We start from the raw sequence: 72,089 nt of genomic DNA, 5'->3' as shown, positions 1-72,089 counted from the left end.
AACAAACATAAAAGTCCTCTGGCTCAAAAGATAATTCCGACCATAAGATAGAGAAACCAGATAATCAAATATTTTGACTATCATACCCTAAAATGGGTCGGAGAGTAATTGACTGGCAAAACCCCATCAATAAGTATAACTGATTGAGGGCTTTTGTTAGTTAGATAAAAACCACCGTCTTCCATGAAGACAATTTATCCAGAAAGATTATGGAACAATGAGATAACACGAGTCAAAGGGTCTTGAAGCTTAAAAGTCAAACTATATAATGAAGATTCTTGGAAAAAACACCATGAACATCAAAGGAAGATAGATTTGGACGATGGGGTTTGATGTTGCAAATGTATTTAGGGGTTTGGAGGCTAGGTTTTTAAAGAAAATAGTTTAAATTTGTATATGAATAGTCTCGTTTAGGAAGTAAATCGAACAATAAATGACAAAATCGGGTAAAATATCATAGGGATTTCGATTTTTCATAGAAGAAAAAGTGTTTGGACCTGTTATAGCATTATAGGACTTCTCTTGGGGATTAAGTTTCTTGAATTTTGGCAAAAATAGTCCTTGTACTTTTTTAAATGTGATTTTTACCCGTTTTAAGCGATTTTAAGGGTTTTTAAGACTTGTTTGACGAGTTCGAAAGTTATAAGAGTGTAAATGTAACATCACATAAATTCGGGTAAAAAATATCAAGTTTCCAAAGTCAAGGGACCAATTCTGCCAATTTCCAAACTCCAGGGGCTAAAATGTAAAATCTGCTTTTCTGACCCATCGTGCTACGCGATAGGGTCAAGAAAGACACCCATCGCGTACCGCGATGGGGTGTCTGACACAGACAGATACGTGTGCCACGTGGCACACGGTGGCAACGCCTGTTGCCATGTGTCACCACGTGTTGACACGTGTGGCGGCGCCTGCCACGTGTTGACACGTGGCAGGCCTACCCTATGACTCATCAACACTATATCGCGGTACGCGATGGGGAAGCCAGGGAGCCCATCGTGTACCGCGATGGGGTTCAATTTCAGCCTATAAATAGGCAGCTCCGGGTTTGATTCAAGCACATCAAAATTTCACACACATACTCATTCTCTAAACTCTCTCACTACCTCGTAAAGCGTGCCCTCGATCCGCCTCAAAAACCGTGACCCGATCCCTCGATAATTGTGCTATACCTCGATAAACGTGCCAATTCCCGACAACATCATAATCAAGAAGGGGGTGCTGTCCCGACGTCCCGACGAATACCTCGAAGTGCGTGCCAAGGGTGTTGGTGTCTCGATAAACGTGTCAAAGATTGATCAAGCGTGTGTTGATAAGAATAATAGAGTCGAAGTGCTGCCCAAGTAAGAAGGGAATACTAAGCCGACAAAGGTAGGCATATTGGCTGACCAAAAAAATAATAAAATATTAAAAGGGCTTAATACCCTAAGTCGAAGTTATTCTCAATAATCAAAGAAAAGATATAACAAAAAAAATAAAGAAAAGAAAAGATAAAATATATATTTATGAATAGATATATATAAGATTATTCTTTGTTATGAAATATATTATTTAAAGTATAATGAGTATACTTAAATAATAAAGAAAAGAATACGTTTCTTAAAGAAAGAAGAAATGTCGGGTTTTATAAATAAACTAAAGGTTTATAAAGATTACTTTTTAACTAAAGGTTTTAAAGTAAAAGAGAAAATGAACTAAAGGTTCATCGAGATAAATAAGACTAAAGGTCTAAATCCGGATCGAGTATCCGACTAATGAATGTTATACTCGTACTATAGGTGCGAGATAGCGAAGGAAGATTAACGGCCGGTGTTGGAAGCCGATCCCATTGAAAAGGTGAATACGCCCCACTTTTTACAAACTTGTCTTCAAACGAGTCAACTTGATTATATGAAAAACTTTACATGAGGCTATGTGTCTCTAAAAACATTATAAATAGGAGTATAAGCCAGCCCTCAGGCTATGGTATACGTTTGTCTGGATCCTTTCATATGTGGAACGCGGTGGGCACATCTCACCACGCTTGGTCATGACCTCCAGCCACGATGGGCCGGACCTAAGTTACGTCAGAGTGGGGAATGGCCATGTGTATATTTGTAGTACCTAAGTTATGTCATAAACGCCGCGGTGTTTCGCTGAGGTGACCTAGGGCAGAGACTCGAATTTATGATGATGGTTTAACTTAATTATTCCTAAGCCAAGATGGGCCGAGGCTTACGTGGTCTCGAGGGATGATTAAGTAAAAGAAAATATTTTAGCGTCAGCATATTCACCAGCATTCGTTGCTGACGTATTTTATTTAACATTTTGCAGGTAATCAGGATTAGAGCTTGAAGGATGAAGAAGCTCGAGTATTCGATGGCTCGGATAGTTTTATGTAAATATTAAAACATGGTGGTTTTTGTAAACATATAAACAAGTAAAACAAATCGAGACTTTCGTCTCGTATTTTGTAATGTAAATATTTATATTATCGATCCTTATGTTTTTATAAGACTTCCGTTAATAACCGAAAATCTGATTTATTTACCAAATATTTGAATCAAGGATGCTTAGCATTCATGGCCTACGTCACCGAAGAATCGAAACCCAAAGAAATCAAAGACGTTCCTGTTGTTTCTGATTATGCCGATGTATTTCCCGACGAACTCCCCGGCATTCCTCCCGATCGTGAAGTAGAGTTTAGAATCGATCTTATTCCCGGTACTACTCCGATCGCTAAAGCTCCCTATCGCCTCGCGCCAACCGAGATGAAAGAACTAAAGAAGCAATTGGACGAACTTCTCGAGAAAGGTTTCATAAGACCAAGTTCATCGCCATGGGGAGTGTCGATATTATTTGTCAAGAAGAAAGATGGATCCATGCGGATGTGCATCGACTACCGAGCTCTCAACAAAGTTACCATCAAGAATCGTTATCCACTTCCGCGTATCGATGATTTGTTCGATCAACTTCAAGGTGCTAGCTATTTTTCAAAGATTGATCTTCGTTCCGGCTATCACCAACTCAAGGTTCAAACCGAAGACATTCCGAAAACTGCCTTCCGAACAAGGTATAGCCATTATGAGTTCACTGTTATGCCATTCGGACTCACTAATGCGCCAGCCGCATTTATGGATATGATGAACCGTATCTGCAAGCCTTACTTGGATAAATTCGTTATCGTCTTCATCGACGGCATACTTATTTACTCTAAATCAAAGGATGATCATGAAGTTCACCTTCGAACCTTACTTGAAATCCTTAGGACCGAGAAGTTGTACGCATAGTTCTCGAAATGCGAGTTCTGGTTGCACGAAGTGCAATTTCTTGGTCACATAATAAACGTTAACGGAATTCAAGTAGATCCCGCTAAGATTGAAGCCATTTCAAAGTATGAGGTTCCAAAGTCGTCAACCGAGATCCGAAGTTTTTTGGGATTGGCCGGCTATTATCGAAGGTTCATCGAAAAGTTTTCCTGAATCGCTGTTCCCTTAACCTCTCTAACTCGTAAAAACATTAAATATGAATGGGGAACAAAGAAAAAAGAGGTGTTTGATATAGTTAAACAAAAGCTTACCCAAGCTCCTATACTGGCTTTGCCAGAAGGGATGGAAGACTTCGTGGTCTTTTGCGATGCATCACATTTTGGTTTAGGATGTGTGTTGATGCAACGCAAGAAAGTTATAGCTTACGCCTCTCGACAACTCAAGGTGCACGAAAAGAATTACACAACTCATGATCTAGAGTTAGGCGCCATAATCTTTGCACTTAAGATATGGAGGCACTATCTCTATGGAGTAAAATTTGTCGTGTACACCGATCACAAGAATTTAAAGCACATATTCGATCAAAAAGAACTTAATATGTGCCAACGACGCTGGATGGAAACTCTAAACGATTATGACTGCGAAATTGTCTATCATGAAGGTAAAGCCAACGTTGTGGCCGACGCCTTAAGTCGTAAAGAGCATGAAAAGCCAAAAAGAGTCCGAGTGTTAAGGCTAGAACTTCAAATTGATCTTATTGACCAAATCAAATTCGCGCAAACTCAAGCGATCAACGAAAATCAAATCTCCGATGAGAAACGAAACGGCACCATTGACACGTTGGTCAAAGGTGACGATAGTATCCTTAGACTCGGAAATAGAATTTGGGTACCAATCATTGGAGGATTGCGTGAGAAAATCTTAAAAAAAGCCCGTAAGTCCAAATACACGATGCATCACGGAAGCGAAAAAATGTACCAAAATCTTAAAGCGAATTATTGGTGGAACGGAATGAAGAAGGATGTTGCTTCGCATGTGGCGAAATGTCTCACTTGTTTAAAGGTCAAGGCTGAACACCAACGGCCTTCGGGATTGCTTCAGCAACCTGAACTTCCCGTGTGGAAGTGGGAATTAATAACTATTGTACTTCATAACCAAAATCCCAAAGACGACTCGACAACATAATGCTATATGGGTGATTGTGGATCGTCTAACTAAATCCGCACATTTCATACCTATAAATGAGTCGTACTCAATGGATAGATTAGCGCGTATATATGTAAACAACATTGTTTCTTTGCATGGAGTACCGCTATCTATAATCTCTGATAGAGACAGTCATTTTACGTCTCACTTTTGGAAAAGCTTCCAACAAGCACTAGGCACAAAGCTAAACCTTAGCACCGCTTACCATTGACAAAACGATGGGCAAAGCGAAAGAACTATTCAAACGTTGGAAGATATGCTCCGCGCATGTGTAATAGACTTAGGTGGAAGTTGGGACGACCACTTACCCCTAATGGAATTCACATATAATAATAATATTTATAACACAAGCATTCAAACCGCACCGTTCGAGGCGTTATATGGTCGAAAATGTAGGACGCCCGTGTGCTGGTCTGAAACCGGAAATAATCAATTATCTGGACCCGAGATAGTCCAAGAAACTACCGACAAGGTTCTTCAAATTCGTGAACGACTTAAGACGGCACGTGATCGTCAAAAGAGTTACGCTGATGTCCGTCGTAAGCCGTTAGAGTTTAATGTCGGTGATAGAGTTCTTTTAAAAGTCTCGCTGTGGAAAGGATTTGTCCGATTCGGCAAGAAAGGTAAACTAAGTCCTCGATTCGTTGGACCCTTCGAGGTACTCGAACGAATTGGTACCGTCACATATCGATTGCGACTATCCGAGGAAATGCAAGGGATACACGATGTATTGCATGTTTCGAATCTACGAAAATGTCTAGTGTTAGGACATGAAATGTCATGTGTATGTCCCCAGTTCTATCAGGATGGTTCGATATGAAGATAACGATCGTGAAACTAAGTTAACGGACTGAAAATGTCAAAAGAAACTGATTCGATCGAATCAGTGACTGATTCGATCGAACCAGGTCTCGTTCGATCGAATGAGGGACTCATTCGATCGAACCAGTTTTCGATATATAAACGAAACTTAGGAAATTTCACAATAGAGCACACATTCTACACACAGTCACGAACCACCACTCTGCTGAAATACTCTCTGCCCGTTCTTCACGTGTCGGTCCTTTCCTCCGTCCCTAGGTGTCAAACCGTCTTAGGAATCGTTACCGCGCGTCGTTGATCACCACCGAATCGCCGTGTTAGAGGATTCCGCACTCTAACACGTTGCCCCGTGAATCGTTGGGAAACCGTGTCCCGCACCGGTCCGACAAAGTGGTATCAGAGCCTTGTTGATTCAGAACACATATTTCAAGTTCCTTGTTCTGACGCTTAAGGCTATCAATCTTTTCTTTAAAAACAGACTCTTTCTGCTTCCAAGCCTTATTCTGTGCAAGCGCGTCAGTCAGTTCCATTAAAGATCTTGAGGCTGCTTGTTTGTAAGCCTCGAGATCTTCAATTCTCTCTTTTAGAGATTGAATTTCTTGTTCATACAATTCACATTTTAAACATTTAACATTTTCTGGTTTGGGAGTTGATGGGTTAGAACTTACCTTGGCATTTGATGTCTCTGCCATGAATGCAAAGCAAAGATTCCCAGCTTTTTCCAGAAACGATGCAGAAGTTGCTTTAGACTCTACTTCGTTGACTTCTTCAACTTTAGCAGCCTCTGCGGGAATTGTCGAACATGGAGATGTTTGAGGAACATTTGACTCTTTTTCGTGATCCTCCTTAATCTCCAAAGATACCACTTCAACCTCAGGTTCTCCTTCATGGACTTCAGCAGCTGGTTCATCGACAGTATATTCTTCATTGGTCGAGGAAACAACAGACTCTGTTTCAGAGTTTTCATCTACTACTGTGACATCAGCCATGTTGATGCTCAAGTTCCATGTCTCGCCTTCATCCCCTTGAACTGCAAGAGCAGTTTCGTTGTTGATGTCGACGTTGTTTGCTGCGGTTTGATTTTGAGGGACCAGTTGTCTCTCAAGGTTGACAGTTGCAGCTGCTGCAGCAGGAGTGGATGATGATGAAGTGGTTCGGAAGGGATATTGGTGACCTTCCCTTCTTGGCTTCGAGCACTCCTTGGCAAAGTGACCAAGTTCGCCACAGTTGTAGCATTTTACTTTGTTTTTATCAAAGCCGAACTTGGATTTGTTGTTTATTGAGAGGGCCTGACCTGTTTTCTTCGTCCACTTTCTGGCCCTTCGGAACGCACTGCCAAGAGCCCACATAATGTCTATGCGTTCCATATCATCTTCGTCAAGCTGTTCATAGTCATCGCTGTCCAGATGACTATTTCCTAGCTTACCCGCCACCATTAAACTGTAGGACTCAATTATCGTGCCTAGAGTTGCCATGTGTTCTTTGGCAACCTCCACTGTTACTGTTCCCAAGCCTTCAGTATTCAACGTTGCTTTCTCCGTTGACTTGGGTCCGGAGTTAGTACTTGAGTTTCCAGAAGTTGATAGTGGGACGGAAGATCTCGTTTCAGTCCCCTTTGATTGATTTGACGTTGAGGAGACAAAAGCAGTCTTCATCGGAGCATGATCAGTTGAATCTGACAAAGGAGGTTTTGACATGTAAAGTGATTTGTCAGAAGTTGATCTCGGTTTTCTGGAAGAGGCTCTTAGTTCAGCCTCTTCGTGTCTGATTTCTTTAATAAAATCAGACAGGAGAATCGTCTCCAGCTGATGACTTCTTCTCATTACTGTCAGGAAGGTGCTCCAGCTAGGTGGAAGTCCTTGTGCAAGACATCTAACTTTCTCAGTCCCTGTAGTTTTGACGTTATAGGACTTGAGTTCTGACATTAGATGGTAAAATCTCGACAGTAACGACTCAATATCTTCTCCCGACTCTGGACTAAACAGATCAAATTCACGCTTGAGCTCCCGTGCGTGAATTTCTCTAAGGGAATCAGATCCTTCACATCGGTCAACCAGTGCGTTCCAAAGAGTTGACGCTGTAGTAAACTGGTTAAACTGATGAAAAAGATCAGTGGAGAGTGCTTGTGATAGTAAGGAGAAGGCTTTCTTCTCAGCATCAAAGGCTATCTTTTGTTCTTCAGATAGCCTAAAGTAGCTCAACGACTCACCATCATCATTCGTTGGATGCACCCAACTTGTCTGGACAGCTTCCCAAAGTCCAGGATTTACACCTGTTATATGAATTTGAAATCTTGTCTTCCAGGTTGTAAATTCGTTTAAAGTCATTAGCTTTGGTGGCTTGTTATAGCTTCCCGATTCAGAATCACTTTCGAGAATCGATTGAATCCTCTTGTTGGTACTCGAACTTGAAGCCATTTTTGATCCTTTGGTTAACTTTGAACTGTTGATCGAATGAGTCTGGTTCGATCGGACGAGTGCCTTATTCGATCGAATATGTTCTGATTCGATCGAATGTCTCTCTGGAAAACCGAACTGATCTTCTGAAAGTTATTCGATCGAATGTGTAACTGGTTCGATCGAATGGGTTAACAGATTCGATCGATTGAGTGTATGGTTTGATCGAACGGGTTCTGACAGTCGAATAAGACAGTGATCGAATGGACGGATCGAATGTGTGACTTATTCGATCAACTGGAGACTGGTTCGATCGAATGAACGAATCTGGTTCGATCGAATGAACTTGGAGTATTTCTAGGCGGGGAAAAACTGATTCGGTCCAAGTTCAAACTGGTTCGATCGAATAGGAGGGCTATTCGATCGAATGAGTTCCAAAAATAGACTGGTTCGATCGGAAAATCTGGAAATTCCAAAATTAGGAGATTTTGACGGATTTTCGAATTTTGAACCACAAACACGAATCTTAGAAGATCAAGGAGCAAAGTAAGATCAAAATGAGACTTTTAACACAAAAACAGATGAACACCAACCAAAAAACGGATCAAACACACCAAAAACACGAAGAACACGAAGAACGCGAAGAACGTTCTTGACGAAACTCGAACTTTTAGCACACATTCTACACACAGTCACGAACCACCACTCTGCTGAAATACTCTCTGCCCGTTCTTCACGTGTCGGTCCTTTCCTCCGTCCCTAGGTGTCAAACCGTCTTAGGAATCGTTACCGCGCGTCGTTGATCACCACCGAATCGCCGTGTTAGAGGATTCCGCACTCTAACACGTTGCCCCGTGAATCGTTGGGAAACCGTGTCCCGCACCGGTCCGACAAAGTGGCATCAGAGCCTTTGGTTCTTGATTCACGTTAGATTCGTGGTGAAATTCGTATTTTTTCTCGCGAAAATCGTTATTTTTGCCGGAAAATTCCGAATTTTTGGTGTTTTTGATCTTGGTGTTCGTCGTGTTCTTGTCAAAAACTGTTAAAATTGTCGTCTCGCCTTCATCCCCTTGAACTGCAAGAGCAGTTTCGTTGTTGATGTCGACGTTGTTTGCTGCGGTTTGATTTTGAGGGACCAGTTGTCTCTCAAGGTTGACAGTTGCAGCTGCTGCAGCAGGAGTGGATGATGATGAAGTGGTTCGGAAGGGATATTGGTGACCTTCCCTTCTTGGCTTCGAGCACTCCTTGGCAAAGTGACCAAGTTCGCCACAGTTGTAGCATTTTACTTTGTTTTTATCAAAGCCGAACTTGGATTTGTTGTTTATTGAGAGGGCCTGACCTGTTTTTCTTCGTCCACTTTCTGGCCCTTCGGAACGCACTGCCAAGAGCCCACATAATGTCTATGCGTTCCATATCATCTTCGTCAAGCTGTTCATAGTCATCGCTGTCCAGATGACTATTTCCTAGCTTACCCCGCCACCATTAAACTGTAGGACTCAATTATCGTGCCTAGAGTTGCCATGTGTTCTTTGGCAACCTCCACTGTTACTGTTCCCAAGCCTTCAGTATTCAACGTTGCTTTCTCCGTTGACTTGGGAATCTTTGCTTTGCATTCGATCCGTCCATTCGATCACTGTCTTATTCGACTGTCAGAACCCGTTCGATCAAACCATACACTCAATCGATCGAATCTGTTAACCCATTCGATCGAACCAGTTACACATTCGATCGAATAACTTTCAGAAGATCAGTTCGGTTTTCCAGAGAGACATTCGATCGAATCAGAACATATTCGATCGAATAAGGCACTCGTCCGATCGAACCAGACTCATTCGATCAACAGTTCAAAGTTAACCAAAGGATAAAAAAATGGCTTCAAGTTCGAGTACCAACAAGAGGATCCACGCACGGGAAAAAGCAACTTCATGGCAGAGACATCAAATGTGTGACTTCAATTCTCTCTAAAGCAACTTCTGCATCGTTTCTGGAAAAAGCTGGGAATCTTTGCTTTGCATTCATGGCAGAGACATCAAATGCCAAGGTAAGTTCTAACCCATCAACTCCCAAACCAGAAAATGTTAAATGTTTAAAATGTGAATTGTATGAACAAGAAATTCAATCTCTAAAAGAGAGAATTGAAGATCTCGAGGCTTACAAACAAGCAGCCTCAAGATCTTTAATGGAACTGACTGACGCGCTTGCACAGAATAAGGCTTGGAAGCAGAAAGAGTCTGTTTTTAAAGAAAAGATTGATAGCCTTAAGCGTCAGAACAAGGAACTTGAAATATGTGTTCTGAATCAACAAGACTCTATCAATTTTCACATAAATAAGAATAATGTTTTGAAAAAAGAATTGGAAAACTTGAAAGCTGATTTTGAATCATTGAATTTCAAATTAAAAAGTTACTCAAATTCATCTTATTTATTAGAACACATCATTCCCGAGTTCCGAGGCAAAAAGGAAAGAGGCGTGGGATATAACAATGTCCCACCCCCGATCCTGAATCAATTTTCAAGCACACCAGGAGCTGTGCCGGATGATGAATCAAATGATTATATACCCGAGGACACAAACCAAATTTCTAAGTCTAAGGGTAAAGAAGTCATTGACCCGGCTCCTGAGTCCAAACAAAATGTTGATGCCACAGACTTAGGTTCCACAACTAAATCGGGCCCACCACCATCTAAGTCAAAGGCAACAACAACAAGAAGTTCTCAGAAGAAAAAGTTTAATCCTAAATCTGAGAAAGTCTATGTGGAACATAGTACCCAGTTTGTAAAGGAGGGTAACGTTAATGAAAAACATAATTTCCCAAAACACCCTCCTAGACAAACTTCACCCCAAAATGTCAAATCCAGGGGGTACTATGATAACAGACAAAACCAGAGTTATTTCTCTCCACCAAGTCAAAGGGGGAGAAACTACTGTTTTTCGTGTGGAGAGGTAGGGCATATAGCAAGATTTTGCTATAAGTACACGGATCCTAAGCAGTACATATCGACTCCGGATCCGAGGTATGTCAAGTCACCTCCTAGGAGGCGACCGACCATTGACATTCAAGGTCAAGAACGGTTTCACACACCGAGGTCGGTTTCTCCTCGGAAACCTCAGCCAACCTCACCACACCAATCCCCAAACCCCTCAGATCCAAGTGTTTCCACTTCGACAAGTGAAACTCAGTCTTCAACCAGCTATCTCAAACATGCTGAGAAGAAGACTGACTTTTGGAAACCTAAGAAAACTAACACTGTTGATAACAACGTCAAATCTGAAAACAGTGTTAATGAGGGTAAATGGATTGAATTGTTCATTCGTGATGAAGATGGAAAACCCAAGACCTTAAGGGCTTGGGTTTCCAATGATATTTAAACCTTTTGTTTTTGTGTGCAGGTTGCTCTATATGATCCAAGATTCAACATGTGGATCATAGACTCAGGAGCTTCCAGGCACATGACTGGAAACATGAATCTCCTTTCAAGTGTCAGACAAATAAAAGGAGGTGCAGTTTCCTTTGCAGGAAATCAAGGAGGTTATATCACGGCCCAAGGAATGGTGTCTAATGGGCGAATTTCGTTTGAGAAAGTAAATTTCATCAAAGAGTTGGAGAACAACCTGTTGTCGATAAGTCAAATCTGCGACAAAGGTTTCAAAGTTATGTTTGACGACCGAGATTGCCACATCTTGCCTAAGGATTTCAACTTTCCTGAAGACAAGGTTTTAATGTCAGCTGCACGCCAGAGTGATCTTTACATTCTGGATATGGCTAAGGCAGGGTCAACGTCTCCAACGGCGACATGTTTCGTGTCCAAGGCATCCGAACGTGATACTGTCTTATGGCATAGACGGATGGGACACATAAATGTCAGGAACATGAACAAGCTTGTGCACCGCAGACTAGTTGAGGGAGTTAATCTGAGAAGTTTTCGTCTCCCTGATTCATGTGTGAAGTGCAAAGCCGGAAAGCAGATAAAAAGGTCCCACAAGTCTAAGAGTTTCCACTCAATTGATATTCCGTTGGAACTCCTTCATATGGATCTTTTTGGCCCAATAAGCGTCAAAAGTATCTCTGGGCACTCATACTGTCTAGTGGTTACTGATGAATATTCTAGATTCTCTTGGGTGTTTTTCTTGAAAGTAAAATCAGAAACGTTTGGGTGTATACAACTGCTGGTTACAACTATTGAGTCTCAATACAATCTGAAGGTTCGAAGAATGCGGTCAGATAACGGTACAGAATTTAAAAATGCGAATGTTGAAAATTTCTGCAAAGAAAAAGGATCGTTCAGGAGTTCAGTGCCCCATATGTTCCTCAAATGAACGGGGTTGCTGAAAGGAAAAATCGTACGTTAATCGAGACAGCAAGAACAATGTTAGCCGACTCAGTGTTACCTGTTACGTTTTGGAGTGAGGCAATTGCCAACGCCTGTTTCACATTAAATCGGGTAGGCATCGTCAAGCGCCACGGCAAGACAAGTTTCGAGCTTCTTCAACGACGAAGGCCTAACTTAGAGCACCTGGAACCATTCGGGGCTCTTTGCACGTTACTTAAAAGGCAAGTCGATAATAAATTCGAGGAGAAGATCATCAACGGCTATTTTCTGGGTTACAGCATACCTCTCAAAAGGGTCTTCAACAGAACAACAAAATTAGTTGAAGAATGGTACCATGTCGATGTTCAACGCTACACAGAACCAGCCAAGGGGACAGGAGAAGACTGGTTGTTTGATTATGACAAACTGTTCAAGTCATTCAATCTGTATGAGATTGCTATTCAAATGATGTATGAGGCGCAAAATGCACCTCCTGATGAATCTTTGCAATCTTCAACTCATCCTGGTCCGTCATCATCTTCCTCCACAGAGTCTAGCGATCAAGTTCAAGAATCTTCCGAATCTGAATCTGAAGATGAATCTCCAGCAGATGATGTACAATCGGCACCAACTCAGGTTACGTCACAACCTTCATCGTCAAATCAAGAAGTGCCGAATGCAGATCAGCCTCTAACGTCTACTTCAGAGGCACCACAATCCGCTCCAGTTCCTGAGCCGAACTTAACTAACTTGGAACAAAATGTTGTCGTTTCTGACAATCCGGTTGTTAGGACTGAACGTGATCATCCACAAGACAACATTATAGGGGACTTTCAACAGGGTGTCAAAACTCGGCGACAGCTGAATTTTGGTCTCTACACAGAAATGATGGAGTCAGGATCAGTTGCTCTTAATGCCCATGAATGCTTCTTAGCACAAGAAGAACCACACAGCACCACCGATGCGCTGAAAGATTCCAACTGGGTCTCAGCCATGCAAGAGGAATTATTGCAGTTTAAAAGACTTGGTGTGTGGAAGCTGGTGGATCTCCCCAAAGGACAGAAGAAAATTGGCACTAAGTGGGTACTAAAATGTAAACGTGACGATCGTGGAGTGATTGTTCGCAACAAAGCCCGCCTGGTGGTCCAAGGGTTTAGGCAAATCGAAGGCCTAGACTACAATGAGGTATATGCTCCGGTTGCTCGTTTGGAGGCAATCCGGATGTTCTTGGCGTATGCATCTTTCAAGAAATTCAAAGTATATCAAATGGACGTCAAGAGTGCCTTTTTGTACGGTCACATCGAAGAGACTGTATATGTGGCACAACCTCCAGGTTTTGAAGACCCATATCACAAGGATAAAGCCTATCTGCTCAACAAGGCTTTGTACGGTCTTCACCAAGCCCCGAGAGCTTGGTATAAAGAACTATCCAAACACCTTCTGAACAACGGGTTTAGAAGGGGAACCATTGACTGCACACTATTCTCAAAAGAAAAGGAAGGAGATCTAATTATGGTACAAGTGTACGTGGACGACATCATCTTCGGGTCCACGAATAAAACACTTTGTAAGGAGTTCGAACAAGTGATGAAAGAAAAATTTGAAATGAGCTCCATGGGTGAGATGAAGTTCTTCTTAGGACTTCAAGTTGATCAAAAAGATTCCGGTATCTTCATTCACCAGACAAAATACGTCAATGACATCTTGAAACGGTTTGAGATGTTGAGTTCTTCTTCACAGGGAACTCCTTTAGAGGTTAATCACGGGATTAATCCTGACGAGAAGGGTGAATTGATCAATCCAACTCACTATAGAGGGATCATCGGATCTCTAATGTACCTGACTGCTTCTCGGCCAGACATAATGTTTGCTACGTGTCTCTGTGCACGTTACCAGTCAAAGCCGAAGGTCTCCCATCTGATTGCAGTCAAAAGAATTTTGCGTTATCTGAAGGGTACTCCAGATTGGGGTCTTTGGTATCCTTATGATGACAACTTCGATCTTCATGCGTATAGTGATTCGGATTATGGTGGTTGTAAACTCGATTACAAATCAACAACAGCAGGATGTCAGTTCTTTGGAAGTCGTTTAGTAACGTGGCAATGCAAAAAGCAGACGTCAGTCTCCACTTCAACAGCTGAGGCGGAATATATTGCGGCTGCCAGTTGCTGTTCTCAAGTTATTTGGATTCAGCAACAAATGCGTGACTACGGTATTGAATGTTCTACTACTCCCATATATATTGATAATTCTGCTGCAATTTCAATTACCAAAAATCCTGTTCATTTTAGCAAAACGAAGCACATCGAAATTCGATATCACTTCCTTCGTGACTGTTACGAAAAGAAGTTAATCGATGTGATAAAAATCCCCACTCAGGAACAACGCGCTGATCTCTTCACTAAAGCATTTGATAAACCACGGTTTTTATATTTACTAGAGATCAACGGCGTTAAACGTATATCAGATGAAGTTCCTGAAGATATCATTTAATTTGTTTTCATTTTTTCTTTTCTTAAAAATTTGAAAAATCCAAAAAGATTTTGTTTTTTTATAAATTTTAGGGGGAGAAAGGTTTCAAGAAAAACCAAAAACAAAACCAAAAACAATATAAAATTTTCAAAATTTTGAGAAGTTGATCTTGTTATAAGAAAGATGATAGTACACAGACGCTATCATACTGAGACATCAAAAAGATTTGTACAGCTTATTTTCATTTCTCTTATCTTAAATTTTTATACATCACTATCGCTTAAAATTATGTCGGTTACCTCAGTTTGATGGACACATTTTCGGATGTGTTTTGGTCCTTACTTCTACTAGTAGATTATGAGGATAGCCATTAACCAGATGACTGAAAGTGATTGGGGCGAGTTTTGATGGGTTTTTATTCTTTCGCTGAAAATTAGTCGGTTATACTGAGTTAGAAGGACACATACTCGTATGTGGTCGGTCCAGTTGATCCATTGGATCTTCAGGATAGCCGTTTACCTGAAGACTTTGACTTGATCGGGGCGAAATAATTTAAACGTTATTTTTAAAGACATTCTTATATATTCATAAAATGAGAAATTGATCCAACCTTGGAAAACGATAGATATACTGATTCTGTGTGCTTAACTAGTGAAGTTATTAGGCTTAAAAGGCTTTAGAACAGTCATTGTGTGTCATGATAGCTTTTTATGGTGCGTAAAAGTAGATGTGATACAAACTAAATCTACTTGATTTTACGTGGAAACTCCTTAAGAGTTTTGTATGTCTTCATATATATCTTTCCGAATGATAGGCAGAAAAGCGATTACCCAGTCATACACGAGCCCATAAGTGTTCTGATTCCCGTAAAGATAGTGCATGAAGAAACTGCAGTGATCCAGATTCGGGACTCGCAATTGTTTTACTACTCTGAAGTCTATGTAACATTCACAAAAAAAAAAAAAAAAAAAAAAAAAAAAAAAAAAAAAAAAAAAAAAAATGATTCTTTATGAGTTATTGAAACATTCTAGAGTTAATAATGTCAAGACTTCTCAATTATGGAGTAAGAAAGAAAACGGGAAGCAGATGAAGACACTTACAACCTTAATCAGACACTATGGGTCAAGGTCAATTCGAGGTGACTTGGGGAAAGCCAAATACGCCTTGAGAATAGATAGGAGGCATCATAATCTCTGAGTTGTTATTCACTTAAATTTTGAGACATAATTGAACCTAACTCGTATCACAGAAACGATGAAAACCATTTTAAGTTATTTTCATGCTCATAACCTGTTTCTTTATGTCATAATACAGCTCAACACGGATCTATGTGACAGTCACTTAATTAGTATGATTCCTGTTCGGATCTTTCTCACACAAAGAATATTCATTATGTCTTGTTCAACTTCGTATATTAAAAAAAAAAAAAAAAAAAAAAAAAAAAAAAAAAAAAAAAAAAAAATCTCAGTAGATAGTCATATACGTCTGTATGATTTCTTATTATAGATCCTTCTCAACCAAAAATAATGTGTTTTAAATTTTTTTTTTTTTGTACAGATGTTTATTTCAGTTTGAATATTATAAAAAGAAACAAGACAAAAATTCAAAAACATTTTTATTCTGAATTAATTTTTCTTTAATTTTATTCTGCTTTAATGTCGATGAGAAATCATTGTGACAGGTAGTCTGATCCCTGTCCCTCCCTGTAAATAAATAATTAAGATTTTATTTTTGGTTATTTTATTTTATTCTTAATGTTTGAAAGTCGATGAGAAATCATTGTGACAGGTAGTCTGATTCCTGTCTGTTCCTACTAAATGTTTATTCAGTGTGTAGGAATGAAAGAAAAACTCATGCAGGTTGCTAAACGTTTATCTGCGCAACCAAGTGTGTAATGAGAGAAGGAAGAAGTTGCAATAAAACCGAAGTTGGTTGGACCTGATATTTTCTGTGTGTTTACTAACGTTTTATGATCTTTATGTTCTACAGGAACTGAGCTCACAAAATCGGAAAATTTCTATGCTAACTAACCAAATGTCAAAAGTTTAAGTTTTCTTGCAGGTTCAAAAGCACCGTGATCGATGACGGGGAATAAGAAGTTTAAAAGTCAAATTTTTCTAAAACTTTTCCTCATTCGATCGAACATGTAGCCATTCGATCGAGTCAGTCAATCGAATGTGCCAAATCGATCGGATAAGTTATTGTGAAAAATCAGTTTGAGGGAAGAAATCCATCCGATCGAATAGTGTGTCTCATTCGATCGGATGAGTCAAGCGAACAAGTTTATTCGATCGGATGAGTCAAAAATCTGTATAAATAGCAGAAGTCATTCGATCGGACATTTTCATCCGAAAAGAATTTGAAATTTCCCTCTCAAAATCGATCGTGCTAAAACCTCTTTTTGATCCGACCAGTTTATTCAATTTTTCGCGTAGATTTCAAAAATGTAAGTTTTATTGATTTTCGTCCGCGTTTCGATAGGTTTTCGGGCCGTTTTTGGTGTCGGAAACGGTCCCGACAATAAAACTGAGTTTTTTTTTTGAGTTTTCGGGTCATGAGGGTCATTGGAAAACATGTAAACAACATCTTTCAATGTTTCGCACATGTTGATTGTGGTTAATCGGTCGAAAAAACCGATTCGGGTCTCGTTGAAATCTGGGTTCTGGTTGAAGGAATCGAATGAGTCCATTCGATCGAACCAGTCTAAATCGATCGAATATATGTCTCACTCGATCGGATGATTAGTTCATTCGATCGAATCCTTTATAATTCGATCGAACCAGTCCAGAAGTTTAAAATTAAAATAAAAAAAAAAAAAAAAAAAAAAAAAAAAAAAAAAAAAAAAAAATTTTTTTTTTTTAACAAATTCAGTCTTTTAGATATCTGTCTGTTTTAACATGTCTATGTATACAGATTCAATGGCTGAAGCTGCACAGGTTATTGCTCCGTACAAAACGTCGATCAAACACAACATTGTGGCATTTTTAGATGAAAAATCAAGTCACGGCAAGGACTTTGCGCAGATGATTAAGTTTTTAAAGAGGTCAAGGATCTTCATTCCTATCTCAAGGATCGTTGAGCCGATAATGTCGGTTCAACAGGAGTTTTGGAGAAACGCCACGCACGACAAGTCCGTCGAGCCGTCGGTGATACGCTCCACAGTCCGAGGGCATCAAATTGTTGTTTCTGCCCAGATTCTTAGAGATGTCTGCGGGTTTGCAGATACAGACTCTGACCCGACCACATTACATCCTGCAGCAACGAGAGGATGTTTCGCACGCATGAAGTATGACGGCGATCTCAATGCCGGTCTGCTTCTCAAAGCAAATTTGTGCCCAGAATTCAAATATCTGGCGCACGTGGTGATGCACTGTCTGGGTCCTCAACGTACAAGTTTTGATAAGATAAGGGAGAGCATGCAATTCACCGTGGCAGCACTCGTGATGAACCGCCCCTTCAATTTCTCTCAAATGACATTCAGTCACATGGTGGAAAACATCACCATAAAACAAGGGGCGGGTGAGAAGTTTCTACGGTACCCGAGGTTTGTGCAGATGATAGTTGATGACCAGGCACCGGGGCTGTTGAAAGAGAATGACGGAGATGTGGTAAAGCTAGACCACATGAAGAATGAGACTTTGAACCGTCTCAAGTCGTACAAGGATCGTCCAACAAGGCCCCCACACAAACGTTGTTTTGGGCATGTGGCGAATCCGTTTTATCAGGCTCCACCAAAGAGGAAGTGGAGGAACACCTCAAGTGACTCAGATGTCGAGGACCTTCCGTATCAGAAAACCAGTGATGAATCAGACACTGAAGACGAAGTAGTCCCTGAGGACACCAGGACTGATGCAGAGAAGGAAGCTGATACCTACTTAAATGTTGAAGATTTGGAAACCGGTGAAGAAGTAGTGTTTGAGGAGCAGCCTGCTGATCAACCGACAGGTGAAGAAAGGCCGGCGAAGAGACAAAAGAGGAAGGTTACTCGAAAGTACAGGAATTTATTTCCCAGCCAACCTCGTCCCGCAATGTTACCATCAGTTGGGACCTCTTCTACTGCTCCTCCAGCACAACAAGCTCCTCCTCCAACACCTCAGTCCGCACCGCCACCTCCTCCTCAACCTCAACAGGAGATCTCCCTCCCTCCCAAGGTCGCTTCTGAAATTGCCGACCTGCACAAGGCGATGATGCAGATGTTCATGTTCAGGACACAGCAGGAAGAGCATAACAGAATCAGAGATGAACAAATGGCTCAACTTCAAGCTGACAACGACAGGTTGAAGATTGAGAACACTCAGCTCACTGCTACTGTTGCTGAACAGGGATCTGCTATCACAGAGCTCAAAGAGTCAAATCAAAGCCTGGTAGAGTCCAATAAAAGCCTTGTGGAGTCAAACAGAAACCTTGAAGCTAAGGTGACTGAGCTTAAAGGAGACGTTCTTCGTCTGGAAGGTCCAGCTAATGTTGATGTGGACACCGACGAGCTGAACTCAGATGATGATGAAGGTGAAGGTAACTGAGTGATTTTTGAGTGAATGTAGTAAGGACTTAAATGTTAAATCTTTTCAATTAATGATTTGTTTGTAAACCTAGTTTCATATGTAATGATATTGTATTTAATGTTTATGATATTACATATGTTTACTTAAATTTGTTGTTACTTTGTGTTTGTGTAATCAAACAGGTGATGCTGATCCGTTTAATGTCCAAACCGCTGCAATCAAAAACAGCAGCGGAATATTTCACGTTTTTACTGGACAATCCAGATGAGCAGCAATTCTTCGCAAGTGGAGACTTGGAAGAAGGTGAAATTTCTCACAATTTCACAGAAGAAGAACTGGAACATATGTTTGAGCTATACAATGAAGAAACAGGCAAGTATCTGGCTTTGCCTTCAACAGAACAAACATCTTCTTCGGCTGCTACACCTGACTCAACATCATCCACGGCCGCTGATCCCTCTCAATTCGATGAAGTCGAAATGGAAGACTTGACGCAGGAAGAATATCCAGAGTACTACACGTCTCAAACTGAAGATCTTCCTAACTCGGCAAGCTTCTTTCAAAATGTAACAGAGGAGGAAATACAGAAGAAGGCTGACGAAAGGTCAAACACAATGAAACAGCCTTCTGATGCAGATCAAGCCGATTTCGTTGAGAAAACTGAAGAGTGCAAGAAAGCTTTCAACGCTATTCTTGAGAAGATAAGGTCCAGACGACAAGCAAAGCCGACCATTCCTCACACAATGTCCTATAAGATGAAGGGTCGTAGAACTTCAGGTGAAATAATTGCTTGGGCGTGTCTGAAGGATCTTAATTGCATTGCTGTCAAGAGAGAAAAAGGGGTTGAGTACTTTCAACGTATCACTGACTTGAAGACTCTTCCTACTTTTGATCTAAACCGTCTTAACTATCTTGATATGCTTTATGCAAGTTCATCTCCATTTGCAACGTATTATCAGAGTGTATTGCGAATGGAATACAGCTCAAAATGGAAGATGATCACTCCACAAAGGCCAAAGAGATATACAAGTAAAAGGGAGATCGATCCGATCACCAACAGGCCAAAGATTGTTTTGAAGTACATGCCACCACTCACGATGAAGAAGATTCCTCTAAGAAAGATGAAGCAGGACTTCTACAAAGCGTTCAGGCATTGGTACTATGACGGAAGACTGCATGAAGCAGTCATCGTGCTCAACGACAATGGAAATTGGAGCACAATTCGTATCTTTGATCCTATGTGGCTCACAAACTTGTCACGGGAGGACGTCTACACGCTGTACAAGACAGAGATTCTCTACGCCCCCGAAGACATGGAGCAAGCTTTAACGTATAGAAATGTCATTAGGATCTGCTTTGCCTATGACATACATGCAGGATCAAATTGGAAAGAGCAACAGAAGAAGTATGCACAAGAGACTGAAGCTTAATTGTCATGTTTATTTTGTTTCTTGTTGTAATGAAAGGTTTAATCTTCTGGTTGTAATTGTTTTTGAGTTGAATGTAATTTGTTTTGGAACATTGTGATAGATTGTGCTTAAATGTTTATCTAAAGTTTCAATTGACAGCTTCTCAGGATATGCGGAACCTATGGTAAGTCTGACTGACTGGACCATTTGATCCTGAGAGAACTTCATGATGAAAGGAGTTCGTGGATGCAACATGCGCACCATTAGCTTTGAGAAAAGAGAGAGTGAGATAACTCCAAGGGGGAGTCACGATCGAGCAAGAGAACTCGATTGATTGTAAGTAAATAGAACTGGCTCCAAGGGGGAGTTTGTTAGGACATGAAATGTCATGTGTATGTCCCCAGTTCTATCAGGATGGTTCGATATGAAGATAACGATCGTGAAACTAAGTTAACGGACTGAAAATGTCAAAAGAAACTGATTCGATCGAATCAGTGACTGATTCGATCGAACCAGGTCTCGTTCGATCGAATGAGGGACTCATTCGATCGAACCAGTTTTCGATATATAAACGAAACTTAGGAAATTTCACAATAGAGCACACATTCTACACACAGTCACGAACCACCACTCTGCTGAAATACTCTCTGCCCGTTCTTCACGTGTCGGTCCTTTCCTCCGTCCCTAGGTGTCAAACCGTCTTAGGAATCGTTACCGCGCGTCGTTGATCACCACCGAATCGCCGTGTTAGAGGATTCCGCACTCTAACACGTTGCCCCGTGAATCGTTGGGAAACCGTGTCCCGCACCGGTCCGACATCTAGCCGACGAATCTCTTTCAATGCGGTTAAAAGACGTAGAAATTGACGAGAACTTAAAATTCGTAGAACGGCCAATCCAAATCGAAGATTCAAAGTTAAAGAAACTTAAAAGACGAACTTTTGAAAATTGTGAAAGTAAAATGGGACTCCTGAAGAGGACCCGAGTGTACTTGGGAAATCGAGTCCGAAATGAGAAAGAAATACCCCCACTTATTCTCATAAGCAATCTCGAGGACGAGATTTATTTCAAGGTGGGGAGGATGTAACATCACGTAAATTCGGGCCAAAAATGTCAAGTTTACAAATTCAATGGGCCAATTCTGCCAATTTCCAAACTCCAGGGGCTAAAATGTAAAATCTGCTTTTCTGATCCATCGCGCTACGCGATAGGGTCAAGAAAGACACCCATCGCGTACCGCGATAGGGTGTCTGACACAGACTAACACGTGTGCCACATGGCACACGGTGGCAACGCCCGTGCCACGTGTTGACACGTGTGGCGGCGCCTGCCACGTGTTGACACGTGGCAGGCCTACCCTATGACTCATCAACCCTATATCGCGGTACGCGATGGGTGAGCCAGGGAGCCCATCGCGTACCGCGATGGGGTCCAATTTCAACCTATAAATAGGCAGCTCCGGGTTTGATTCAAGCACACCAAATTTTCACACACATACTCTCTCTCTAGACTCTCTCACTACCTCGTAAAGCGTGCCCTCGATCCGCCTCGAAAACCGTCTCGATCCCTCGATAATTGTGCTATACCTCGATAAACGTGCCAATTCCCGACAACATCATAATCAAGAAGGAGGTGCTGTCCCGACGTCCCGATGAATGCCTCGAAGTGCGTGCCAAGGGTGTTGGTGTCTCGATAAACGTGTCAAAGATTGATCGAGCGTGTGTTGATAAGAAGAATAGAGTCGAAGTGTTGCCCACGTAAGAAGGGAATACTAAGCCGACAAAGGTAGGCATAATGCCCGACCAAAATAATAATAAAATATTGAAAGGGCTTAATACCCTAAGTCGAAGTTATTCTCGATAATCAAAGAAAAGATATAACAAAGAAAATAAAGAAAAGAAAAGATAAAATATATATTTATGAATAGATATATATAAGATTATTCTTTGTTATGAAATATATTATTTAAAGTATAATGAGTATACTTAAATAATAAAGAAAAGAATACGTTTCTTAAAGAAGAAGAAACGTCTGGTTTTATAAATAAACTAAATGTTTATAAAGATTACTTTTTTATTAAAGGTTTTAAAGTAAAAGAGAAAATGAACTAAAGGTTCATCGAGATAAATAAGACTAAAGGTCTTAAGCCGGATCGAGTATCCGACGAATGAATGTTATACTCGTACCATAGGTGCGAGATAGCGAAGGAAGATTAACTGACGGTGTTGGAAGCCGATCCCATTGAAAAGGTGAATACGCCCCACTTTTTACAAACTTGTTTCAAACGAGTCAACTTGATTATATGAAAAACTTTATATGAGGCTATGTGTCTCTAAAAACATTATAAATAAGAGTATAACCCAGCCCTCAGTCTATGGTATACGTTTGTCTGGATCCTTTCATATGTGAAACGCGGTGGGCACATCGCACCACGCTTGGTCATGACCTCTAGCCACGATGGGCCGGACCTAAGTTACGTCCGAGTGGGGAATGGCCATGTGTATATTTGTAGTACCTAAGTTATGTCATAAACGTTGCGGTATTTCGCTGAGGTGACCTGGTGCAGAGACTCGAATTTATGATGATGGTTTAACTTAATTATTCCTAAGCCAAGATGGGCCGAGGCTTACGTGGTCTCGAGGGATGATTAAGTAAAAGAAAATATTTTAGCGTCAGCATATTCACCAGCATTCGTTGCTGACGTATTTTATTTAACATTTTGAAGGTAATCAGGATTAGAGCTTGAAGGACGAAGAAGCTCGAGTATCCGATGGCTCGGATAGTTTTATGTAAATATTAAAACATGGTGGTTTTTGTAAACTTATAAACAAGTAAAACAAATCGAGACTTTCGTCTCGTATTTTGTAATGTAAATATTTATATTACCGATCCTTATGTTTTTATAAGACTTCCGCTAATAACCGTAACTCTGATTTATTTACCAAATATGGTACCAACTATTGATTATACTCCTAGGCCTAGATTGGGGTTGTGACAGTAAACTAAGCTATACCAAGTTAAATACCACTAAATAAAGGTTTTAATTAATACTAAAGATCTGAATTACATACCCGAGTTGGGTAAACAAATACAAATAAGAAGATTTTGAAATGTTACAACTGATGACTTTTTATTTTTCCGCTGGAGTTTCCTTTTAGGTCACAAGGATAAAACCACTCCATTTTATTCTTGTGGAAAATTAGACGGATAATAAGGTCAAGTGTATCAAAAGCGATATTGGAACCGAGTTTGTAACAGAGCTATTAATGAATTCTGCCATTCAAAGGGGATAAATCATCAGTTTAGTGCTCCCTACACTCCACAACAAAATTGGATTGCTGAACGTCCCAACAGATCACTTGTAGGTCCCAAAACGACCGCACAAACATTTTTACTCTTTATACAAAGTGTCGAGACGGGAGCGGTAAATCAAACGATCAAACATAAATATAAACATAAAGATAATATATGAACGATGTCGTTGTCGGTTAAAAGATTTGATATATTATTAATAAAGAACCGACCCACCCAAGGTGAGCTCCCCTTGGGTGGATGATTTACACCATGGAAAACACACACATATAAAAGAATACAAAATGTTCTATTTATAGCCAAATACATATCCTCTAGAAGCCTTATCCCGTTGAAGTTAAACACGTGTCCCAAAGCTCTCGTTTTATGTCTGGTTTCCTCGTTGGCTTAAACTATTAACTTGACCATAAAGTATATAACGGGTTTGGTTATTTGATATCGCAAGTCACAAATATTGGCCTTACAATCACCCCTTGACTTATGATGTCACACCCCCGTCTAAGGCCTAGGAGTGTGACCATTAGTTGGTACCACATTTGTTAATAAATCAGAGTTATGGGTTTATGCGGAAGACTTTATAAAACATGTGGTTTTAAGTTGTAAATATTTACATTACAAAAGATGAGACAAAAGTCTCATTTAAATTTACTTGTTTATAAGTTTACAAACCATCATTCATTAATATCAAAATATCCGAGCCATCGGATTCATGAGCACTTCGTTCTTCAAGCCGTATTCTTGATTACCTGCAAAATGTTAGAAAATACGTCAGCAATGAATGCTGGTAAATATGTTGACGCTAAAAATATTTTCTTTCACTTGATTACCCCTCGAGACATAACTTAGGTCCGGCCCATCATGGCTTAGGAATAATCAAGCTAAACCAACATCATTATAAACTTGAGTCTCTACACTAGGACACCCCAACAAAACACCGCAATGTTTCGACATACTTAGGTACCATAAATATACACATGGTCAGTCTCACTCGAACGTACTTAGGTCCGGCCCATCGTGGCTGGAGGTCGTGACCAAGCGTGGTGCGATTTTCCCACCGCATTTTACCACATTTTTAAGGATCCAGACAAACGTATACTACAACCTGAGGGCTAGGATTTTACTCTTATTTATAATGTTTTTAGAGACACTTGATCTCATGTAAAGTTTTTCATATAACAAGTTGACTCGTTTGAAAACAAGTTTGTAAAAGTTGGGGCGTATTCACCTTTTCACTTTGGGATCGGCTTCAAACACTGTCCGAGGGTCTTTCCCTTGCTATCTCGCACCTATAGTACGAGTATAACTTTTTGTTAGTCGGATATACAATCCAGCTTAAGACCTTTAGTCTTCGTTTTATAATCGCCACCTCGATTTACTTTAAAACCTTTAGTTTATAAAGTAATCTCTTTTCTTTTCTTTTTAAACCTTTAGTTTAAAATATCTTTCTTTATAAGATAACCTATAGATATCTTATTTATAAAACCCTACGTTTCTTCTTCTTTAAGAAACGTATATCTTTCTTTTCTTTATTATTTAAGAATACTCATTATTACTTAAATAATATATATAACAAAGTATTACACATATTTATATACACATATATAAATATTCTTAATTTCTTTCTTTTCTTTTCTTTGTTATATGTTCTTTTATTTATCGAGGTATCGACTATTTACTCGACTTTAGGTTTTAAGCCTTTTCAATATTTTATTATAATTTTATTCGGGGATTATGCCTACCTTTTCTTGGCTTATTAAACCCTACACAATTGAGCAGCACTTTGACTCCCTTTGCTCTTTTCAACTCTCTTTGATCAACACTTCGCTTGAGCACGCCAATCGAGACACCAATGCTTCACGGCACGTACTTCAAGATAATTGTTGGAACGTCGGGATAGTATCACCTTCTTGATATACACGTCGTCGGGTGGTGGTACGAATATTGAGGACGCGTTTATCAAGGAATCGCGGCACGTTTATCGAGGTGGATCAGGGCTCGTATTTTGAGGTGTAGTGAGATGTTAGAGAGAGAGATATGTGTGAGGTTTTGGTGTGAATTATGAAGAACCCGGACCTTGCTATTTATAGCCAAATTTTGGATCCCGTCGCGGTACGCGACGGCCCCTTTGGCAAGCCCGTCGCGTATCGCGACTTAGGCTTGATGAATCACACACTAGACCTGCCACATGACGACACATGGAAGACATTGTGCCGCGTGGCGGACGTGTTGCCACGTGATGACACGTGGCGGCAGACGATGCCACCGTGTGCCACGTGGCACACGTTTCACAATGTGTCAGGTAACCCATCGCGGTACGCGATGGGTCTCTCTTCTGATCCATCGCGTAGCACGATAGGTAAGGAAAACAGAAATTACATTTTAAATCCTTGAGTTTGGAAATTGACAACTTTAGTCCCTTAACATTGAAATCTTGACATTTTTGGCTCGAAATTTCCGTGATGTTATATCATCCCCACCTTGAAATAAATCTCGTCCTCGAGATTTGCTTTACGAGAATAAGTGAGGGTTTATTTTTCTCATTTAGGACTCGAGTTCCTATGTGTACTCGGGTCCTTTTCGGGAATCCCTTTTTAATTTCACGATTTTCAATGTCCGTATTTTAAGTTTCTTTGTTTTCGAATCTTCTACTTGTATTGTTCTTTCAATGAATTTTAAATTCTCGTTAATTTCTACATTTTTAATGACATTGAAAAAAATTTATCGGCTAAACATTTACGCAGATTCGAGATATGGAATACGTCGTGTATCCCTTGTATTTCCTCGAGCAGTCGCAAACGATATGCAACAGTGCCAATATATTCGAGTACCTCAAATGGTCCAACGAATCGAGGACTTAATTTTCCTTTCTTGTCGGAGCGAACTACGCCTTTCCATGGAAAGAGACTTTCAAAAGAACCTTGTCACCAACATTTGAACTCTAACGGCTTACGTCAGACATCGGCGTAATTCTTTTGGCGATCACGTGTCATCTTAAGTTGTTTTCGGATTGAACTTTAAATTGATGGAAATGAGGACGAAGATCGATTTTAAAAGGGAAACTTGCGCTTTGAATTAAATCAAAAGATTATTGATTCGAGGAAGTGGATAAAAGTTCTTGATTGTGATTTTGCTTGTCGCTTGATAACTGATACACATACTTTTGGATCCATCTTTCTTCTTGACAAATATATTGGCGCTCTCCATAGTGATGAACTTGGTCGCATAAAGTCTTTCTCAAGAAGCTCATCGGGTTGTCTCTTTGTTTTCTTCATTTCAGCCAACGCTAAGAGATACGGAGCTTTGGCGATTGGAGCAGTACCGGGAATAAGATAGATCTTAAACTCTACTTCACGATCGGGAGAGATTTCCAGGAATTTTATCGGGAAGGACATCAACAGAATTGGAAACAACAAGAACGTCTTTGATTTCTTTGGGTTTAGATTCTTCGGTGACATAGGCCATGAACGCTAAGCATCCTTGATTTAAACATTTGTTAACCTTTATCATGGAGATTAGGCTAACTCGGCCAGCGTCTTTATCCCCTTCAATTCGAATAGTTCTTTTATCAGGGGCTTTGAAGTTTCAACAGTCTTGTTATTGCAAAGGATACAAACATGGCTATCGGATAACCAATCCATACCCAATACAATGTCAAAACCCGCAAGATTCATGGGTAGCAATTTGATAGGCAAAACGTAACCGGCTAATAAGACTTTTTCCATTTTCTAGAGCTTCGAAGATTTTAACAATTTTGCCACTAGTGGTCTCGATGTTTAGAGTTTTATTAAGTTTGATTAAGGGTTTGTTTAATAGACTATAAAAGTCATAATTTATATAACTTAATTGGTATCTGAATCAAACGAAATTCTAGCATAAGCATTATTGACTAAAAACATACCGGTAATGGTTTCCGGCATGTAAGCGGCTTGTTTTGTGTCGAGTACGAATACTCTTGCGTTATTTTTCTTGGGTCGTTCTTTTGGCCACTTCCACCCGCACCAGCAGTCACGGGTTTGTTTTTGGGACATTCAAAGCATAGATGACCCATTTATTTGGATTTGGTCGGTCTCGTGCATTGGACAAAACTTTGCCATTAACATCTCTTTAAACTCATTCTAAGTTAGATTGTACATCATCTCCCTTCCTTTACTCATGATCATAGTTTCTACCACTTGAGCGCTTCCCCTTTGAACATAAGGGCAGAATATTGAAACTTCTCTTGGTCGGAACACTTGCTCGTTATGACGATTGTCTTCATTTTCTCAAGCCACCTCACGGTTGTGATGGCTCCTTTGTCACCATGGAATTCCTTCGGTCCATAATATTTGAAGTCTTTAAATGAACATCCTCCAATTTTTAATTTCTTAAATTCTCGACGGATTCCAATATCGACATTCGACTCATGAACACTCTCCTCGACATGGGATGGTTTTGGTCGGGACTTTACGAACATTCAGGAAAGATTAGCAGATTGAGAATGTTTGGAATGTTTCGATTGGGATCTAGCCATAGATTCTTCTCTAACTGCATCTTTTATCATTCTTTGGATTTGACTCATATATTTTTCGGGTATTGGTTCATATTTTTTGTTTTCGGGGTCTTTTCACTTTTCTTTTCGTTTATCGGCTTCCTTTCGAGAAGCCTCACGGTTATCACTTTGTCGAGACATTTTATCTTTATATTTTTCTTTTTATCTGTAATTAAACAGTTTCATTTCTTAAATACAAGTTTTATTTATTTCATATACATATTGTTTTGGATAAAAATTGACTAAGGATAATATATCCAAATCTGTTTAGTGAAGTATAGTGCTAACACGACAATAGGGAGTATATAATTGTAATATTTATGAACACAATGATTTGATCGTGAGAGAAAAAACCCTTGATTATGATAATCTTACTCCGGTAAAAAAATAACGAGGTAATCTTTGGTCGAATTGCTTCGGTCAAAGATTAACAAGGTAATCTTTGGTCGGATGGTATGTGATTATTATAACCTCCGGCACAAAAAACCCCCGGACGGTGAAAACTATCACCGTCGACTTTATTAATGATAAAAGGTGGTTATAAGTGTTATGGAGTTGTTGATCAACGAATGCTATGTGTGAATACAAAATATCATAGCAGCTAGAATACGTGAGTTTGTGTGTGTTCTAATGTTGATCCCAACTCAGTTTATAAAGAAAATATTATTAACAACAATTCCTAATAATCCGCAAGTCCTCCACTAGCCGCTCCCCATTACTTTGACCACGTGCCATAAGAGTCCAGTAGCGAAATAAGTGGAAGAACAAGTCTAAGAGCCGTTGTTGACAACTAAACATCAATCTTCACGAAGTCGCCCTTAACTAGCTAAGTTCAATGACGATCCTGGATCCACACTCCAGCTAGAGAATACTCCATAAGGATAATTGATGCAAGCACGCCTTAAAATTGTTATACCTGTCTAACACATCACCATACTAAACGCAATCATTAGTAAACAAATAATACTGAGGATCCTTGATCCTTTATAACCTGTTACATATCTCAAGGATAATATATCCATAAGATTGTTAAGGATTAAGGATCCTCAGCATAAAATTCATGCCCTAACAATTGCCCCCAAAATGGCGGGTGATTGTGTAAAACAACTGTCATTTTGAATTTCAAAATTCCTGCAAAAAAGAAGGTGATTAGACGAGTGTCAGGCGGTTAATATCTATAAGCCATAATTATTCGACGCCTATATATGAGATAATTATAATCTTCTTATAATCCACAGATTCAAGCGTCTTCAAGGTATCCTTCTTTCTCTTCTCTTATTCTCTTTCAACATGTCGACTGTTTTTGTATCCTCTTCTTCTTCTCTTAATCATTCTGACCCCGAAGATCTTTACTCACAAGTCATTCTTCAAGCCCCCTCTTCCGAGGTCTGTAAGTTTACAGACCCAGAAATCGACGAAATCCGTTCACACTTTCCAGCAAACACTATTTTTTGATCCTTCGATTCCTCAGCCCGCAGTGACAGTATCTCGAAAAACAGGGTTTGCTTTCCAGCCCAACCTTTCCTGATAGGTTATATGTATCCTTTTCCTGACCTAACCCAAAGGTTTTTTACCCTAACGGTAATTTGTTATATCCAAACCATGCCGATGTTGTGGAGAGTTCTTCATACCATAGAGAGGATAATCGAGGAAGAGGGTGTTGAGTTCGGCCTGGAAGAGTTATCGTTCCTCTAAAATCTGGTCACCCATGGTTTCAAACGTTTCATCTTCAAGTCAAAACCCCACCAAGATGTTCCCATCTACAAAGTTACTTTGAATGATACCCTCTGGAAGAACCAATTTTTCTTTGTAAAAAGGGATTCCATTCCGGGTGGAACTAACCTTCCCAAAAAGTGGATACCAAAGGGTAGGATCTAGGATCCTTAGGAAACTAAGGTAGGATACTATATTCTTTTGCTCATATTTTTCATTGCTTGTGTAGTTGAAAACTTTGATCTGCTGTCTGACCTACCTGGAGTCGAAGATAGAGTGAAGAAGTTCCTTTCACTGATCCTGCAATTAGGACCTTTCAAGCCAAATTCATTGAAGCTTTTCAAGAGTCAAACTCAGAGTTAATCATGTCAAGTAAGAGTAATAATTTTAAATATTGAAAAGAGAAATGTTAGAAAACTTATCTGTGAATTACTATTTACAGGTGTTCAAAGGTCAGGAAAGTCTGCTTCCATGTTCTCCCTCGAGGATATAGACTGCATGTTCACCAAGAAGGATACCACCAAACTAACTCCTACTTCCGAACCTCGTCCAATCACAACCCGAGCCAAGTCAGGAGCTAAGAGGAAGAAGAGTTCGGATCCAGAGAACCCCTTTGACACTGAGAAACAGATCCTGGAAATGCTTTCGACGGTAAGGATCCTTTATTCTTCCAATTCTTATTATCCAAGTGTCCTCTTAAGCTTATTCCGCTTTCTTTTTTAGGCTATCAATTCTGCCCGAAGCCATTATGAGAAGACTGTTGGAGAGTATGAAGAGATCCTTGATGCGATAAGATCTATGGTTGCTGCTAAGGATAAGTCCCTCTCCAAGATGACCAAGGAGAAGAGACAGATAGAGGAGCATGCTGCCGCACTAGCAGTCCATATGCATGACGAGATCAACCGGGCTACCGAAGAGGCAAAGTCCTGGACAGCCAAGTCGGTTCTCCAAGCAAGATTCAAATTGGTGACTGAGGCCAATGATCCATCCTTCGACAAATCTTCATGGGAAATCAAGAAGTGGCAGCAGTCTTTGATTGACTTGGGTGGAGGCGAGGATGAAGTTGAAGGTGAGATGGTTGATGCAGGTGAAGCAGGAACAAGCGGTGTGAAGGGTCAGGATGAAGCGGAAGGTGGCCATGAGGCAACGGTGGAGGTTGGGGCAACTGCATAAATGGGCGATGAAGGATGAAGAAGACAATGCCTGAGCCCATTTTATTTTTATTTTGTGTTGATGTTTTCTTGAACAATTATCTTGGTTTGTAATAAACAGTAGTAGCTAGGATAAAGGATCCATGATCCTTAAGACAATTTGCGAGGGTGACAAAGGTGGAGGGATCCTCTGTTTGTGAGGATGAAGCCTTTGTTGCCCCTGTTTTTAATTTTCCTGCACTTATGAACAGTTAGTAGTACTCCCTTAACCCGGATGGATGATCCATCTTTTACATGATGAAGTCCGGGTTAAGAATTTTGGATAAGTCCTGGTGACTTATTTTAATTAATATAAATCTTTTAGCTATTTACCTGTCATTTTTTAAAAGTTTGTTTGACATAACTTTAGTAATTTCGAAAAATTTAAGTAAGAAACTTTAAGATAAATGATCCTTAGGAAAATAATTAAGATAAAGTATTCTTAGAGAACAAACTTTAGGATAAGATATCCTTAAAAATCGGTAAAAGCTTTTATAACAGATTATCTTTAAAGGAGTGACCCTAAAAATGTTTAACATTATTGCAATTGTGACAATACAAATTATTAATAGAAATCATACCAGAAGGTCTAGATAGACCTGAGTTACCATAAGAACTGAACATTTAGTGATCCTTTTAGGATTTTGGATCCTTAGAATTTTGTCTTCATGAAAAACTTAGTAAATCTGTTGCAAATAACTCATAATATTAATTGGGATTAAACCCATCAAGCTGGGGACAAGCCCGTGCAACTGGGGACAAGCCCGTGTAATAGTGACAAGCCCAAAACTGGGGACGAGCCCAAAACTGGGGACAAGACCAAAACTGGGATAACGTGAAAACGTTATAAACCTTAGCTAACATGAAAATGTTAGAAACCTTTGTCTTGAGATAACGTGAAAACGTTATAAACAGGTGGTATGGTACGTCTACCATAAATCTTAGGATCCTCCATATAGCCGAAGACAATGAAATTGTCATCCACTAAGCGTGTACTGGTCCCGCTGCCCCGGACTATACGTTGGATAACGTGCGCTCCAGGCGAGAGTGTATAAACTCTCTCTATAAGAAAGGTGAAAACCTTTAAACCTTAGAGGATATGACCATCGGGGATCATATCCAAACGTGGGCTAGGCCAAGGGAAATAGTATAGTACCTTGAACGTAAAGGAGAGGTGGCCAACCTCTTGATCATTACTTATCTTAATAATATCCTGCATTGATATTTAAAACTTGGAAGGAACAAAATATTAAGAATACGTTATCCTTAAATTAATAATAAGAAATTGAAAGGGATAAGTAATCGGATAGGTATTACCAATTTTGGGGATCCTTGATCCTTAAAGGATAACATATCCTCTCAAGATACTGGATCCTGATAAGAAAAAGTACTTCTTGAGGTGGACAGCATTCCATTGTGAGCAAATGATATGCCCCATTTCCTGCCTCCGACTCGATCTGATAAGGTCCTTCCCATTTGGGTGCTAACTTCCCATCAGCCGGATGGGTAGTATTTTGGAAGGCTTTCCTCAAAACTAAATCTCCTTCTTGAAATCTTCTGATCCTTATATTCTTGTTGTATGCCCCAGCTACCCTTTGTTGATAAGCTCACATTCTGATGTTTGCTAGGTCTCTGAGTTCTTTAATAGTATCCAAGTCTTCAAGAAGGATTTCTTCATTGGCTTCAGGATCACGGATGCTCGTTCTTGCTGTAGGAACCACCATCTCTGTTGGGATTACTGATTCTGATCCAAATACCAACGAAAAAGGTGTTTGGCCTGTTGCATTCTTGGGTGTTGTCATGTCGGCCCAATGAACATATGGTAGTTCCTCGGCCCATTTTCCCTTATTGGATCCTAGCTTCTTCTTTAAATTGTTGATGAAGATTTTGTTGCTAGACTCCACTTGACCATTAGCTTGAGGATGCACTGGTGTTGAAGTAATCATCTTTATGCCCCAGCTGTCACAAAAGTTAGTTGTTCTTTTCCCAATAAATTGGGAACCATTATCACAAATAATCTCAGAGGGAATGCCAAATCTAGTTATAATATTTCGTTTAATAAAGGATATAACTTCCCTTTCTCGGACTGTTACGAATGCCTCTGCTTCGATCCATTTAGAGAAGTAGTCCGTCATGGCAAGCATAAAGACCTTTCCACCTGGTGCCTTTGGTAATTTACCAACAATGTCCATTCCCCACTTCAAGAAAGGCCATGAAGAGGATATAGGATACATTGGTTTTGCTGGTTGATGAAGGATATTTGCATGCCTTTGGCAGGCATCACACTTCTTCGAATACTCTACTGCATCCTTCTTCATTTTCGGCCAGAAGTACCCAGTTCTAAGTATCCTGGAGAATAATGCTTTTCCTCCTGTGTGGTTGCCGTAATCTCCTTCGTGAAAGTCTTTAAGTACTTCTTGGATTTCAGGATCCTCGATGCATCTCAAGTATGGACCTTTCAAGAGATTTTCTGTATAGCATATCATCTAATAAAATATATTGTGATATCTTGAGTTTGAAGGATTTCGGATTCTTCGTAGCTGGGATTTCTCCAGTTTTAATATACTTTTTGATTGGAATGATCCAGGATCCTTGATTGTCTAAGGATAATGGATCCCAAAGTACAATCTGCTTATCACTTGTTATTTCCCCAACTTCTTGCTCTCCTATTGCTGGCGAGAGTATGTGAATAATTGGGATCTTCGTATCTTCTGGGATTTTTAGGGATGAGGCTAAATTTCCTAAGGCGTATGCCCCAGCATTTTCCTCTCTTGGTACCTGTACTATACTAAACATTTTGAAGGATTTTGCTAATTCCTTAACAATTTCTAAATATTTGATCATATTTTCTCCTTTTACGGTATAAGAACAGTTAAAGTGGTTAGTAATGAGTAAAGAATCCATATAAACTTGAAGATACCTGATCCTCATACTTTTGTCTAAAAGTAAACCTGCTATGAGTGCTTCGTTGCCTCATTGTTGGTAGCTTGAAATGCACATCCAATGGACTGGGGTATTATGTCCCCCTGTGGAGATTTCAGTAGTATGCCCAATCCCGTTCCTTTTACGTTGGATGCTCCATCTGTGAAAAGGATCCAAGGATCCTTGGTTACATCTAGTTGCTGAACCTCTAGGTCGGCTTCTTTCTGCATGTCACTGCTGAAATCAGCCACAAAGTCTGCGAGTGCCTGTGACTTGATAGCTGTCCTAGGCTCATACTGAATTTCGTATGCACTCAGTTTTACAGCCCACTTAGCCATTCTACCTGACAATTCTGGCTTTCTAAGAACATTCTTAATAGGATAATTAGTTTTCAAAATAATAGTATGAGTCTCAAAATAATGTCTTAATTTAGTAGAAGCCATAATTAAAGCAAGAATTAATTTTTCAATGTGACAGTACCTGGCTTCTACATCTAACAGAGTCTTACCTACATAATATACAGGGTGTTGTTCACCTTCATGATCCTTGACGAGAACAGCACTCACTGCATTACCTAAAACTGCTAGGTATAAATACAAGGATTCTCCATCCAAAGGCTTCATTAGGGATAGAGCTGAGGATAAGTAATCCTTCAAGGATTTAAGCGCAGTCTCATGGTTTTCTGTCCATTCGAACTTCTTATTATTTCTAAGAATATCATAGAAGTCTTTACATTTCTCGGATGATCTTGAGATGAATCGGTTGAGTGCAGCTATTCTTCCCGTTAGTCTTTGGACATCCTTGGCGTTTGCAGGAGACTTTAGGTTGATGATGGCTTCAATCTGCTCTGGGCTTACTTCAATTCCTCTTTTAGTCACCATATACCCCAGAAACTTTCCAGCCTTAACACCAAAGTGGCATTTTGACGGATTCAGTTTCATGTTATATTGGTCAAGTATATTGAAAGCTTCTTCAAGATCTTTGAGGTGATCCTCAGCCTTCTTTGATTTCACCACCATGTCATCTATATAGACTTCCATGGTTTTTCCTAGCTGATCCTTGAACATCATGTTGACCAGTCTTTCGTATGTTTCCCCTGCATTCCTTAGTCCAAATGGCATAGGAGTCATGAATTTACGCCGGTAGGAGTCATGAATGCAGTATCCTCCTGATTAGATGGTTCCATATGAATTTGTTGAAATCCAGAGGAAGCATCCATGAAAGTAAGCATTTCATGTCTTGCCGTTGCATCCACCATGGAGTCTATATGTGGTAACGGGAAAGGATCCTTGGGACATGCCTTGTTTAAATTTGTAAAGTCAACGCATACCCTCCACTTTCCATTCTTTTTTGAAACTACAACCACGTTAGCCAACCATCGAGGATACTAAACCTCTCTAATCATACCGGCCTTAAGAAGTTTTTCAACTTCTTCTTGTATGATCTTGTTCCTCTCAGGAGCCAATTTCCTTCGCTTCTGATGGACGGGTTTAATAGATAGATCAAGGTCGAGTTTATGAGTGATTACCTTCTTTGAAATACCTGTCATATCTGAATGTTTGAAGGTAAAGGTGGATTTTCTTCGCGCTAAGAAGGATACCAAATCCTCTTCGATCTTACTGGGGATACTAGATCCTAGGAACACCTTTATATCTGGATCCTCGGGGTCCAAGGATATTTCCTTTAATTCTTTCTCTCGGGCTTCCAGCACGTCCCTAGGATGTTGTTGTGGTTGCTGTGCTATAGTCTACTTGGCTGTTGGCTTCATTGATGAGGAATAATAATTCATGGCCTCTGCTTTATCACCAACTATCTTCACAAATCCCCATGGGGTAGGTAGTTTGATGCATTGGTGGTAAGTTGAGGCCACCGTCTTCATTCCGTGCAGCCAGAGCCTACCTAAAATGACATTACAACGAGAAAGGTTATCAATAACGAAGAATTTTTTATATGAATTTAACCCTTCTATATAAATTGGCAGGTTGATGTCCCCCAATGTCTTCTTAGTTTCTCTGCTGAATCCGACTAGTACTGATGTTCTTGGGACGATGTCGGAATCTGGAATGTTCATTTTCTTTAGGACATCGTGTTGGATAATGTTGACTGAGCTTCCTCCGTCCACTAGGATCCTGCGTACATAGTGGTTAGCGATAAATAAAGTAATAATTAAACCGTCATGGTGAGGATCCTGGATGCTCAGTTTATCTTCTTCATCGAAGAAGATCCTTTTATCTGTCGTCAAAGTGGTGGATACTATTGGTCGGTCTACGTTGTCCAACTTGATCTCTTTGGCGAGCCTTTTTGCTGCGGAAAAAGATGTTCCACATATGTCAGATCCTCCAGAGATGAAATTGACCATTTGTATATCAAGTTCATCCTGGTGAGGATCCTAGATGCTCGAACCAAAGAATATCCTTCTTTCATCATCTAGCTTGAACTCTTCTTCAGGACAGGAAGTTTGAAGTTTGTCATAATCTCTGCAGACGAAGTTGATTACATGAGCGTCTGGTGGTGGTGGCGTTGCTTTTTGTGGAAGATCTTCAGGATCCTGGATCTTGGATTTCTTCTTTCCCAAAAGCTCTTTAAAGTGGACCTTGCTCAGGTGGTATCCGATCTCCCTCCTTAAGCCAATGCACTCATCCATAGTGTTGCCAAAATCTTCGTGGTAAGCGCGCCATTTAGACTTGTCTTTGAAAGTGGTTGACTTCTCGTTCTTTCTTGGCCACCTTGCTTTCTCCCCTAGATCCTTGATGGCACAAATTAAACCATGGGTATCTACGGAGAAACAGTACTCTGAAAGGTTGGGGTAGTCCTCATCATCATCCCCCTCTTCAACCGCTCTGACGTTTTGGTTATTGAATTTGGAGTAGGGCTTAGAGTTGTTGTTCTTGAATGAGAATCCTTGCTTCTTGTCAGAGGATTCTTTCTTTGTTTGACTCCCAGACGATCCTGGATCCACCTGTCATCTTCCAAACATATGAATCTGAGTTCCCTGTTTCTTACTTCATCTAGGTTCCTGCATGGAGTCATCATAAGATCATTATAAAAGGGGGAGCCCTTCTGAAGTCCCATCTTGAATGCTTCAATAGCGGTAGCCATGTCAAGATTAGGGATTTCTAGAGCTTCCCTGCCGAACCTCGTAACAAAATCCCTTAGGGATTCATCACTAAGTTGGATAACTCGGTATAAATCACTAGTTAACTTCTCAAATTTCCTACTACAGGAAAATTGGCCGTTGAACAAGTTAACTAAATGTGAGAAAGAAGTAACTAAGAAAGGAGGAAGACTTAGCAGCCATTTTAATGCTGATCCTGTGAGTGTGGATCCAAAGCCTTTGCACAAGCAGGCTTCCTTGAGTCTCTCTGGGATAGGGTTGATTTCCATCCACTCTCTTTATTATGCCACATGTTCTTCAGGATCAGTGGTTCCGTCATAAGTCTTCATGATTGGGGTTTGGAATCGCTTCGGGATTTCAGCATCACCGATAGGTGGAGCAAATCTGGATAACTTGTGACTCCCCACAGGTATCTCGGGAATAGGCCGTATCACCCCTGGAACACTGGATATCATATCCTTGAGCTTCTGTAGCTCCTTGGCCATAGCTTGGTTGATACCTGCATCCTGCACGGGACCATGGTTAGCGTTAAAATATATAGGATCATACGAGTTACCTCTTTGTTGGGTGAAGGTAGGCATCTCGGATGAGTAGTTGGGATAAGAGGAGTCTGCAATTGGAGTTGGTCCTCCAGAAGCTATGGTTTGCATGGGGATTATATCTCCTTCATGAACTTCGGAAGATCCTTGATTCTGAAAGAAGAATCCTTGAGGTTGTGAATTATAGGATCCCTGGTGATATAACCCAGAAGATCCTGGTTGAAGGATGGATGATCCTTGTGGGAAAGTTGAGGATCCTTGAGCTAGTTGACCCATGGATCCTTGTTGAAGGATAGATGATCCTAGCTGAAACAATGAGGATCCTTGAATCTGTTGACCCATGGACCCTTGTTGAAGTATAGATGATCCTGGCTGAAATAGTGAGAATCCTTGAATCTGTTGACCCACGGACCCTTGTTGAAGGATAGATGATCCTTGAGTAAACTGAGCCATGGATCCTGAACTAGCGAAATCCACCATCCTAGGTATCAGGGTAGTGTGATTCTCCGTTGGCCTCTTATTCTTCCTGAGATCTTCTATCTCACGAAGGATCCTTTGATTGGTCTTGTTCTACTGCTCCATATATGCTTTAACCTGCGAACACATAGATCAAACATCATTGTTAGTACTAACCACCGGGGTGGCAGCAGTGGTTCTTGAGCTCTGGAAGACTGGCAGCTGCGTTTTGCTTCCAACAGCGGCAGGCCGTGGTGCTCTCGTGATTGGAGGAGGCATCGATGGCAGAATCCTTGATGAGAGAGGAACCGATAACGGCATAGTTGATGAAGCAGAGGTTGATTGAGAGTCCATTGATAGTGATATGGGTATGATATGGTTTAAAACGATAGGAATAATATGTATTATAGCACCAATTGCCCCACGGTGGGCGCCAAATTGTTTTGGATAAAAATTGACTAAGGATAATATATACAAATCTGTTTAGTGAAGTATAGTGCTAACACGACAATAGGGAGTATATAATCGTAATATTGATGAACACAATGATTTGATCACGAGGGAAAAAACCCTTGATTATGATAATCTTACTTCGGTCAAAAACTAACAAGGTAATCTTTGGTAGAATTGTTTCGGTCAAAGATTAACAAGGTAATCTTTGGTCGGATGGTATGTGATTACTATAACCTCCGGCACAAAAAACCCCCGGACGGTGAAAACTATCACCGTCAACTATATTAATGATAAAAGGTGGTTACAAGTGTTGTGGAGTTGTTGATCAACGAATGCTATGTGTGAATACAAAATATCTTAAAAGCTAGAATACGTGAGTTTGTGTGTGTTCTAATGTTGATCCCAACTCAGTTTATAAAGAAAATATTATTAACAACAATTCCTAATAATCCGCAAGTCCTCCACTAGCCGCTCCCCATTACTTTGACCACGTGCCATAAGAGTCCAGTAGTGAAATAAGTGGAAGAACAAGTCTAAGAGCCGTTGTTGACAATTAAACATCAATCTTCACGAAGTTGTCCTTTACTAGCTAAGTTCAATGACGATCCTGGATCCATACTCCAGCTTGAGAATACTCCATGAGGAAAATTGATGCAAGCACGCCTTAAAATTGTTATACCTGTCTAACACATCACCATACTAAACGCAATCATTAGTAAACAAATAATACCGAGGATCATTGATCCTTTATAACCTGTTACATATCTCAAGGATAATCTATCCATAAGATAGTTAAGGATTAAGGATCCTCAGCATAAAATTCATGCCCTAACACATATATATCATAAAAATGATATATATTGTTTTACAACAACTTTATATATATCGTATAAACGATATATATATATATATATATATATATATATATATATATATATATATATATATATATATATATATATATATATATATATATATATATATATGCCTATCCTTATTTTCTTTGTTACAACATATGTTACACATAATATACAAACTATCTTAACACATAATTTTATTTCTTGAAAACACACCATCATCATAATCATTACTTCAATCCTTCATAAATTTCTTCACAACATTCGTTAACTTGTTGCACTTGCGAAGAAGCATCTCTCCTATCTTCTTATTTTTCTTCCCATCAATGGCTATCTTCTTTCGAAGGTCGTCTGTCTCCTGTAGGGCTCGATCGAGATGCTCCTCCTGTGACTGAGGGATGTCATTGGGATAACCGTAGTGGGGTGGTGGATCACGGTACCCCATCATAACAACACTAAAATGATTCTTCGGATCCGGGTATGGTGTTGCAGTCACATTGGATTAGTTGTTAAAGAAAGCCTCGACAGCCTCGTTCTGCTCACGAATCTCATTTGCTTGGTCTTCAATTGATGGAATTTCTCCTTGGTACGGTGGGAAGCTCGATGATGCTTTGCTCTTAAGTTCTTGGAGAAATTGCATGTAGGGATCAACTGAACCATAGTTTGGGTGAGAGAATGGCTCTTCCATCGGCGTTGTGACTACATTCGAATTGTCAGGGTATTCCTCCTCTGGATCCATTTCTGTTTCCTCTTCTTTCGGATCCTCCTCCTCTGGGTCCTCCTCTTCCATTTGATCTGCTTCCTTTGATAATGCGGGCATGCGAAAGTTCTCGTATGGCATCATCACCCTCATTTTAGGCTTTCGAGAGGGTCCTTCCTTGTTGATGGCAATCGAATGTATTCATGGTAGAAGTTCTGGTATGCCACCTTCGCTGATCGGAGTGGCATTGCATCCAGTCGGATGAAGGAGATCTGAGTTCCTCTTTGATTGTTTGATTGGAGAGGAAGGCGTATGAAGGGTGAGGATTTGGTGTTAGGTATGTCGAACCTCCAGATGGGTAATACGGCGAGACCTCCATTGGTTGGTAGGTGAGAACTTCAGAAGGATAATATATTGGTACTTCAGATGGTTGATATATGGGTAAACTTGAGGGATGGTAGCTTGAGTGTCTCGGGGGATCTCTTCCTTGTACGGGTGGACTATCAGGTAAGTTAATTGGACAATGTTCGGTTCCAGGGAAGTATATTGGCTTGGGTCGCTCAATGTATTGGTCTTGGTTGAAGAAAGACTCATAATAATCTTCACTCATGATGTCTTTTGGGAATTTGTAGTATTCTCTTGCTCTTTTTGCTTCATGATCATAATACTCCATTAATTTCTCGAATGACGTCTAAATTAGGTGGTTTAGATTGAGGAGAGGGAAAGAAATAGTTACCAGCCAATCTTATCCTTATTCAAATAAACAAGTAAAATATTTTCCTATGCTTGGATTGAAGCTTGGGTATTATCTTTTTAATACCCAATTCTCTAAGATCGATGGCTGTGATACCAACCTGTCACACCCCCGTCTAAGGCCTAGGAGTGTGACCATTAGTTGATACCACATTTGTAAATAAATCAGAGTTACGTGTTTATGTGGAAGACTTTATAAAACATGTGGTTTGAAGTTGTAAATATTTACATTACAAAAGATGAGACAAAAGTCTCATTTAAGTTTACTTGTTTATAAGTTTACAAAACCATCATTCATTAATATCAAAATATCCAAGCCATCGGATTCATGAGCACTTCGTTCTTCATGCCCTATTCTTGATTACCTGCAAAATGTTAGAAAATACGTCAGCAATGAATGTTGGTGAATATGCTGAAGCTAAAAATATTTTCTTTCACTTGATTACCCATCGAGACATAACTTAGGTCTGACCCATCGTGGCTTAGGAATAATCAAGCTAAAACAACATCATTATAAACTTGAGTCTCTACACTAGGTCACCGCAGCGTTTCGACATACTTAGGTACCATAAATATACACATGGTCAGTCTCACTCGAACATACTTAGGTCCGGCCCATCGTGGCTGGAGGTCGTGACCAAGCGTGGTGCGATGTGCCCACCGCATTTTACCACATATGTAAGGATCCAGACAAACGTATACTACAGCCTGAGGGCTAGGCTTTTGTTCTTATTTATAATATTTTTAGAGACACTTGATCTCATGTAAAGTTTTTCATGTAACAAGTTGACTCGTTTGAAAACAAGTTTGTAAAAGTTGGGGCGTATTCACCCTTTCACTTTGGGATCGGCTTCAAACACCCTCAGAGGGTCTTTCCCTTGCTATCTCGCACCTATAGTACGAGTATAACTTTTTGTTAGTCGGATATACAATCCGGCTTAAGACCTTTAGTCTTAGTTTTATAATCGCCACCTCGATTTACTTTAAAACCTTTAGTTTATAAAGTAATCTATTTTATTTTCTTTTTAAATCTTTAGTTTAAAATATCTTTCTTTATAAGATAACCTATAGATATCTTATTTATAAAACCCTACGTTTCTTCTTCTTTAAGAAGCGTATATCTTTCTTTTCTTTATTATTTAAGAATACTCATTATTACTTAAATAATATATATAACAAAGTATTACACATATTTATATACACACATATAAATATTCTTAATTTCTTTCTTTTCTTTTCTTTGTTATATTTTCTTTTATTTATCGAGGTATCGAGCATTTACTCGACCTTAGGTTTTAAGCCTTTTCAATATTTTATTATTATTTTATTCGGGAATTATGCCAACCTTTTCTTGGCTTATTAAACCCTACACAATTGAGTAGAACTTTGACTCCCTTTGCTCTTTTCAACTCTCTTTGATCAACACTTCGCTTGAGCACGCCAATCGAGACACCAATGCTTCACGGCACGTACTTTAAGATAATTGTTGGAACGTCGGGATAGTATCACCTTCTTGATATACACGTCCTCGGGTGGTGGTACGAATATTAAGGACACGCTTATCAAGGAATCAGGGCACATTTATCGAGTTGGATCGAGGGCACGTATTTCGAGGTGTAGTGAGATGTTAGAGAGAGAGATATGTGTGAGTTTTTGGTATGAATTATGAAGAACTCGGACCTTGCTATTTATTGCCAAATTTTGGATCCCCTCATGGTACGCGACGGCCCCTTTGGCAAGCCCGTCACGTATCGCGACGTAGGCTTGATAAATCACACTAGACCTGCCACGTGACGACACATGGCAGACGTTGTGCTGCGTGGTGGCACGGGGGGACACGTGGCGGACGTGTTGCCACGTGACGGCAGACGGTGCCACCGTGTGCCACGAGGCACATGTGTCACAATGTGTCAGGTAACCCATCGCGTAGCGCGACAGGTCAGGAAAACAGAAATTACATTTTAAACCCTTGAGTTTGGAAATTGACAAGTTTAGTCCCTTAACTTTAAAATCTTGACATTTTTGGCTCGAAATTTCCGTGATATTACATATGATATCAAAAACTTTGTTGAATCGTGTCTCGCATCTTCACAAATCAACCCGGTAAAGCTTAAGTCTCTTCATTCACCCCCCTAAAGGTATGATCCACCTAATGCATTCATGAAGGAGTTATCTCTTATTTATCCATCTCATGTCTTCAAGCAATATAGTTTCCGAAGAACTATCAGGGAAAACGATCAAATGAAAAAGCTTATTATTTCCCTTTTTAAGCTCCTTCAAAATAATATCGAAATAATATGCTTTGAACCCTCTTCAATAATGACAAAAAACCGGTCGAATTTGACTTTCTTCAGTTTGGTCAACCCCAAAGAATAATTATTTCTTGACCCAAAAATCGTTCCATATAATCAGCCCAATTCTGAGATCAAACAAGCATGCCCAGATAATCATAGATCAGGTCCACTTTAAAGCCCAAAAAAGAATCACTGGCCCAGCAACATGAACAAATCGTCACTCACTTAGCCCATTTTCAATTTCTATTGGTCCGTTCCTTGCTAGCTCAAGCACTAGGGCACACACAATATATATATATACATATATATTATACAACAGCATCCGTCAACGTCTTAGAGAGACCACCTGCTGGAAAAACGCATTGCCGGAACCCGGCTTCTGGAAACCGGCATCATCCATCTTCACACCCATAGTCACCACCACCATCAACACACCACAACATCTTCCACTCTACAATTCGGCCGGAAAACCCGAACTGCGGAAAAACAATTTGTTAGTGACCGTTTTCAGGCCACTATCGCAGCAACCATCTCTCTTCCCCTACAGTTGTCGCCGCCTTGTGCTGCCATCACTTCTTCTTCTTTCCTCACCGGAGAAACGATTCGATTTGAATCGAGTTCGATTTGTTTTGAATGTTTTTTTCCGGAGCTTTGGATTTGCTTGAAAAGATGCTCGTGTTTGATCCAAATAGGCGTATCACGGTTGATGAGGCTCTGTGTCATCCATACTTAGCACCTCTTAATGATATCAATGAGGATCCCCTAGGCTCGAGACCATTCAGTTTTGCCTAGATTATTTTGGCAGCTGATTATTGAATGATGCTAAGTTTTTTTTTAATAACTTGAAACCCGGATAGCCATCGTCTACCGCCGTCAGCAGTTACCAGGAAACACGTCAATCACGTATTCATCCCACACTTTCCACGATCATAAATAACCGACACTCATGCGCATCATAGTTTGATTTTTACGTCTTCAACCTCTGGAACGTCACCGGATAAGAATCGTAGGGTCACTGGATTTTCGACGTATGGCAGAACAGTTCCTGAAATGATTGGATCTGGCACTTGCAGATCCTGAACTTTCATATCTACAAGGAGAAGCTTCAAACACGCTTATTTCTCACTTTATTTCCAACTTTAGTTCTATATCTAGAAACTTTATTTTCAAACTTCAATGGGTCTTTAACGTCTCGGTTCGGGTAATAACGGAAATAGAACCCGTATATCAAGAACAAAGTTGAATCATAAGATTCGACCCGCTCTGATACCAATTGTGGGTCTCAAAATGACCATACGAACGGTTTTACTCTTGATACAAAGTGTCGAGACAGGTGCGGCAAATCACACGATCAAACATAAATATAAACATAAAGATAAGATAAGATATGAACGATCTCATGTCAGTTAAAAGCTTTGATATATTAATAAATAACCGACCCACCCAAGGCGAGCTCCATTTGGGTGGATGATTTACACCATGGAAAACACACACACACAATAGAAATACAAGTCTCTATTTATAGCTAAATATAATATCTTCTAGAAGCTTTATCCCATTGAAGTTAAGCGTGCGTCCTAAAGCTCTCGTTTCGTGTCCGATTTCCTCATCGGATTAAATTATTAACTTGACCATAAAATGTATAACGGGTTCGTAATTTGATATTTCAAGTTACAAATATTGGCCTTACAGCACTGATTGAGGGTGCAAGAACGATGCTGTCAGACTCAAAGCTTCTGTTGTTTTTATAGGGTGAAGAAATCAGTGCTTCATACAGAATCACATGCTAATCAATAAGCACTTAAAGAAGACTCTTTATACAGTCTATTACAAGACTAAGCTGCAAGTCAACTACTTCAAAACATTTGGATGTCCATGCACCCTGCTTTATACAAGTGCCAACTCATATCCCGAATCTGCTGAGAAAGCCGATGAGAGTTACTTTGTTGGATATGCTGCCAACAAAACCGTTAATCGTGTTTACAACAATAAAGAAAAAGTGATAATGGAATCCTACAATGTTGACTGGCAAGAGCTTCACCCCAACGATTCACACACGTGACCTAACTTGGTGTTTGATTATGACTATTTGTTCAATCAATTTCATGGCATGTCTGCTTCCTCATCAACAAATACGCACGCTCGAGCTTCTATACCCGATCCAGTATTGTTCAAGCTATTTCCAACAACTTAAATGTTGTCAATTTGTCTGCTAGTCCTTCCAACAGAAATGTACCTCTCGCGGCTCCTTCACCGGCCGTCATCAATCAAGCTCATCAACCAACAGATACAACCGACATGGTAACTGTTGAATATGCTTCAGATTCTGATTCAGATGACTCATTCTTGTCAATGTCGATCCAAATAAGACAATTTTCGCAACAAATCTTTAGTTAGTGCCTAGTGTGGTCAAATCTGTTCCCACACCTCCCTCATCAAATGATGATATACAGGTTGCTGCTGATCAGACTGCTACTGGTGCTTCTGACAGCAATGCTTCCAATCCCGTTCCTGCAGTTGTTGTTCCTTTCATTCAAAATCTATGGGATGGCCACAAATGTTCTGGTTAATGAACCATGCGTATTCCATCCCATCGAGAGACTGGCAGTTGATCTTCATGTAGATCTTTTTGTTCAAGTGGAAGACATTCCTCAGTTGCCCATTCATCGGTCACATCCTACAAAGAATATCATTGGCTCTCACTCCTCCGGCATTTAAACAAGGAGAAATATGGTAAAATTAACATATGTCTTTTTGCTTGATTTATTTAATAGGTTGAACCAAAGAACCACAAGGTTGCTCTCAAGGAGAAAATATGGTAAAATTAATATAGAATATCATCGTCTCTCCCTCCTCCAGCATTTAAACAAGGAGAAAATATGGTAAAATTAACATATGTCTTTTTGCTTACTTTATTTAATAGGTTGAACCAAAGGAATACAAGGTTTCTCTCAAGGAGGACTCTTGGGGTAAAGCTAAGAAAAAGGAGCTGCTACAGTTAAGAAGCCAGAAAAAAAAGAAACCGATTAGTACAAGATGGGTGTTTAGGAATAAGAAGAATGATAAAAGGGGTAATTATAAGGAATAAAGCACCGTTTGTAGTTTAAGGTCTTTCTCGACGTGAAGGTCTTGATTACGATGAGGTTTTTTCTCCTGGCAATTCGTCTTTTCTTGGCCTATGCTTCTTACATGAACTTCAAAGTATATCAGATAGATGTGAAGACTGCTTTCTTGTATGGGAAAGTAAAAGAAGAAATCCACGTCAAGAAAACATCAGGATTTGAAGATCCTGAACGTCCAAGCTACGTTTATCATCTTGATAAAGCTCTCTATGGTCTTCATCAATCACCCTGTGCTTGGTTTGCTACTTTAGCATAACATCTTTCGGAGAATGGCTATAGAAGAGGTGTTGTCGATCAAACACTCTTCATTAAGACGGTAAAGGATGATCATATTCTTGTCCAAGTGTATGTTGATGATATTTTCTTTGGATCAAAGTGTGATAAACTGTGTAGAGAGTTTGCAAAGGTAATGAAGAGTAGGTTTGAAATGAGTTCATTGGGGGGGGGATGACTTTCTTTCTGGGCCTTCATGTTGAACAAAAACAGACGAGATTTTAATTCATTAGGAGAAATACGTTTCCGTAATTTTTTAGAAGTTTGGGTTCAAAGATGCCAATTCCTATCTCATCCCGATTGCTACTAGACCAATGTTAGCTCAAGATCCATCGGGAAAGTCAGTCGATCAACACCTTTATCGGTCCATGATTTGCTCTGTGATGTAACTCAATACAAGTAGGCAATGTTCCTTGTCCCTAGTATGATCCAAAAGAATCCCACTTAACTGTTGTCAAGCATATTTTCAAGTATCTAAAGGGAAAGTGTTGCTTGGGTCTTTGGTATCTTAAAGGCTCTCCTATAGTGTTGCACGCGTTCACCGAAAGTGATTATGCGGGATGCAAATCTTGTCAGAAATCAACTTTCGGAGGATGTCAATTCCTGGGAGACCGATTAATTTCTGGGCAATGCAAAAAGCATGTCACTGTATCCACCTCCACAACTGAAGCTGAATACATTACCGCCTCTGCCTGCTGCTCACAAGTGATATGGATATCATTAGCTACAGGATTACGGTTTGAATTTCTTTAACACCCCTATTAAGTGTGATAACGAAGCAGCGATTTGTATTGTTAAAAACCCGGTCCAACACTCTAAGACAAAACATATTGATATCTGAATGTATTTCATTCGTGATTGTTATGGCCGGAAACTTGTTAATATTGAAAGGGTCCACTCTGATTATAACTTTGCAAACCTTATTACAAAAGCCTTTGATCGTGCCCGATTTCTATTCCTTGTAGAGTCACTTGGCATGATTTGTTTTGATTAAAACATATTTATCTTTCCGTGTTTTAAAATTTTAATTTATTTTTACAATATGTCACAAATTAATAGGGAGAAAATGAGTTATATAACTCACCAAAAAGATTTTATATTTCTTAATTATGAAAAACAAAATTATGTCACTAAACTTGCGAAAATACTTCATATTTTACTTTATATGTTAATATTGCTTCAAAAAGAATATATCCCTCTTAGAGGGATATCCTGCTTAAAGGGAGTCGGATAATTAAAAATTATAAAATATTGAGAAATTTATACGACCTTTGGAAAATGATAAGATATTATCTTTAACGATTCTAGCATATGAAAAAAATAGATCAAAAGCCAACAAGATCATTGCTTGATGTGTAGATAGGCTTGGCAAATGAGTAAGTGTCAAAGTGATACAAACTTAAATTCCTGCCTATGCTTGTGATTACACATTCATGAAGCGGATACCAACTATAATAAAAGTCATATCAATAAAGGCGTAAACCTAAATAACATGTCATACCTCAGCCTCTTTTTACCTAATTACAGTTGTCCTATCTTTATAAGCGTCAATTTTTATATTGTTGTGTCAAGAAAATAGTCAGAAAAGAAAAAGAAAAAGAAAAAGAGTCAGAAAAGATAAGAAAAAGAAAACTCAAAAGAATGTCGGTCTTAGGTTTTTTGTCTTATAATTTATTCTTCCTTCATTTTGATTCAAGCATTGGACCTTCTCCATTTGTAGTCATACAAGATCTGATTGCTAAGGTCCTGAATCTTCTGCTTCGTTTTAATTATTATTTTGTTCAAACCTTGGACTTTCTCTGCTGATAATATGGTATTATCTAACTTGATTGTTAAGGCCCTGAACCTCTACTTTATTTTAATTTTTCTAGATAGAGTCAAGTATCCAAAGTAAAAGTCTCAACGTGTCAATAAGCACACTATGATCAAATAAGAAATGTTTAACTCAAGTTGAGGTGATATGTGAACACAAATTATGCCCGAGGTATGATGGAGTCTGTAGTTTATCGGATTAAATAAGGACCAATTGTACCTAATACATACCTTAACGTATCAAAAAACACGGCCGACCCGAGGTGAGCTCTACCTCGGGTCTGCCCACACGACACTCTCTATCTGTTTCTCTCTAGACAATGACAGCTACACAAAACACACTCTCTTTTTCTGGATGCTAAACCCTAAACAAGACACACATATATAGATAAACCAACTTCACGGGCTTGGGCTTGGGCCTGTAGGCGAAGTTGTCCTAACTTCGCTAATGGCGAAGTTGTTCTAAATTCGCCGATGGTGAAGTTGTTCTAACTTCACCACTTCGTCTCCGCTGGTCAGAATTGTATAGCGACGGTCACAAAATGCACCAACAGACTCTCCTTTGACCGTTGCTCTCAATCCTAACAAACACAAAAAATCATCTGTTACAAAACATGTACCAACAGACACCCCCTTAACTGATGATCTTCTGTTTTCTTCTTCTGGTAGGACTCGATTGCACTGTGATCTTCAAACTTGAACTTCACGTATCCATGCAACATCCATCCTGTCTTCAACCAGCCGTGTCTGAAACTGTCTTGTAGCTCCACAAATCTACCAATCAGCCGGCGTCTTCCATATCAGATATCCCCTTCAGTGTAAGCTCCTCCGAACTATATCGATCGAGATCTTTGACCTGCATCCCCGTGCCTAATCGATCATCTCAACCAACACGTGAAGTTGTGCTTCCTCCACAACTTCACCCAACTAGTCGGAATTGGATAGTAAGATAAGGTTCACTTTAACTACTCAACATCAAGTGATCAGTTTCATCACAAAACCACCTTGACAGAATCTAACACACATGACCATTAATAAATCCGAAGCATCTTCAATCACCAGGGATAACGATCAAGAACATAAAGAATTTAATTCCTGATTAAATCCAACTTATTCCAAAATTTTCACCTTAATAAATAAGCATCCCGGATGCTCGTATCCCACGTTTTCAGGATCCAATTCTCGAACGCCTTGAAAATAACATAAATAATATGCTCTGACCGCAATCCAGTAATGACGAAAACCCTAACATAATTTGACTTTCTTCAGTTGGTCAACCTCGAACAACACTTATTTCTTGGCCCAAAAACACCCATATATGTGTCAATATCCAGTTTCAAACAATATCCCATTCGCAACTTCAACTACATATCCATAGTTGACCCGTATTTGTTCACATGTAAGACCAATAGATACCAATTGTCTCTCTTTGTTGGAACAACATTTTTGGTCTCACAATAATCGTGCACACCTGGCCATACGGACGAAAACTCCAAACAGTTTTTTTTTTTTTTTTTTTTTTTTTAACTTCGCCAAAAGTCAACTTCACCCAAAAGTTAACTTCGCCAAAATGTCAATGGCGAAGTTGTTCTAACTTCACCATTTCGTCTCCGCTGGTCAGAATTGCATAGAGACGGTCACAAAATGCACCAACATATTTCTTGCGAAATGTGTGAACTTTTATTGACTATAATTAGTATATAGTATATTTTTTTAATTTTATTTTTGCTTTTGTTTTTGTTTTGTTCTTTTGCTTTAACTTAAAATTTTCTTTAAGTGTGTTTTATTACATTTTTAGTTTATTTTTAATTTTAACTTTAATTTACTTTTATTTTTATTTTTTGTCTACCTCTTTTTCTTTATTTTCTTATTGGTTTATCTTTTAAGTATAGCTTTATGCTAGCGTCCATATTTCAAACGTTGTTAAATGTGTGGACCAAAAAAAAAATATATCTTGTATATATTTAATTGTTTGGATTTGGTGTATAAATAAATTTAGGGATTAAATCTGCAAATATTTTCAGAGTTTACGGGTTGAGAGTGTATAATCTTTCAAAACACAAGAGGTTTTGAACCTATTGCAAGATAGGCTGACCCTATATAAAGGTGGAACCAAAATATCTTTCACTTTATCCACTTCACTTTTCCCAAACACTCTCAACTCTCTCTCTCTCTCTCTCTCTCTCTCTCTCTCTCTCTCTCTCTCTCCAACCACTGTCAACACAAATCCTAACTTAATCAAATCCGCTTGCAAAATCTTTGTTCATCATACTTGATATTCATCATAAATGTTTAAATCCTTGTTTGTTCTTAGCGTTTTCCTTCACGATTCAAATCAGAATTGTTCAAGGATCAAAAGGACTTTATTTTGTTGTTTGCTTATATTGATTTTACAATCAAGTTATCGACATTATAAATGACCTTCAGACTGACTTAATTGAATTTTAACATGTTGTATAGTTTTTGGTCTTTATGGTGTTATCGGACCATTTTGGGTCCGATTAACCCATGGTTTAGTTATCTTTGTATATATATGTTGCCCAGAAGCTCATATCAGGGTTGGACGAACCCAGATTTAAAGGGAATTAATTTTTGGACGTATGATAATTTTGAATCGAATTCAAATTTAATTCAAATCTGTTGGTGCATAAATGTCAGTAGTTCATAGTCTAGTGTCTGCAATCGAGTCTGTAATGTTATTTATGTTTTTGTCTAAGCGAAGTTGTTAACAAGTTCGCCTAGGCGAACTTGTTGAACAAGCGAAGTTATGGACAACTTCGCCTGAACATATCAGGCGAAGTTGTCGTGTATTTATATATAGGTTACGGCTTGTTTTGTGTAAGTAAGAAAGTTAATCGTTAAGTCGTTAAGTTAGTCGTTTGAGTTAATCGAGAATCTGTTTCAGTGATTCATATCACGTGAGTTCGGTTATTAATATATAACGTGTTTCGGTTTATTCGTGTGTGTTTGTTTGGTTTGCTTTCTACGCTCGTAACGATCTACGCAGGGATTCCGCACCTGAGTAGACCGGGATATCTCGTGTGATCCGTCCAGGGAACCTACAATTGGTATCAGAGCATTTGCTCGATTGTGTGGTTCGGGATATTCACGCGGGTGTAGAAATCGTCCCGTTTCGACTATTCGCGGGACGTGTTTTCTGTGTTTTTGATCATTCTTACCTCCTACCATCGTGTTCAAGCCTTTACACCGTCAAAAACCTCGTTAAAATCCGATTTACAGATCTTCAGAAACTTCGTGTTCATTAGGCGAAGTTGCCGTCACTGTTCGTAGGGTTTCGGCGAAGATATAAGGTTAAGCGAAGTTATCCACAACTTCGCCTACCTTCTCAAGTTCGCCTAATTCAAGCGAAGTTCTCTACAACTTCGCCTACCTCTTAAGTTCGCTTACCTTAAGCGAAGTTAAGAATCAGCGAAGTTAATCAGCAGTGTTATCAGCGAAGTTCTTCAGCGAAGTTCTCTACAACTTCGCCTACTTCAAGCGAAGTTATCCTTAACTTCGCCTACAGTACTTTTTTATAAAAAAAAAAAAAAAAATTAATTTTTCAGGTTTCTTACTTTTCGGGAAAGATGTGGTCGATCAACATCTCTGAGTTAGTGAAGATGGAAGGGAACCGATTTCGTTGCATGGAAGGATCGGTTCATACAATACGTCAAATACCAGGATGCGAAGATGTGGGTATGCATCCAGGATGGTTATATTCCACCAGTTATGGAGTATGAAGGTCGTGATCAAATTAAAAAGTATAGTAAAATGGAAGAAGAAGAGAAAAAGATGTATGAGGCCGAGAGCAAGGCTCATGCTGCTATTACTATGGCTCTTCCTCAAGAGATCCTTCATACGTTCAGAAAGTATACATCAGCAAGAGAGCTTTGGGAAGCTCTTGAGAACAGATTTGAAGGGAATGTAGGAATCCGTGCTTCAAAGATAAAATTGCTCAAAACCCAGTTCTCAGTCTTCAAGTATTTGAAGAATGAATCCTTAGATGATATTATCACTCGATATTACCATCTGATGACTGAATTGAGCAACTATTCAATTTCCTACCGAGAAGAAGAAATAGTTGAGAAGCTTCTAGATGCTCTCCCACCAAAATGGGAGATGTACACTGTGCTGATGAGGGAAGACAAGGACTTTCCCACATATGATCTTGAAACGGCAGTCAACAAGCTCAGAACCTTTGAGCTTAACATGGTCAGAAAAGAGACACCTATGGATCAGGTTCAAGATCCAGGTATGTATGGAGCTAAAGTCAACACTAGCCCAGGATCGAAGACTGAATCTGCTGCCTACTACACAAAGGGAGAGTCGGGCCCCAACTCATCACATGAGGGGCATGTGTCAGTTAACAAAAATGGGGATGTTTGCTATGTAGCAGCTGGATCGAGTGGTTCTCAACCCCAGGTAAGCAAGAGTAGTTGTTCTCCAAGCTCTCCCAGCAACAACTACTCCAAGATGCCTATGAGTGTCAAGTCTGCTGAAGAGCAGTTTGGTCTCTATGCTTCTTTCATTGCTTCCTATGAGAACTACATTCAAGGGAAGATTGTTGATCCAGCTATGTTGGATGAAGATTACGATCAGATTGATGCTGACGATATGGAAGAAATGGATTTACAATGGCAAATGGCCATGATCGTGAGAAGAGTAAAAAGGTTTATGAGAAAGACGGGAAGGAAGTTTGTCGGTGGAAAGCCGGGGTTTGACAAGACAAAGGTGAGATGCTACAATTGTCAACAAAACGGTCACTTTGCAAAAGAATGCAGGAATGAGCGTGTGGAACGTAGTCAGGGTAGGTCTCCACAGCGAAGTGAGGGTAGAAAAGATTATAGTGCCATGATGTCCAGAGAAGATGGTGAATACAATTGGAACCTGCTGTCTAAAGAAACTTTTGAGCAGGCAAATTTGGCAAAGGTAGAAACTGAAGAAAGTGAGAAGGTTACCGGAGAGGAAAAAGCTCTAATGGCAGACGTTAATGACCAGCTCTCCGAGGTATGTTCTAAACCAACTTGTTCAAAATGTGAGAACTTGTCTGAGCAACTAGCAACCATAACCGATCAGTATGATAGGTTGGATGCTGAATTTAAAACCTTAAAAGAAGATCATCACTTTATTAAATCAAGAGAAAATAATTATAAAATTAAAATAAAAGCTTGTGAAAAAGATGTTAAAAGTCTAAAAACAAAACTTGCTGAAAAAATTGAAGTGATTGATTTAAGTTATGAAGTTTTGGAAGAAAAGACCAAACTAATTGCTGAGAGAGAAAAACAGATTGCTGACCACCAGGTGAAAGTGGTGGAACTGAATCGAAAACTGGAGCAGTTCAGAAATTCTTCTGCTATTCTTGATCACCTTGTTAGTGATCAAGGTTCCTCTGCTAAGAGAGGAGGAATCGGTTATCATGAGGTTCCACCACCGTACAATCATAATTACACTTTTAACCCTAGTGTTCAGAAATCTGTTGATTTTGAGGTTGCTCAGACAGTGCCAATTAAAGTAACTGTTAAAGAACCAAATGTTAGTAGAGGCGAAACAAGTTCGCCTGTTTCAAGTGTTGAAATTTCTGATCAGAGTCCTGTCTCGTCAGATTCGGATAAGTCATCCGAGTCTGGTAAGGTAAAAGAGGAGGTTGTGTTACCCAAGAGTGGAGAAAAAGATAAAATGAATAAAAAGAGTACTCCACTAAACCCGTACGTCCCACCATATGTGAGACGAACGGCCGGTAATATAGCCTCGACATCTAAAACACCGGTTGATAAAAAAGTTGAGCATAGGTGTTGTTTTAGATGTAATCAATTAGGACATCTTGTTGCAAATTGCCCTCTGAAGCAGCGATTCAGAGGTGTAAGGCCTACTAAAGCTGAGAATAGACCTAATAGTAATTATCATGCTACTAAAAATGAAAACCATTTAAAATTCAAAAATGTGACTAATTCAGGTTTTCATAGAAACAAATCTCAGTTTTACACTGCTAATAACCAAACCACAAGCTATAATTCTTTCAATTCACAGAGGTTTGGTAGGCCTCACAATCAATCTTCAATGAGATATCCTAATGGAACTTACAGGAATTATCGAGATATTAACTTTGGAAAGCCAAAGTTTGGGATGTATAGATCCAAGACCAATTGGTCTTGGGTCCCTAAATTCTAACCTTTTGCTTTATTGTGCAGGAACAGTTGAATAGGGCTGCCAACAATCTTTGGGTTGTAGATAGCGGCTGTTCCCGGCACATGACGGGTAACAAATACTTGTTACACGATTTGAAACCTGTTGGGAGAGTTAGCTTTGCCGGTGAAAGTGGTGGCAAGATTACTGGAATGGGAACGGTGTCAAACGGAAAGATGACTTTGGAGAAGGTTAACTTTGTAGAAGAATTGAAGCACAATCTGCTGAGTGTGTCGCAGATCTGTGATAAGGAGTACACCGTTCACTTTACGAAGAATGAGGCGATTGTGTTGAAACCTGGTTTTCAGATACCAGAGGAGTGGATTGTGATGAAGGCTCCACGTGAAAGAAATACATATATTATGGATATGAGATCAACTGAAATGGCCACGGCATAATCATGCCTTATGACAAAAGCGAGTGAATCAGAGTCCGAATTGTGGCATAGGAGAATGGGGCACATTCATCTTCGGAAGATGAACCACATTGTCAGGAATGGACTTGTGCTGGGCGTTCCCTTGAAGAATTTCAATTTTGAAGATAAATGTATAGCGTGCAAGAAGGGAAAGCGGCACAAGAAATCCCATCTCACCAAGAAAGTCAATTCAATTGCCAGTACTCTGGAGTTGCTTCACATGGATCTCTTCGGTCCCGTGAATGCAAAAAGTCTAGGAGGAACTTCTTATTGCTTGGTGATCACTGATGACTACTCACGATATTCGTGGGTGTATTTCCTGAAATCAAAAGACGAAACGGCTCAGATGGTGAAGAATTTGATTACCAAAGTTGAGAACGTTATGGATAAAAGGGTTAAGTTCATCAGGAGTGACAATGGAATGGAGTTCAAGAATTTTGAGATGGAGATCTTCTGCTTTCAGAGAGGGATTGAACACCAATACAGCGCTCCGTATACACCGCAACAGAATGGAGTTGCTGAAAGGAAGAATAGAACATTAATTGAAGGAGCCAGAACTATTCTGGCTGATTCGAAGCTTCCTGTGGTGTTTTGGGCTGAAGCTGTTGCTACAGCCTGTTATGTTCTGAATAGAGTCTTAACTGTTAAAAGAGTTGGTAAAACTTGTTATGAGCATATGCATGGGAGAAAGCCCAACTTGAGTGGTCTTGAACCATTCGGGTCCCCTTGTTCGATTTTGAAGACAATTTCTAAATTTGGTGAAGTAGCCGATGAAGGAATCTTAGTCGGTTATGTTGTTGGGACTCCCAACAGACGTGTCTTCAATACATCGACCAGCAAGGTTGAGGTGGTGTGTAACACCGATATCACAAGTTACCAACCGCCAAAACCAAGCAACGGACCTGCTGAGTTTTTCGACTATGTTAAACTTTTTAAGTCTTTTAACATACCGTATTTGAATATTGCTGAAGAAGAAGAGAGAGTTGCTACGAAGATGATCCTTGATGAGGAAGAAAACCTATTGCAAAGACAGCTGATCGATAAATGTCAACCTTCCTCATCAAATGCTGTCGATACCCCTGCTACCTCGACTGAAGAAGAATTTTTCAATCCATTTCACTCTCAGCATGAAACAACCATTGACGAGCTCTCTTCTAACTTGGAAGACAATTTACATGTCGGTTCTGTTCCGACCACGAGAATTCATAAAGATCACCCTTTGGAGAATGTGATTGGTGATGTGTCCTCCGGTGTACAAACAAGACGTAGCTTGAATGAGCACACCTGTGTTTACACAAGCATCAAGGAGACAGGGATAATCAACGAATGCTTGTACACCTGCTTTATCAGCCAGATTGAACCGAAGAATTATCAAATGGCTCTCAAGGACAGCTCGTGGGTCGAAGCCATGCAAGGAGAGTTGGCTCAGTTCAAGAAAATGGAAGTATGGGATTTGGTTGAAAAACCGAAGAATGTGCATACGATAGGCACAAAATGGGTGTTTAAGTGCAAGAGAGATGAGAAAGGGATTATCATAAGAAACAAGGCGAGGCTAGTTGTGAAAGGATTTAATCAACAAGAAGGTATTGAGTATAATGAAGTGTTCGCTCCGGTGGCAAAGTTGGAAGCCATTAGATTGTTTTTGGCATTCGCTGCTTATAAGAAGATGAACGTATTTCAGTTGGATGTGAAGAGTGCGTTTCTGAATGGGAAAGTTGATGAGGTAGTGTATGTTGAGCAACCTCCGGGTTTTCCTGACCCAGACTTTCCTGATCACGTGTACAAGTTAAGCAAGGCATTGTATGGACTACATCAGGCACCTCGTGCCTGGTATTCAACTTTATCAGATTACTTGCTTGAAAATGGTTTTGAAAGAGGGAAGATTGATAGCACGTTGTTCGTTAAGAGAGAAGGAAGCGACTTCCTGCTGGTGCAAGTCTACGTGGATGACATTATCTTTGCTGCATCTAAAGTCTCCATGTGTCAGGAGTTTGAGGACGTCATGAAGAAAAGGTTTGAAATGAGTGCTATCGGTGAACTAACTTTCTTTTTAGGATTGCAGGTTGATCAGAAGAAGGATGAGATGTTCATTCATCAAACCAAGTATGTCCATGATGTGCTCAAACGCTTCAAGATGGAGGACTGCACACCATTCGACCTGCGTCAATCACAAATTGGGTGCTGAGTCAGACGGTGATGCAGATGTGGATCCAACTCAGTATCGGGCTATTATAGGTTCTTTAATGTACTTAACTGCTTCTAGGCCTGATATAATGTTTGCTGTTAGTCTTTGTGCTCGTTTTCAGGCAAACCCAAAAGAATCTCATCTGAAGGGTATGAAGAGGATACTGAGGTATCTCAAGGGCAAACCGAAGCTGGGGTTGTGGTACCCGAGAGGAGGAGACTTGGAGCTAGTCGCTTACACAGATTCTGATTATGGAGGGTGCAATCAGAGTCGGAAGTCAACAACTGGAGGATGTCAGTTTCTTGGTGGCAGATTGGTGTCGTGGCAATGCAAGAAGTAGACTTCAGTCGCAATTTCAACCTGTGAAGCAGAATACATGGCAGCATCCAACTGCTGCTCCCAGGTTCTTTGGATTCAACAACAGTTGCGCGACTATGGTCTGAATTTCTTACTTACACCTATTTGCATTGATACCACAGCTGCTATCTCAGTAATTAACAATCCCGTGAAGCATAGTAAAACTAAACATATTGACATACGTCATCATTTTATACGGGATTGTGCTGAGAAGAAACTTATTGTGCTTGAAAAGGTGGATACGCTTGATAATTTCGCTGATCTTTATACTAAAGCGTTTGACAAAACAAGATTTCAAAACCTTATCGAGCTGAATGGGATGATCAATCCCGAGTAACCATGCTATTCATGTTATATTTAAAAAAAAAAAAACGTCACTATCGCTTAAAAATATGTCGGTTACCTCAGTTTGAAGGACTTGTCTTCGGATATGTTTTGGTCCTCATTTTCTACTTGTAGATTTCGAGGATAGCTATTAACCAACGGACTGCAAGTGACCGGGGCGGTTTATGATGAGTTTTCATTTTTTCGCTTAAAATTAGTCGATCATACTTAGTTAGAAGGACACATACTAGTATGTGGTCGGTCCAGCTGATCCATTGGATCTTCGGGATAGCCGTTTACCTGAAGACTTTGTTTTGGTCGGGGCGATTAATGTTAATTTTTTTTTTAAAAGGGAAATGAAATTATTTTTCAAGTCTACTACTTCGTAAGAAGTTCGTTAGCTATGTTTAACAGAAAATTGATCCAACCTTGGAAAATGATATATATACTGATTCTGTGTGCTTAACTAGTGAAGTTATTAGGCTTAAAAGGCTTTAGGACAGTCATTGTATGTCATGGTAACTTTTTATGGTGCGTAAAAGTAGATGTGATACAAACTAAAACTAGTTAATTTTACGTGGAAACTCCTTACGAGTTTTGCATGTCTTCATATATATCTTTCCGAATGATAGGCAGAAAAGCGATTACCCAGTCATACACGAGCCCGTAAGTGTTCTGATTCCCGTGAAGATAGCGTTTCAAGAAACTGCAGTGATCCAGATTCGGGACTTGCAGTTGGTTACTACTCTGAAGTCTATGTAAATGTTTATCATAAAAAAAAAAAAAAAAATCTATATATATGAGTTATTGAAACATTCTAGAGTTCAACATATCAAGACTTCTTAATCATGGAGTAAGAAAGAGAACGGGAAGGAGATGAAGAGTAATTACAAACTTAATCAGACACTAAGGGTCGAAGTCAATTCGGGGTGACTTGGGGAAAGCCAAATACGCTTTGAGAATAGATAGGAGGCATCATAATCACTGAGTTGTTGCCCACTTAATTTTTGAGCTTAATTGAACTTAACTCGTATCACAGAAACGATGAAAACCATCTTAAGTTATTTACCTGCTTACAACCTGTCTCTATATGTCATAATACAGCTAAACACGGATCTATGTGACAGTCACGTAATTAGTATGATTCCTGTTCGGATCTTTTCTAAAACGTAGTAGTCCTTATCGAGACTGAAATTTGATCCCTTATACTTTATTTTTAAAAATTTCTTGTACTTAGTTAGTTTTATGATTTTATAACTGGTTACTTGGACTTGATCGTGTCATTTAATTCTTAAAGGGAAGTTTTAGAACTTAATTGCAAAATTTTTGAATTATAAGGGTTAATTTTGTAAATATAGGCGATGTTGTTAAACATGCGAACTTGTGAATAACTTCGCCTAGGCGAAGTTAACCGTAACTTCGCCTGTATAACTTCGCCCCTATATAAGGATTTTCAAGAGTCAAAACTGTTCATTATTTGAAATATCAGCGAACTTATCCTCGATTCACACAGCGAACTTAATCTGTTTTTCCGATTTCAATCAGTATTCAAGGTGTGTTTGGGTTCTATATCTTATACTCGATGTTCGATGTTGTTAATCCTAGGTTGTTTCGACACCCGGTTAACGACCTCGGATGTTCGAAACCTATATCCGATTTCAAAACTTGTTTTACGTGTTCATGAACAAACTGATCGTCCGGATTACTTTACTATCATGTGTTTTAGTCTCCTTAATCGTCTAAATTGGCCGAAACACCAGATTTTCGATGTTTGAATCGATCTCACTGTCGCCGATTCAGATTCAGGCGAACTTAAGGTTTAGGCGAAGTTATCCGTAACTTCGCCTGAGTTTAACTTCGCCTGAGTCTAAACTTCGCCTGAGGCGATGTTGTGGTGAGGCGAAGTTATCATTAACTTCGCCTGGACCTTTTTATTTTTTAATTATTAGACGAACTTAAAGATGAAGCGAAGTTGTTCCCAACTTCGCCCCAACTTTAACTTCGCCTATACAGAAGTTATCACAACTTCGCTCATGGTAATAGGCGAACTTGTGTTAAACCTTAACGTATATCTAACTTAGTTCGTATGTTGCAGATATGGCTGCAGTAGCAGGTGCCGGAGGTGCTGGAGGCGATGACGGAGATAATCAGAGACAATTCTTTCCGGGTCACAACATGTTCATCACCTTAGACCCGGAAACGAGTGGAGTTGAAGACTACCGTGAGATCATCACATTCCTCATTCGCTCGAGGATATTCCTCGCAATCACGACGACTTTGCCGATATCCTTACCCAATATCGAGGATTTCTGGCAGACTGTGGAGTACGATTGCCGTGTTGAGCCCCCGGTTATGCGAGCAACCGTCAACAACCAAGAAGTTCAGTTCTCGTCTGAACAAATACGGGTGGCGTTACGATTTGGAGAGGAGACTAGGGATGACCCTACGGAGTTTGTTGCTCCGTTTCGCGATGGAGCATTTCTAAGAATGGGCTATTCTGGTCCATTGGGCGATACCCAGAGAAGGAAGGGGTTCCTGCTCGATCAGTGGCGCTTCCTCAGGCACGTCATGATTGTGTGTATGTCTGGGAGGAAGGCGGGTACTGACGGTATGAGTGCGACCATGCAGTCCGCAATGACTGCTCTGACCTATAACAAACGTTATAGCTTCAGTCAGATGGTCTTTTACGAGATCGATAGACAGAGGAGGGCGATGGCTCGTGAGCGGTTCATAATGTATCCAAGATTCATCCAGATGATCTTGAACCATGTGGCTCCAAATTTGCCACAACGACGCCCAATAAGATACGTGGAGAGTGTGAGCAAACGTATCTTTGCTCAATGCCGTACTTCGAGTTCGAGGAGCAAGCCTGAACGTCGTCCAAGGCATACTCCACTCTTTGGGTTCTTAATAAACCCGGGGTATGTGCCAGCTCGGGGGGATGAGTTCAGAGACCCTCAACCACAACAGGCAGGAGCAACTCGAGATGTACCTACTGTGCCTGTGGTGTCGGCTGAGGAGGATGTAGACCTTGATGCTGCATTTGGCGGCCAAGGATTCTTCGACATGGACCGTTTTGATCCACAAGAAGAGGTGCAGGTCTCTGCTGCACAGGTTAGGGAAGTGCGTGTTACTAGAGCAGCTACGACGGTGGCTGACTCAGATCTTGATGACGTTATGGATGAAGCGAGAAGGATGTTGGTGAGACGTGAGAGGACGTTGGGGAAGAGGAAGAGGACAGTTGATGATAGTGAATCAGAAGAAGAGGAAGAAGATATCCACAAGTTGATTAGACGTTCAAGACGGGAGAGGACAGGTGCAGGTATGGGAGCTGGAGAGACTTCAAGGGTTGTACGTTTTGCTCCATCCGCACTGTCAGGTATGTCGATTGTTCCTACTTCTGTACAGGTTACAAGCGCCGCAGATGTTCCCGTGGTGGCTACATCAGCTGTCGGCATCCCATCCATCACACTACAGACGACAACTCCGGAGATTGTGTCGTTACCACCTCCAACGCTTACTCCTTCAGAGGTGGTGGCACAATTTGTAGAGTCTACCGTCGTTGCAACTGCAGAGTTGTCGGTCACGATACCACCTGCGGTTACGTCCACAACTGCTTCTGATGTCCCGGTTACTTTCGAGATCCCTCCTCAGTATACTCAAGACACATCTAACATGAGGTTTGATTTCGATGCAACCCTCTCAGACTCGGAGAGAATAGCTGCACTTGAGCGGGTCGTGGCTGAACAATCAAGGGTGAATCTTATCCAGACCCAGGCTATTCAACGCCTTGTAGCAGAGAATCAACTACAGTCGTCCTTCCTGGTTGAACATGGGCGAATTGTAGATGCTATGAAGGAGTTCTTGGCATCTCAGGGGGAGACAGGCTGTAGAGGCGACGAGTTAAGGACGAAGAAGCGTTTTGATAGAGACGATGATCCCAATGCACCGAGAGGTGCAGGAGGTGAGTTGCCAAGAACTACTCAAGCTCTTGGGACTTCCACAGCTCAGGGGGAGTCTGCGGGTGCAGTTGGTGGTGATGAGGTGGTGATGGTTGATGATGATGATGATGTGATCGATGCGTTGAAAGAATTGGATGATGATATGCTGGAGGATGATGTGATGTTTGATGATGATGTGCTGCCTATTGAGGAGATTGAGAAGATTGGAGCACAGATTGTGATTGAAGATGAGATTGAAGAAGGTGAAATAATTGAAGAAAATGTTGAACACGAGATCCCAGATGTTGAGAAAGCCGATATGGGTACTGAGATGGAAAATGATGAGACTGAGTGGGAGGAGCAGCCTAGGTGGAAGGAAGGCTGTGCTCATTGGTTTATTAAAACTAAGAAGCCTGCTGTTCCAACCATGTTCAAGAAGAGTTATAATATCAAAGGCTATGCTGAGTCGAAGAAAGGAATTATTTGTTGGCTATATGATGAAAAGATAAAGTTGTTTGTGGTGAAACGTTTTGATGGGATTCAGTATTTTAAAAGAACGTTGAGATCTCTCAATACATTGCCTGAATGTGAGGTGAAGGATTTGGCTAGATTGGGGCTGATCAATAGAAGCGACGACAACATGGCAAGGGTTATTGGGAAGATCGTGTGGAAAGAAAGCATAAAAGAGAAGAAGTTTGAGTTATTAAAGCCTCATAAGGGAAAGCAAGTGGAAGATAAAGAAAGGGGAATGAGAGCAGATGGCAAGCCATGGATGGTAATGAAGTACAAACCGATTCGATGCATTAAGGAGGTTCCAATGAAGATTATGCCTCAAGATGTGTTGAAGAATCTTAAATGGTGGTATGTTGATTGCCAGACTGCTGAAGCCGTGATGGAAGACGAAGACGAACAAGAAGTGCTGAGGGTGTATGATCCGATGCATCTTGTTAACTTATCGAAAGCTGATCTGCAAGTGTTGAATGAAAAGAAGATATTCTATATTCCTGCTTGGAAAGACGAAGCGAGGAAGTATCAGCGAGTAGTCACGGTATGTGTTAGAGAAGGAGTGCATGCGTGAAGATTAAGAGACAAGTGCTTAAAGATCAAGATATGAAGCTACTACCAAGGGGGAGTCTGTTGGTGCATAAATGTCAGTAGTTCATAGTCTAGTGTCTGCAATCGAGTCTGTAATGTTATTTATGTTTTTGTCTAAGCGAAGTTGTTAACAAGTTCGCCTAAGCGAACTTGTTGAACAAGCGAAGTTATGGACAACTTCGCCTGAACATATCAGGCGAAGTTGTCGTGTATTTATATATAGGTTACGGCTTGTTTTGTGTAAGTAAGAAAGTTAATCGTTAAGTCGTTAAGTTAGTCGTTTGAGTTAATCGAGAGTCTGTTTCAGTGATTCATATCACGTGAGTTCGGTTATTAATATATAACGTGTTTCGGTTTATTCGTGTGTGTTTGTTTGGTTTGCTTTCTACGCTCGTAACGATCTACGCAGGGATTCCGCACCTGAGTAGACCGGGATATCTCATGTGATCCGTCCAGGGAACCTACAAAATCAAAGGCAAAGGGAATCGAATTGCACATGCAAACATTCCATTCTAATTGAATTTGATTCAAATAAAATCGAATTTCATTTGAATCGAACCGGATTTAAAACTCAATTCGATTCGTTTGAAACTCAATTCGATTCATTTGAAACTTGATTCGATTCGTTCAGAGTTGGACATTTTCTGTTTGTACAAGTCAAAAGGATTTGAAGTGAGTATAATTCCAATCGAAACTAAAAAGTCGATTTGATTCATTTCAAACTCGATTCAATTCATCTCATACTCGATTCGATTCGTTTACACTTGAAATATTTTCTATCAATATTATCCAACTCGACTCGATTCGTTTCACTTAACAGTTTTGATTTTATTATTTTTTGTATATTTTGATTATACTTCTATTTATTGTATATATATATATATATATGACTTCTAACTCAAGGATCAGCCATAATGATTTGTTCTATGATGTCTTCGCAGCAACATAACATGTATTGTCCACTTGACATTCCACGTAAGAAGAAATTCAATGTCTTCATCTCAATGATCAAGGGGTTAAGGGAATGTCCGCTTATGCATGCTATCTCTACAAACTCGGAGATTCATACATGTTGGGTAGTGGAGTTTTGGACGAAGCAAAGATGGTGAAGAATGATGATACTATTACAACTGAAGTAGCTGGGAAGAAGCTAAGTATCACTTAATATGTTGTTCTTCGATCCCTAAACAAAGGATGCCCCACATTTCTATTATGAATGCATTCAGAAGAAGAACTTGGAGGGATATATTACTAACATTGGGTATGATGTTTTTGGACGACATGTGAAAATAGGCATCTGCCGCCATACTGGAAGTTTCTATTTCACATTACGCCAAATTGTATGTCAGAGGAGAAAGGAGGTTTTGACAAACTGAAGACGTAATGGGTTGGTGTTACGGCATGTCTGATAAACAAAGTTGACTTCAACTTCTCCAGGTGGTTCTTTAAATTCATGAAATCTAACATGCTTTCAAAGAACACTTGGATGATGTATCTTAGATTTGTATAACTCATTCTGGATGACTTAATGCCAGAGTTTCCAAGGCTGGTCTACCCAGAATTGTTTGTTGATGAAGGAAACGAGTTACCAACCAGGCACCCTCACCATGCCAAGATGGTGAACCAGACTGTATTTAAGGCTATGTTGGATCCTGTTGGTCGTAGTGGGTACTAGTATCGAGGAGAGGTACCTGGTATAAAGTTCATGTTGTTTGATGAGATTGAACTTGATAGTGAGGAAGAAGGTTTTTATAGTGGAAACGACGACATCGACGACGACGATGAAGACGAAGACGACGACGATGATGATGATAATGATGATGATGATGATGATGATGACGATGATGATGATGCTGATGAAAGAGGTGATGAACAAGAGCCTGATAGTGAGGCTACTAATAGTGACCCTGAGATTGAGGGTGAACTAATGTGCTAAAAGAGGTCTATGAAAACATAACCTAACCTAGACACTCTAGTTTTAAATTTACAAACCTAGGCTCTCCTACTGCTAGACCACTAGACTAGAAAGTGTATCTATAAAATGTAATACCTAGTGAAGTCCGGGATATCGAACCCAAAGGACACTAGCGACACCTATACTAGGCAAGTGTACCTATAAAATAATTGAACTTATTTGACAATTAACTAATTTAAAAAAACTGACATTGACAGGCTTCAACACTATGACCTAGACGAACGCAAAGATAGAAGAAGCACAAACTAAGTTTAGAATCCTACTTGTGAATCTTGGATTTCTCTCGGCTATGAAAATTATGATGGAACCGGGATCTTATAATACGACACCCTCAAGCGACCTAGTGGATCCCTAATCATTCTCTGGGTGTGACCTAAAAGGAAACCATAATGGGCGTGTAAACATACTAGTTGGTCGGATTACCAGTTAGTATCTCCAACAATACTAAAGTACTCTAAGAGAAAGATCACCTGTGGGTCTCACTATCTCAATGCACCTAAATGCATGGGGTGACCTAAGAACAATCAATAAGATACGAAATTAAAATGAAATTTAGGAAATCTAGGGAAACCTCCCGTCAGAGCGTTCTAGCCTAAACATCTAATCCCAAGGACAACCCGACTATCTATTACCTCACAGTCTCTAGATAGGTAGAATATACAACTTTAACAAATCACTAATCAATGTTCCTATGGATTACTACGTCTAGAAAAACCATAAAATATCACAAACACACAGTAAGCAACCTAAACATGCATTTATAGATGAAAGACATTCAACAAGACACGTGTGGAACAAATATCAATAATAAATTGAAACTAGATACACAAACACATCAAAACAATTGTAAAAAGATTCTTCACTTTAGTATTGATCCAACATTTGAAACCAAAAACCAAGATGATGATATCCGCAAATGATGATATACAAGTTTTTAGCACGTTGCTTCTTGAAACCCTTAGAATTCAAATATGAAAAAATTTAGACGAAAATGTATTTAAACCAACTCAAATCAATTAAGAGTGTAAGAAATACTTATAATATTTATGCATATTTTAGACCATATCATGAACATAGAACAAAGAAGCTACATGACAAGAAGAGGAAGGTTGTCAGTAAGCCGTCTACTGGTGGCCTGTCTCAACAACCAGAGGAAGAATAGGAATAGGAACCCGAGCGACCCATCAAACGTTTGAAGAAGACAAATAACTCCAAGAAGTACGGGCATTCAAATATGCCTTCATCTATTATGGTAATCTTTTCCTCTGCTTCCAATTACCTTGTCCTGCACCATAAAAGCCTTAAAAGGTAAACAACTTCATGTGCCAAGACACAAAACCAAAACCAGGACCAAACCCCCCACTCACACATCTAGGAGACTACATAACTCACCCATAACCTCTCCCGAACCCTCTCCCTCTTACCAAGACCTAACTATACAAGGCCCTCCCTTACCATAGATAAACTTACCAAAACCAATGCCTACCCATACCTCACCCATTCAACAAACACCTCTCTCCCCACCTAGGACCACCTCACCAATATCATCTCCGTTTAAATCAACCTTTACCTCACCACTTAGGGGAACAACCTTCTGGACATCTACCTTTACATCCTTATGTAATACCTTACCCATAACCTCCCCTAGCATTACCCAAACATCCACCGAACCCTCGAGCCTACCTCTAGCCCTAACCACACCCTTAGCCAGCCAAACCATGACCATGCCTACCCAAACCTCACCACCCACAATCCCCTAAAGCCCAACCATCTCAGCTATTCCATTGTCCAGTGGTAAGTTCAGGAAGTCCCTAGTATATCGGGATCCTATCCTTGATAGGATTCAGGTAATTGAGTTATCAAATGACAAGAGAGTGAAATGAGAACACCTCATGATCAAGTTTGTAAAGAAACAACAAGACACGAATGAGAAGGTTATGAAAGAGATAAACACTTTAGCTGCAAGGGTTGCTCAGTTGGAGCAAGACATGGAGGTTGATAGAGGCCGGATAGAGAGTCAAAGATTCTGAATTGAGACTCTTTAAAACCAAGTCAACAATGAACACACTCTGCTGACAAACCAATCTTTGTTGAATGTTTAACGTCACGATGAGGTGACTTGTCTTGAATCAATTCTCAGAATCTATTATCTCACTAAAAATCTCCTAACCAACAAATTAATGTTGATAAGACGGTTACGAATAAGCTAATGTAAATACCCAATGATTACTAAAGTCGGAATCAATAGTAATTGAGATGTTGGTAAAATGACACAAATATAACAAACACACAATAGACTCAAAAGATTTCCATTCATATTAATCAATAATAAAAAGAAATAACTTTAGGGTTTCTAGGTAGAAAGATAGGTGCGGCTACGTTTCGTACAAAATATTTTGTCTGCTAAGAAAGTGTCTAATCAGCCGTTTTCACTGTTGTCATAATTGTAACATAGTATTTCCTTAAATAGCCACACCTGAGACCTTTTAGAAACCCTAATCATTATTAAAACATATTCAAACGTATTCAAAATTATTACAAGTGTTAGATAGGTCTTCGAGTAAGCTTTTGTCTTTATCGAACAGACCTTGTAATCCATAAGTGTGCTGGCACAGTTCTCCGAGAAAGCTTTTACTTATGAATATTTTACTTAGAAAATATTCTTCAAGCAAACTTCAATCTTCATGATATAATCAAACTTTGCTCGAGAATATCCTAGGAGCAAACTTGTTCTTCTTGATCTCTTCAACATTTGTCAAATACTTATTCCAGCAAACTAAGTGTAATCCTTTAACTTCTACAAGTATGCTGGAAATCATCATCATTGAAACCTTGCTCGACCCGCCAATTTTACTTGGTTTAAGCTTGGTTAAGTCAAGGGTTTTATCTGAAACAAACCTTGATCGACTGAAGAACAAATTTGCTTGATGAAGCGTAGTTTGCTCGAACATTTTAGAAGATAACCTTGCTCGTTGTAAGATACCTTGCTTGAATTAGTATTAGGCTTCCTCGAAGTGCATAGTTTGCTCGTATTCCATACTTAGCATATTTCTTGAAGAGTTTTAGAAGATTACAATCTTCCTTGATCATTTTTTTGTCCCAACATGCTATCATTGAAGTTATGAAGCTAACTGATGAAGATATTGAAGATCAGAATAGCCGACTTAAAGCAGTCTTCAAAAGCTAGATTGAATCTAATGATTATGATAATCAAAAAGGGAAGAAGAGACAATCTACTTTGGCCAAACTCATGCGATGCTCATACTGATGGTTATAGAAGCGGCAGAAGTGGTGGTTGATGTACAAGAAACTATACATCTTTTTAGTGCTAAAATATCTCCAAGCAAGCGTAATTTTGGCAACTATATTTGAATTAATAACCACTAATGTTTATAATTTTTATCTATAGGTAAATAACCTCAAGGAATAAAACAAGCTGAAATACAAAGACAAAGTGAGATAGACAATGAAAACTATCAAGACACACCCCGTGGTGAATCAAGACATGGACATGCCTAGAGCATACGAAGTAAATACAAAAATTAGGAAGTCCAGACATGGTCATGTTAATCAAGACACCCCTTATTTATCAAAGGCAAGAGGAAAAGACAAAATAGAAGCATCTAAAGCAAAACACGATCATGCCTTCCCAAAACACAGTCATGCCTTTAGAACAAGAGAAAAAGAAAAAATAGGAAGAGTTTGGACTGTTGTGGAACTCAACAAAGCCGTGTCTTGCTTAGCACGGCCATGTTACCCTTGAGTTGTACGATCTGACATAACAATTAATGCAGCGGGACCAAATTGGTGACACGGTCGTGCCTTGCTTAGAACGGCCGTGCCATAAGGTTCTGATTAGCCCAAAAATTGAATGCTCTTATCCTTCATTTAATGGACTTGAACACCCCTTGGAGGAGCATGCAATAATCTCCAATCATTCCTTACACCACCATTAATAAGGGAATCAATTCCATCCATCCAACACTTGATGATAAAGAAGATTAAGATTTTGGAAGAAGTCATTAGCATCAAAGATTAGTCATCCAAATTGGTTAGATTGTTTCAATTTGATCATTTTTGTATCTATTACTTTGACGACTAACATTATGTCAATCAGTGGCTACACTTCCATAGTATCATCTTGGTTTATAATGAATCTTAATTAAAATTTGGTAATGTAAGTAAAACATGTGATCGGTTTTTAATAACTGATGGTTGTTATGCAATTATCACTTGATTAGGAACATTAAAATACTCATAAAAAATACCCCAAGTGCTAACTTCGACGATAAGCCGAGAAATTGCTAGTCTTGCAAAGACTTGGTGAACTTTAAAATAAACAACAAGATCCCGAACTTGATGATAAGTCGAGAAATCGCCATTCTTGTAAGGGCTTGGTTAGGGAATAAACATAAATCTTAATATTGACATGGACCAAATGAATTATTAATAGTAATTGACCAATTTAGAATGAGAGCGGTTATTATATGAATCCTATAATTGTTAGAGAGTTGTGCAGTTTAAGATTTGGTGATTCAAGGTTAATCCTTTAAGACTCAACTTATCTTAATTGGTCATTTAGGTATATTACAAAGGTTATTTTACTAAAGTATCAAGGATAATTTACTTAGTAATGTAAGGGGTTGTCTCATCTTTAAAGTGAGTTAACTTATCTTTATTTAAAATCATTTGCTTACATAAAATGATGTTTTAGTCAAATGGGTCAAGAGTCATCTCTTTCTTTAAATATCATGGAATAACAAGAATAACTATGTTATTCTCACATTTAATTACCATAGCAAGCTCATGATCACATGTTTACTAATCAACTATCAAACCTAGGGAGAAACTTTTTCTCTTTAGCATTGAGGTGTTGAAAACGTGGCGCTAAGAGGAACAAAGGCCACCATTTTGTGGGATTTCCAAAAGCGCAATATAAAGATGAGCAAAGAGATATGAATGATGTTTATTCTACGGAAATGGGTTCCACGAAGGAAGATGTTGAGTAAGTCAAACTCAATCTCAATACGAATATACTAAACTAATGAAAGTGGGGGCTATTAGGCTCAAAGCCGAACAATCCATTAGAGTTGGGAGTTATGTTCAACATAAGAATTTGGAGGAGCTGATTCATATCTTGGATAAAACCGGTCTTGATGATGTGACCTGAAAAGAGTCATTAGGACTGTAAAAAAATAAAATAATAATAATAAAAAAATGCTGATTCACCACACTTTGGAACGAAGAATGGAGCAAAGACAAGGAGAAGAAAAAGAATACTGAAAGGAAGCTTGATTTGTCGTACCCTCTCAAATAACCTTACCAAAAATGGCTGACATAACATATCACCTACATACCAAAACCTTTGAAAATATAATGTCTTTTGACGCATGTGGTGCTTCACAAGGTCGGCGGAGAATTAATCTCTCAACAAGCATATTTTATGTAAGTCGTATCTTGGCTAAGAGTGTTTATACATACAACATTAGATGTATGTCCAGATATTAAGCCGAGTGTGTGTGAACATTGCGAGCATGTGACGTTTTTCATAAAATGAAGCTCATAAGAGCAACCCATAGTTTTAAAAATCATATACTGACACATTTTTCTTTTATGGATTGTCGGGACTTTCTGAAACTTCTCGAGATGTTTAGCTTCGTAGACGTGTTGTTTTGAATAGTTTGTTCAAAGCTTGCCTAGAGCATACGACGTAAAGACAAAAATCAGGAAGTCAAGACATGGCCATATTAACCAGGACACATCCCATGTTATCAAAGGCAATAGGAAAAGAAAAATAAGGTGGTTTTGAAGCAAAACTCGGCCATGCCTTCGCAAAACACGCCCATGCCTTCAGAACTAGAGAAGAAGACAAAATAGGGAGAGCTTGGACTGTTGTGGAACTCAACACGGCCGTGCCTTGCTTAGTACGGGTGCACGGCCGTGTTACCCTTGATCTGTACAATCAGAAATGCAATTTACACAGCAGGACAAAATTAGCGAAACGGTTGTGCCTTGATTAGAACGACTATGCCTTGAGGGTTTGATCAGCCTATAAATTGAATGCTCTTCTACTTCATTTAATGGACTTGAACACCCTTTGGAGGAGCATTCAATACTCCCCAACCACTTCCTTTCACCACCATTAATAAGGGAATCAATCCCATCCTTCCAACACTTGAAGATCAAGGAGATTAAGCTTTTGGGAGAAGTCATTAGCATCAAAGATTAGTTATCCAAATTGGTTGGCTTGTTTCAACTTGATCATGCTTGAATCTATTACTTTGATAACTATCATTATATCTATTAATGGCTAAACTTTCATAGGATCATCTTGATGTATAATGAATCTTAATTAAAGTTTGATAATGCTAGTAAGACATGTGACCGGTTTTTAATTACTAATGATTGTGCTGCAATTATCACTTGATAAGGAACATTAAAATACTATTAAAAGATACCCCAAGTGCTGAGCTTGACAATAAGCCGAGAAATTTCTAGTCTTGCAAAGCCTTGTCGAACCTTAAAATGACACTAAGATCAATAACTTGATGATAAGTCGAGAAATCGCTATTCTTGTGAGGACTTGGTTGATAAATTAAGAATCCTTAAAATCAACAACCAAACGCCGATCCTAACGATAAGCCGGGGAATTGTCACTCTTGTGAGGGTTTGGGGAATAACTTAAGAAAATTTTAAAGAGCCGTCAAGATTCCAAGCTTGATGATAAGTCGAGAAATCGTCATTCTTGTAAGGGCTTGGTTGGGGGAAAAACATGAATCATAATATTGACATGGCCCAAATGGAATATTAATAGTAATTGGCCATTTTAGAATGAGAATTATCAACAATGTTGTGGAAACGGATTGTTGGTGTTAATCCACTAAGATCGGTCAATTACTCGTTAAGTGAGTGTGCAATATAACCAATTTAAAGCAACTCTTGAGTGGTTATTACATGGGTTCTATAATTGTTCAAGATTTGTGGGGGTTAAGACTTGGTAATTCAAGGTTAATCCTTTAAGACTCAACTAATCTTAATTGGAATTTTAGGCATAATACAAAGATTATTTAATAAAGTATCAAGGACAATTCACATAGTAATTTAAGGTAATGTCTCAATTTTAAAGTGAGTTAACTTATCTTTATTTAAAACCACTTTCTTATACAAGACGATGTTTTAGTCAAATTGGTCAAGAGTCATCTCATTCTTT

The sequence above is a fragment of the Bidens hawaiensis genome, unplaced genomic scaffold (assembly GCF_021521415.1).
Source record: "Bidens hawaiensis isolate Kalapana, Puna unplaced genomic scaffold, B.hawaiensis_p1.1 tig00004312_1, whole genome shotgun sequence".
NCBI lineage: Eukaryota > Viridiplantae > Streptophyta > Magnoliopsida > Asterales > Asteraceae > Bidens > Bidens hawaiensis.
The sequence above is the reverse complement of the archived record's forward strand: the minus strand, read 5'-3'. Positions refer to the sequence as shown.